At 40.8% G+C, this 56,716-nt stretch overlaps 2 protein-coding genes and 1 long non-coding RNA gene across 3 annotated transcripts; 1 reads left to right on the top strand and 2 right to left on the bottom strand.

Moving 5' to 3' along the window:
• Window positions 1–22,738: 22,738 nt before the first annotated feature.
• Window positions 22,739–23,761, bottom strand: LOC130592753 (uncharacterized). Its single transcript, XR_008970644.1, has 3 exons — window positions 23,613–23,761; window positions 23,050–23,166; window positions 22,739–22,775 (listed from the first exon to the last, which is right to left on the bottom strand). It is a non-coding gene; the product is annotated as an uncharacterized LOC130592753 (long non-coding RNA).
• A 571-nt stretch (window positions 23,762–24,332) lies between these two features.
• On the top strand, window positions 24,333–29,979 carry LOC130592752 (T-cell receptor-associated transmembrane adapter 1). The gene is made up of 6 exons (XM_057397301.1): window positions 24,333–24,474; window positions 24,823–24,927; window positions 26,479–26,515; window positions 27,149–27,210; window positions 28,442–28,500; window positions 29,639–29,979. Exons 2-6 carry the CDS (start codon window positions 24,825–24,827, stop codon window positions 29,900–29,902), a joined length of 525 nt encoding a protein of 174 aa, XP_057253284.1. The 5' UTR covers window positions 24,333–24,474; window positions 24,823–24,824; the 3' UTR covers window positions 29,903–29,979.
• A 4,321-nt stretch (window positions 29,980–34,300) lies between these two features.
• On the bottom strand, window positions 34,301–55,713 carry LOC130592774 (uncharacterized). The gene is made up of 12 exons (XM_057397335.1): window positions 55,650–55,713; window positions 54,207–54,271; window positions 52,994–53,027; window positions 49,569–49,624; window positions 47,968–48,007; window positions 44,471–44,532; window positions 43,203–43,301; window positions 42,281–42,362; window positions 39,776–41,355; window positions 39,166–39,229; window positions 37,900–37,987; window positions 34,301–34,739 (listed from the first exon to the last, which is right to left on the bottom strand). The coding sequence occupies exons 1-12, from the start codon at window positions 55,678–55,680 to the stop codon at window positions 34,628–34,630; spliced, it is 2,313 nt and encodes a 770-aa protein (XP_057253318.1). The 5' UTR covers window positions 55,681–55,713; the 3' UTR covers window positions 34,301–34,627.
• Window positions 55,714–56,716: the final 1,003 nt, after the last annotated feature.

The raw sequence follows: 56,716 nt of genomic DNA on the forward strand, positions 1-56,716 counted from the left end.
TGCACATGTACATATGCAAATGTATATCGGCAATGTTTGGCACGCAACGTAAAACGGATGGTCCTTACCTACAGCATCTAGTTTTTGAAACAGCACTCCTCTGTCTGGCATCCCAGAAAATTTAACATCCTTACCTAAACTTTAGCTGTAATAACTTAGTTCTGAGAAAATCTGCCTCCAAATCCTTTAAGGTATACCTTTACCACTGCAAGAATAAAGTAATGCGTTAAATAACTTAATGCTTCCTTTGTGTTCTTCCCAGCTTCAAAGAAAATCTCCATCTGCTAGATCACGTTCACAGCCGTCAAGGGATTCCTCGGTATATGTGGACATGGATATTAGAAGGCTGAGTACCAACTGTGAAAGATGAATGACCCTGAACAAAATTTAACAACCAAAGTTCTCCTCCTCATCTTCCTGTGTGTTGCTAGGAAAGTTATAAATGCAGATGTAGTGCATTTCATATTGAAAACCCTACTGATTTAGCACTGCATACAAGTAGCACAAAGCCTCACTTGTGGCTTTTTCCTTGCCAGCCTTAGAGTTGGATTTTGTATAGCAACTTGCAAGCCAGGCTCAGAGCCAACAGGGTACCTCAGTTTCCTGGAATTAAGGCAATCCCCGGGTCTTATGGATGTAAAGGGACTAGTTATTTTATTGCAAATGTCAACCTCCTTCGAAGTTTTCTGTAGATTTCAGGGTGGTTTCTGTTCTTTGGCCTCAACAAAAAAAAACCCTGCCTTTCCTTTTACATGCTCTAATGGGAATTATCTTAACAAGTCATCATCAGCTCTTTTCATCAGTCAAAATAATGGAATCCCAAGCTGAACGGGTGCAGGTACTGTCTGCATGCTATACTGATCACCCAGCTGATCCAGTGGGCACTTCTCACAGCAGCGTGTTTCTTTAGACCTACCATTCAGGTCAAGTACTAGCTGGATGTTTGATTTCAGTATGCCTCCATCCATGAACACTTGTGATTAGACGCTATGGTTCTTTCCCATTTGATTCAAACAATAGGTAGTACCTCTGGAAGGTGTTGCTGCTCTTAAAGAGAGCTAAGAGCCCAAAATTATGGACTAACCTCATAGCTCCTTGCAGGACAATCCATCATTATGCAAGAGTCATTGAACACTGCAAATCACTGTTTTATTCTTTCCCCTCCTGCTAAAATAAGGAGTTGTTATTCACTAGCACCAGAAAGAACTATCAGCTTGTATAATTCCTGTTTGTTCCTATTAGCCAGCTTTTGGTAAAAGGGGGCAGGAATTTGCATACTTACATGGATTTGAGAGAGCCACCCTGCATATTTTATGCTATGGACTGTATTCCATGCTGTTGTCTTCCACACACGTTTACTGTTGGATGTCACAGGGCAATGCCTGTTTCTCAGTGACTTGACTGGGAGCCATGACAGCCTAAACACACGACACAACGCCTAGTATGGAAACAGCTAATAGACCAAGAGACAGGCAATTCTTATGGATCTCTTTCATTTCTACCCCTACAATGAAACAGGATTTATGTCTCCCTTGTAAATATAAGGATTTGAAGTCAACATGTACAACAATATTGGGTTGCTGGCATGAGCAACCTATTAAAAAGATAGCTTCTCATGGAACTGCATTTTACTATACATGGTACAACACTGAAACAGGTTGCCCAGAGATGCCCCATGCCTGGAAACATTCAAGGTGAGGTTGGACAGGGCTCTGAGCAACCTCATCTAGTTAAAGATGCAGGGGTGCTGGACTAGATGACCTTTAAAGGTTCCTTCCAACGCAAACCATTCTATGATTTAGAGGATAAAGAGGAAGAAAAGAAGACACAGGAAGAAAGGAGTTGTCTTCCCTACTTAAATTTTCCTGTTACAACAGAGATATTTCTTGCAAAGCAGAAAGAGTGGATTAGGTAAACCAAACATTTCCTTCAGTCAGACAATTTCCAACCTTTGTCACTGCTTGGGCAACAGATTCTTACAATAGCCAGGATGTACATAGTACTGTCATTCTAACACCGGATTTTGGTATTTGTGTGATCTGTACACACGTCCCTCCACTGCCTTCTTTTCCATGTATGTTTAGGCTTCAGACAAACTCTGGAAGCAAACCCAAGCATTTTCCAAATGCAACTCCCTTTCAAGATTTCAAGTTGATGGGAAAAGCAGGTTTGCGCTTTGTGCTCCCTCTTATGGTAGCACAGTAATGAACTAAGTGCTAGAGCCAAGAACAGCAGAGCTGGAACTGTAGCTGCAAGGATATAGAGTCCTGGGTTGCCAGCACTGACCAAATGATGAGAGCTCGTAAAGGCTGAATGAAATGGAAATTATAATACCGCCATAAGATGTGGCATTTCAAAGGTTCACATCCCACCTTTTCTGGGTTCAGAACAGCTTACTGAAGGGGACATTCATTTGCCCTGCTGTGCTCTGCTCAAGCCATCCAGGTGAAGGGCATCCTGTCACCAGCCCTCTTGGAGCCTGCTCTGTTCACTACAAGCCAGTTTACTTCTTCGCTATAGATCATAGATCCAAATGAAAGTGTGGGTGAAGGAGGAAGCAGGATTCACATACTGTTCTCACAACTCTCGGGAGGAAAGGACTTTTGAATTGGGTCCCTTTTTTAGTCTAGAATTGCCATGGTAACCCTTCTTTGTATGGATGTCTCTGGTATCTATCTCCCCCAGTAGTTTATACACCCACCAAACAACTCTGTAAGTCTTTTGTGTGGCTCCTGGTTAATGAGTTCAAGCTTGCTTTACTTGGAGTTCTTACAGTTGCTTTCTTCCTGATCCTCAAAAGGGAGCCGATTTCTCGCTCTCTTCCCCAACCTGAATTACTCTTAGGACTAAGGTGCAAGATACTGGCTGAAAATGACTAACGTGGGGCTGAAATCAATAGAAATCATGCTGCCAAGACCCCCAAGGAGGCAATTAGTTTTCCAGGACACCATATCTCCAGCCACACACAGCTTTTGCTGTCAGGACTGCTCGGGTACAGCTACGAGGAGTCTGCACAGTGTGGCTAGCTAGCCTTTAATTTCTGCAGGAAGCTTAAATACAGGTTTTAGCCTCACTGATTTCTGACAGAGCCGAAATAGGGGATAGGAGTAGAGGGCAGAATTGAGATTTGAAGAGGGTATGGTGAATTGTATCGGCTTGAATTGCAAAGGTTTAAATGGCCTTATCATCCAGCCAGGCCACTGATATGAAGAAACTAGGATATTCGCTAGGTAGCAGCGCTGATAACAAAGGTTGAGTATTACGAAATGACCTTTTCTTGTACCTTTGGCATTTATCTTCTTCACCATTATCCGAGTCCTCTAAATTGCCTGTGTTCAGCACTTGTGAGGCATAGAATCTGGCCTCACAAATGCCTCTGTGATTTCCAAGACACCGTTCTCACCCACTGACTGCCCCAGAGCTGCTCCCTGGAAGCTGGGCACATCACTTAATGCCCCAATAAAAGCGTTTTCATCCAGCATGCTCTCTGGCTTGTAGGCAAGTATTACCATGCAGAAGCAGGCAGTGTTTTGAACAGTGTGGAGGGAGCAGAGACCAGTTCACTGAAGCCTTCAGCAAGTCACTTAACATCTCAACAGGGGTTAACCAGTTACAGTACCTGCTAGCTGCCTCCTGTAAGTAAGGGATGGAAATGTTCCAGCTCCTGGAGAGCTTGCCTGAACCTGCTCAAAGCACCAACAGAAGATGTCCCTTTTCTTCCTCCACCTGCCTTCTTTTCCTCATGAATTCACCACACTTTTCTTATAACTCTTCACATCTCATTTCAACAGTGATCCAAATCCTTCTTTCCTTTCACTTTTGGGTCCTCTTTTTTATGGACATGTTCCCCTTTGACCCAGGTAACTTCAGTGCTGTTCATTGTTTGAGTATACATCTTTTGTTGCCTTAATAACTGCTCCTTGCCATGTATTTTTCCTCTTCCCTTACATTACATTCTCTAATCATCTGCACTAAACTGAACCCAGCAGATTGTTCTGTTTCTATAAAACAAGGTTTGTAAGAAGAAAACCCTTCTTACTAAATCAACTGATTCATGGAGTGGAAAAACGTACCCCAAGCTGGTAGCACTTTGCTATCCAGAAGATCACTTTGGGGGTTTTGCCCCAACTGGAATAACCAGTCTAAAATTCTCTTTCTCTTGTTTGCATTCAGACTTCATTCAATCTGTCCGTATCCATTAGAAGTCACAGAAACTTAGTGAGATGGAGCTTTAAATATGTAACTGCAGCAGTTGCTAGATCTATAGCTTAGGAATTGACCGGCTGCTGGCTGGCAAAGGGTGGTCCAAGGAATTAATTGTACCCTCTAGATTCCAGTGCATAAGCTGTGTACGTGGCAGATGGACTTCTACAGTAGGAAAAGATGCTGCAAGGTGCATAAAGTTGGGGCAGGGAGGGAAGGGCCATCAAAGATGAAACAAAAAATAGATGCTCCTATAAACTTCCGTGTAACACAAAGCCTCCTGAACTTGGGCTTCATTTACCAATGGAATACCATCGTGTACAGACTTATTTTCCCATTAGTGACCTCTGGAACGTCTCCGCACTAAGTGGTGCTGGTGTACAACAAAAAGGGCAGCCTTCTGCTTCTGTAAAAGATGAAGTAAGGTCATGCTCCTTCTTCCATATATCATCAAGCAGTAACAGAATAGAGATAGGACACCAGATGAGGCCCAGGAATCTGTGAAGGTCTCATTATTCCCATCAGAGGTCACTGAAGGCAAAGCTAAATTAACTAATGTAGGGACTCTACTTTGTGCCCATCCTGGCACTGAACCAGAGGTTCTGATGAAGGAGAACCAGTCAGCGGTGAGGACACAAGATTGAAAAGGCAGGCAGTCCTCCATAGCAGAGGAGTCAGATCAGGCTGACCGAGATGCAGAGAGGCAGTGAGTGAAGGGTACTCTAGAAACACTTTCCTCACTTCAGGATGAAGCCAGATTTCTAAGGTGAAGGCAGTGCAGTGTGCCTGGGAGCTGGCAGCAAAAAGGACCCTCATGACCCACTCCCACACACAGCAAACTGTGTCACTGGGAAGTCCCTGAAGTCTGTAGCGTGTTTCCAGCATGGAGCACATAAAGCTGTCAGATGAGGTTGTCACAAATCAGTCAGCTTTCAGCTGTGAGACTGAAGGGAGCTGGCACACATGGCAAGAGACCACGTCTGTGGAAGCTCAACGTGTTTTTCTAAGATAATACTGAAACTGTCACAACACTAAGGGTTAGGGGGCAGCTAATATATTCAGCAGACGTATCTACGTGTATCGAGGGTACCAGATAGGCCTGGTTTTTTCTGGGATTGCTGATGGATGGGACAGACCATGTAAAGATAAAACATGCCGTCTTCTCTATCAGCACCATTAGCAAGGGGAGTCAATAGTTAACATACCTTGACAACCAAAACCCAGCTAAAGCTTGCATTCAGCCACCAGCATCTTGACTAAGAAGGAAAATGAAGAAAAGGCTTTGTAGACAAAGAGCTCGTTTTCTTCTGCATCAGTAGATGGTGCTGTTTATATTCTAGTGCAGGTTACTTCTGAGAAAGTGCTTCTGTGCCCGGTGGTGAAAGCTCTAAGTGCTTTTCCTACACCCTCCTTTCCATCTCCTTAAATTGACAGACCTTCTTCCCTCTAAAGTGGCTGGACAATAATCATATTAGCACTCAATGGGTTCAACCATGAACTTTAGATGGGTCTGTCACGGTAAATAACCAAAGGAGTCAGAGAACACACAGGATTTCTGTGCCGCTCTGGAAGGCACCACTCAGTAAATGCTAATGTGATCTTCCCTTTCTAAGTGCCCCTGAATGCATCTCGCCACAGTTCTGTCCATAGCAGGACTGTGCTGAGCAGCAGATGACACCCACCTGACAAAGCCCAAACACAGTGCGTGTGAGCGCGCAGTGTTTAGAACCAGCATAAAGATTTGACGCATTGGAGACACATCAAAACCACCCTGAATGCTTTCGTTACACCACTTACTCCCATTAGGCTACCAGAACCTCAAACACCCTAAACTGTCACATTCAGATCAAATTGGCAAGGCCAGAATGAGGGAGGACACATCCTGCAAACCCCACATGAATACCAGCCCCTTTTCTGATTGCCCAGAACAGAGGCAGCCATGATCCAGCCGGTAGTAAAACCAGCTGTCCACAGGCAGGCACAGATGCCCTTGTCCTCTGGAAATGCAGCATCTGGGTGTTTGTTCCAGTCTCCTCCCTGAAACTCAGGGAGGTTGTGGAATATCACACAGTCTGTAAATAGCCTCAGAGGCATGACGAAACAGAATCAATTTCTGGGATAATAGAGGGAAAATAAGCCCAAATATACACATAGATCAAGGAAGTTGGCAGCTTACATAAAAGCACTATAAATGATGCAGAGCTGTGCAGGACTCTGTCCTTTCCCATTTGCCTTGTAAGATTATAGCTTTCTACACTGGCATTCATTTTTCTCATGGCTTCCTATTGAGTCTGGCACTAGAAGTTGCTCTAAAGACAATGTATTGTAAGAAATGACCTGGAATTAACCTATACCACAAGATGCATTCAGCCCATGACAACAATGGTAAGACCACAGATCACGAAGAGTGGCACCGACACCACTGAGGTAGCAATACAGTGCAGTGCTTGTCAATCAGCTTTCCCAACAGGAGGTAAAAAAGCAACCAGCTAAACCAAAACCAACCCAAAATATACCCCCAAAACCCAAGGGGGTATCTGTTCCGTTTGCTGCTGCCTTAATTTCATAGCAAACCTGGTCAGGGTTGTTATTCTTCAGAGGCCTGAGATTGAGTCCATCTCTGGCAGTGAAGGAAACCCACAATGAACCACATGGAGAAAACTAAGTCTTCCTCAAGAATCAGCTCCTCCACAGATGCCCTGTGCCCTTGGCAGGAGGTAGGGTATTTCCTCAGAGCAGCTGAGAAGCAAATAACTGGGATATGAGTCTCTTTCCCAAGTGGCAAGATTCAACACGTCCACAGATTTTTCCACATAAACGGATAAGGTTTATATGTCCAGTACAGGTTTCCAGCCTGCTGCACCTGCCCTGGCACAGTCCTTCCATATGGACTCAGTTTTGCTCTTGCAGTGGGCCTCACAAAGGTTTCAAGGACATGTTAGCACCACCATCCAAGGGTCAATGCCGCCGGCTACTTTAAAGAAGCATGTCCTGCATCATGGGCACCTTTGTTAACTGTCCTTTACTGAAATGATTCCAGTTCTCCTCTGGGTCTTTCTCCCACCTCTGTCTCTTTATTCCTTACCTCTTCCTCGTCTTAAATCTCACCTCTCTTTTCCCCCGCAGTATTACGCAAAGACCCATGCTCCTATTCAATCTTGGATGCAATGGGTTCATCATTAAACTCAAGAATCCATAACCAGAGGAATTGCCTGAGAGCAAAGGAATTGAGCTCAAAGTGCTGCACAGACACTCAGGAACTGCCTGCCCCAGCCTGCATTTTCACGATCTCTTTCTGAGCTAGAACATTCACCTTGGGAAAGCACTGACTATAGCACACAGATAAATATGGTTTGGCACTCAGTGCACTCTGCTTTTTCCTTCGTCATTCTAACGAAGCACCACAAACCACAGTTCTTTACTCCCGACAGAAACCATGCACCCGATAGCCCAGAAAATCCTTTTCTGTACCTGAAGCATCTGTCTCAGAACTGCCATCCTGCTGTGGTATCTTGACCTGACATTTACTGTACATACATATTGGTTTGTTTTCACTCCGTGCTTTCCTCTCTCAATTTAAGCCACCCTTTGAACAGGGATGGGAGGAGGAAATGGAAACAAAGGAGGATAAGACAATAAACTGTCATTGGCAAAAGACTCCAGCTCCTGGTGAGGGACTGGGTCTGGTTCTGTGCTTAAAGGAAGAAAGATGAGAATAGAACAGAGCTGGCCTGAAAGGAAGAAGCTTGAAAAGCTCTCCAAGTTAACACAGTTGTCTGCTGGAAGGGTCTGAAGTTCTGACTGCTCAGCTTATCATAAGAAAGTCTTCACACAGGACAGATGGATGTATTGAGCATTGTAAAATCCTCTAAATAAACCTTAGTTTGGGTTAAGGTAGCAGAAGAAGATGCTCGCCATAAATCACAGACATCTGACATAAAGCAGCAGTTCTTGATCCCACTTTTGGATAACAAACATCTTCATCTCTGAGCTACAGCAAGGCAGCTGCCCATTAACTGCTGACCTCAGTGTGCTGGGGAGGAGAGGGAGGGATGTGGCTGATCCGTACAAAGTAACCCTGCAGTACAGTAATACAGCATCTCTCTGGCCGCTGAAGAAGCTGGTTTGCTTTAATGAAGTGCTGATTGCATGCATACATCCAACTACTTGGCCAGCATTTTCTAAGTTTTGAAGATCTGCATGCCCTCCCCTCTGGCTCCTAATAGGAGACATCAGTGACATGCTACTGAAGGCTTATGCATGCAAACAAGCTTCCTGTTCTCCTGTTAGCGCTGTCAGGTCCCTCATATGGGGTAAGACAAGCTTGCCCAATTGTGGCCCATCCCATGCTTCCTCATCATTAGAGCTTTACCTTGTGAATCAGTGCAGCAGAGGCACTCCAGCCCTGCGCTGCAGCTAGGGAGGCAGGTCAGGAAGGAGTGCTCAAAACGTAGCCTGCCCACAGCAAGCTACTAACTGTGCAGCTCAGGGCAGGAATCCCTCACCCCCTTCAGGACCAGGATGGTCAAAGCAGTAGATGTCACATTGGAAAAGCAGAGATAAAGGATGTACTGTAAGTACTGTAGCCACGCATTAGTGAAACTCCTTGTACTAGTGCCCTGCTTCCGTCCTTTACTTCTCCAGACTTAAAATTTAACCACCTAAATCATCAATACAACATATTTAAAAGCACTGGCTTCAAAGTGAGAAATATGGGTAGTATTTCAAGGTTACTTTGTCAGGCTCTCTACAACCACAGGGAAATATTATTCAGTTGATATGTAAGCCATGTTAAAAGCCTCCTAGGTAGGGTAGAAACTCCCTCACTCCAGGAATTTTAGAAGTACTAGTATAACACCCTTCCTGAAATCCTGGACACATTTAACTTTAAATACATTAAATATCCAGATTTGTATTGCAATAAATGAAATGTGAATTAGTGCTTTCAGCAAGTCATTGCAGGTCTGAACTTGCAAATATAGAACTGTTCAGGAGAAAAGCAGAGCCAAGACTGAATATGCATCCTAGATTTGTCTGCACAAAGAGGAAAAAGTTACTCAAGTGTATGGAGGAAATCACGTTTCTTCTCTACTCAGGAGAAGCCAACCTGCATTCCTCATTCAGTGATATCCTTCCATCATGGCTTTAAACAATCTCACAGAGCTGCTGCTGGGTAAGAGGTGTATTCTGTATCAGAACTGCCTGCAATTTGATGTAGGATAATGCTGTATGTGCATGCACAACATTTATGGATTCCACTTGATAAAGTGTTCTGATATGTTTCAAGGAGAGACAGTCCAGTAAGAAGTCTTTTATATCAAGCTTTAAAAAGCTCTTCAGTACAGATTCATTTCTGTATGCCTTGTCTCTGGATTTTAGCATTGCCTAAGCTGAATGGATGGGCACATTGAAATATGACTGATAGCAGGGAAAATAAATCAGTGTCAAGCCACAGCATTAGTGTAGGAATCACGCATCCAATTTGTATCTGTTTAACCAGTGAAATAGAAACCTTTGTGAGCTACAAATGGCCTCAGCCAGAGCTGGGTTTTTTTGGTTTGTTTTCCTCAATCAAACAAGCTATCAACAGGGTTATTTTAAAGAATGTCCTTAGCCTTTAGCTATGGAGAAAAAAAAAGCGCTGGGTTTTGCATGTCGACAGCGTTATCAGTGCAAACTTTTGATGTATACTAGAAGTCAGTGGTGGTTAATAGAAAAGCAGTCTTATATAGAAAATTCTAACTTCCTTTTTTGCACTCCACAGTTTTGTTACTGCTGCTGAGTTGTAGCACAACTCGAGGAAAACTGGTTCAAGGCACATCAGAACCTGCACATCTGTGCAGCTGAACAGCCCTCTGTGAACACAGTATGAACCCTCTGTCCCGCAATGTAAAGTCACAATGTTTATGCTTCAAACACAGAAAAAAAAGCATTCACAGAATCATAGAACAGTTAGGGTTGGAAAGGACCTTAAGATCATCCAGTTCCAACCCCCCTGCCATGGGCAGGGACACCTCACACTAAACCACCTCACCCAAGGCTCTGTCCAACCTGGCCTTGAACACTGCCAGGGATGGAGCATTCACAACCTCCCTGGGCAACCCATTCCAGTGCCTCACCACCCTTACAGTAAAGAATTTCTTCCTTATATCCAATCTAAACTTCCCCTGTTTAAGTTTTAACCCGTTACCCCTTGTCCTGTCACTACAGTCCCTAATGAAGAGTCCCTCCCCAGCATCCCTATAGCCCCCCTTCAGATACTGGAAGCTGCTATGAGGTCTCCCCGCAGCCTTCTCTTCTCCAGGCTGAACAGCCCCAACTTCCTCAGCCTGTCTTCATACAGGAGGTGCTCCAGTCCCCTGATCATCCTCGTGGCCTCCTCTGGACTTGTTCCAACAGTTCCATGTCCTTTTTATGTTGAGGACACCAGAACTGCACACAGCTGTATTTTACTGTATTCAGTAAAAGCTGCAAACCAGAATGGTCAGCCTTTACAACAATTCGCTCCCCTGCCCAGTAGCTGCAATATCCAGGTTTGGCTAAAACAGGATTGCTTCCAAGAGCTACAGCAAATAATTCACAGTCTCCTCTCCACTTTAGCATGGTGCTATAACTCCTAACATAAAGTTTCACTTCAAGTACAGGTTAGAGCAAGGGATAAGACTGGTGCTTTATGCAGGATGCTTGGCTCACAGCAAAGATGAACAGCTTTAAGCATGTACTGAGAAGAAAATAAAGCTCAGTGCACAAAGATCAAAGAGTAACACTAACTTGTAGTTAGCATAGCAAGTAACTCCCTTGCTTGCCTCATTTAATTTTCAAGCTTCAGGGGTTAATCCACCTCCCTTTACCCCCTTTCTGCATTCCTAATACGACACTGTCTGTTGGGGAGGTGTAGGTAAGGTTGGAAAATGCCTTGCTCTACATATTTCCTCCACTTGAAGGGAATGCTATCAAGTTTCTGAACTCCATTTGGAAAAACCTGTCTTTTCAGCAGCTACAGAAAGTGGCCTAAGTAGTATTCTACAAGCTACTTATTTTTAGCACTCTTTCTCCTAAACCACCAACCAGTTTTAAAGACAGAAATACCATCTATTTCCACAGTGCTCACACAGAGGGGAAGCACTGCTGGATGCTTTGGTGTCATTCAACTCCCATCCAGTCACACTCTTTGACACAGATTTGAGCCTACATACACGTACAGCAGTGGTGATGTGGAAGGATGCTCAGCAGTTAAATCAGCATCTGAACAGAAATACCTAAATAGTAACCAAGCTGCACAATTGCCTTCTGCATTTAAATGTTACGCAGTTGTGCTCTTTAGGTTATAACAGGAGAAAAGCCACTCATGCAAATATTTCTGCATCTCTGGACAGTGCTACAAATAAAGTACTGACTAAGCAACATAGCAAGAATTTACTGGCACCAATAAAAGCACATAGAGTTACTCTTTCCTAAGCATCCACTGTGGAAGTGGGAGCTGCACACACACAAAAAAGATGACAAAACCACTCTTAAGCACCATATTGTCATAGAAAAAAGCCTTTCTGAAGTAGTCAGACTCAAAACAAGAGTTAATAAGCACAGGATGTGAATGGAAGGACCACAGTAGCCTAGATTAGAAACAAAGCAATAACCATGGGATTCTTCTGCTGGTTTATTCATCTGAAGTAGCAAAACCAGCGTGCTTAGGGATGGTCAGTTTTCAGCAATGCCATCCTTCCAAGAGAACATGTGCTTGTTAGCCAGGAAGCCGAGTGAAAGGTGTCATAGCGCTTCTGTTGGGAAAGCTTCCTCCTGCTGAGGATGCAGCATTTGTGCATGAGAATAAAGCCACCCATGGCACCCAACAGGGCCCGTGACTGCATTTTTCAGCTTTTACATGGAGACAAGTTAAGTCCATGCCTTGCCTTTTCCATGCAGAAACACTAATTCAAGATTCTTACACCTAAAGAAAACACCTTAAGCGTATTTAACACTTACTTTGGCCTCTGGGAAGTGCCAGAATGTGCATGTGAGTGTCAAATAATGACTTTATAGCGTTGCAACAAACGTTTTGTGGGACAATACAGCCATTTTCCATGCACCTCTGCTCTCTCTTTCTGCAAATGCTAACAAGTCGCTGACAGCTCATACTACAAGGGAGCTGGGACACACTTTGCTGTGCCCAAATGTGCTGCTGAACAGGAAGTAGTAAAAAAAGTTCTAACAGCCGTGGATGTGGTGAGACAAGCACTGTTATCTGCTTACCAGTTATTTCTTTAAATAGAGATGCAGCCACAACACTATTAAGATGAAAGGTTCAGTAGTTGAGTGGTTCGGTTCAAATTCACTACTCCAATGCATCACTGACCACTTTTCAAGGGTTACCTTCACAGTCATCATTTCGAATCTTAACCTTAACCTACATGTGCACTAACTAGATCTAAGCGGCCCTTTGGCTGCACTGCAAACGTACCTTGGCTTACTGTTAGATATTCCTCATCACTGTTTCTGACTTCACAGACACGTGCATGAATGCAGCCCTTGATTCCCAGTGCTGTGGTTCTCCTGCTGCCCTCTGGCTTCTGTGTCACGTTAGGGGAGCAGGGTCCCTCTGGGTTAAAACGCAGGAAGGATTTTAGAGGAGAAAACCATGTAGTTTAAATGCTTTTACCTTCAGTGTCATGGCAAAAGGAGGTGGGAGCAGACACATAGAAGACATTCTGACTTCTAACCCCCACTAAGACGGTCTAGCCTAGGTCTTCAGCACCTTTCAAAGAGCTCAGAATTCCTGTTGTGTCCACAAGAGGGGCAGACCAAAGTCCAGTTAAGACCCAACATGAATCATGCTGTGGTAACACACACTTCAAGAAGCAGCATAAGAGATTGAGAGTTCAAACCTAGAGACAGCAGCCTGAGTTACAACAATTCATTAACTGTGATGCTAGTTAAACAACACTGGAGCGCAGGTGGTGTTTTGCTCAAAGCAAGGGTTATCTTCATTCAAAATTGTATCTGGGAATACTTCACTTAAAGCAGAGCAAATTGAGGTCACTGCAACAGAGAGGACAAGCTTATGACATTCTCTTAGCCAAACACTTAAGCCAGAAGCAATGGGTGAGAAAGGAGAAAGTCCACTGTGAAGGCTAAGCTGGTTAAAGGGCATACTGCGGAACTGGAATCAGCTTCATCACTTTAGCATGAAGCACAGTTGAAGAAAGAGTCAGCTATTAGCTCAGGTTTCTACTTCAGGAAGGCACTAAGACTGCTAAGGGAGATTCTCTACAAGGCTCCAGGCCACATACATAGAGTTTGGGTTTTCTATGCTAGCTTTAACTGAGCTGCATGGACACTCTCACGGGAGTCCCAGACAGCTTTTAAAAGCATTTACAAGCACAAGCTCAGTAGTTTTGGAGCAATATCTTGCTCACAGTTTCTTCTTGCACTGGGGTCAATGGTGGTAGAGTTGCAAGCTTGTTACAAAGCATGGAGGGCAGCCCATTGGCTTCACTAGGGAGTCTCACACGAGGAATAGTTGCAGGATCAGGTCTTTGACTTCCCAGGGGAAAATATTTGCTCACGCTCTTTGTATAAGTGTGTCAAGGGGGAATTACAATAATCCTGAAACCAGGTAAATGGATTATAGCAACTTCAATAGGACATCCATTCTTCTTGTGGCTACTGAAAGCATTATCACTGGAGATTACATCTCTCTTAGGATATAGCATGTGTCTGAACAGAAAATAAGACCCACTGAAGTCAGGGGAAAGGCCACACTCCTGCCGGTTTTGGATGAGGTGGCATCTGTTCAGTTTTCTCTCTGCTAGTCATGCAGAGACTGCTCAGCTATCTCACAGCACAGAGCACAAAAGCCCCACCTCAAGCTGCACACGTGCAGAGTTAGCTTCCAATGGAAATTTTGACAGTGCAGAGTTACCCAGATAAGAAGGTTTCTCTTTACAGCTCTCAGTAATAAGGTTTTGCAGCATTCAAAAGAAAAACCTGTGGTTTCTCCGCAGGAAACCCATGATACCGTTTGTAATCAGAGCCATAATTTCAGGGGCAGTAAATGTGCTTAACGCTGGTCTGAGAAAATGGTGAAATTCAGGACTTTGTCTACAATGCACAAATGACACCGATTTCTTAAAGACATTAAGTACAAATTTCCCTGTCAGGGTCAGCAGAGCTCTCTGCAGCATCTGAGGCTGGCGGGAAAGGCCTCGCTTTTTCTGGCAGGTATTTTACGCCAGCCTCCCTCTCTTCTGTAGCATCGTTGCTCATTTATGTTCACTACACAAAAAGCACCAGGTCTGCACCTGCAAGCTAAGCAAAGCCCACGCGCTAAGCCGAAAAGAACAGTTCCGCTTCTCCCATGCGTTGTGAGGTTAGAACCAGAGCAGACTCCACTTCAGCATAAGCTCCCCTCCAAACACTTCTGCTGCAGTTACTTGCCCCAGCAAAGCCTTGAAGATCCCTTACTAACAATACCTAAGACAGCACATTCCATACTTCAAACAGTCATTTACATCTTGCAGGAATACCTACGCTTCCCAAGACTTCTACTACAGTCGGTCTCCCTTTCATTCTTTGCAAGGGGGTTTCCACTACCCCACTTAGCATTAAAAAGAACAGTTTCTCCAAGAAAGGTTGTAATTTGAGTAGTGATAGAGAAAGCAGGCACCTGAGGCCTGGTTCTGTGGTCAGCTGTGCAGTTTATTTCACCTTCAGGAAGCCAGGATGAACATGCATGCTGCAGTCTTGGGAAAGTACCGGCAACACACATACAGTGCAAAACCGTGCTGCGCTAAGCGACTTCCTAAGTAAATAAGAGACGCAGATTTATCAAGCCAAATGCACTGGAGCCTTGTGCCAGCTGCCTATACAATTTGCATTGCCTCCAGCCACACTTGAAAAATAGCTAGTTTTAATACTCATTTTCTAAGAAACAGCATAGGCAGTCCCCGACGCTTTCTGTTGGCAGCATAGCAAAGACTTCAGTCTGAAAACAGAGAGGAAGGATTCAAGAGGGCTTTTCAGGGGAAAGCTACAAACTCCGAAAAGACAAGCAGGCAGCGTGCTCTCAGCCCAGAAAGCCAGCTGTATCCTGGGCTGCATCAAAAGGAACATGACCAGCAGGTCGAAGGAGGTGATCCTGCCCCTCTACTCTGCTCTTGTGAGACCTCACTTGGAATACTGTAAACAGTTCTGGTGTCCTCAGCATAAAAAGGACATGGAGCTGTTGGAACAAGTCCAGAGAAGGACCACAAGGATGATCAGGGACTGGAGCACCTCCTGTATGAAGACAGGCTGAGGAAGTTGGGGCTGTTCAGCCTGGAGAAGAGAAGGCTGCGGGGAGACCTCATAGCAGCTTCCAGTATCTGAAGGGGGCCTATAGGGATGCTGGGGAGGGACTCTTCATTAGGGACTGTTGTGGTAGGACAAGGGGTAACGGGTTAAAACTTAAACAGGGAAAGTTTAGATTGGATATAAGGAAGAAGTTCTTTCCTGTGAGGGTGGTGAGGCACTGGAATGGGTTGCCCAGGGAGGTTGTGAATGCTCCATCCCTGGCGGTGTTCAAGACCAGGTTGGACGAGGCCTTGAGTAATATGGTTTAATGTGAGGTGTCCCTGCCTATGGCAGGGGGGTTGGATGATCTTAAGGTCCTTTCCAACCCTAACTATTCTATGATTCTATGACTGTCAGAAGAAATTCTTTTCCCTTGAGACTTCCAGTCGTGTACAGCAAATTCCAGACTTGGAGGAGACTGCTGGGAATGGCAATGGTATTGTTATTCTTTTGAAGAAACCACAGGAAAATGTTCTGTCCTGCCACGGTTCATCTAGAACCAGAAAAGTACTTTAAGTATAAGATTGCATTGTCTTCCTTCTGGAAACTTGCTGACCTCCTGTGTTGGTGTTCCAACAACATTATAATCTTGCCTTGGTCAGCTACTCCTTTAGCTCCATGCTCCCTGGGAAGAGCCTGCTATCTCATCACAGGAATTAGATATAGCTAACATGTTTGGCTGCTGCCATATAACTCCTTCCTCAAAAAACACGTGTAAGCCTTTCAAGCTCATATATACCACTGACGCATAAACATATCAGTTGAAATAACGTCGTGGTAAGTGTGTTACTGTCTCCTAGAGCACGAGTACTTAACAGGCCACTTCCAGGCTTTCTAACTATGCTGTTCTGCACATAGCACCATGCATTTACAAGACACATCCTCCCGTACACATCCATAACATGTTTTTTGTTGGGTTTATTTCTTCAGCTAAGGCCAAAGAAAGAAAATCAAGATCCCTTTCTATGGCTTCCCTTCCCAACACAAAAAAGTTGTCTTTCATGCCTCCTTTAGGATGTTTCTGCTTGCCTTTCTCTAAAACAACAACATACTATTTCATAAGCTTTTCCTACTTTGTCAAGTGGTCTTTCAGTCTGTTTCCCTCGATCATCCAAGTCTTCTGCCCAACAGTACTGTTTGTTTGACTCCATTTAAGCCCAGACCTGCTCCTTCACATACATCTGGGCACATCAATATTTAATAGTACTCCACCTACCTTCCCCCAGAATGTAAAGAGTAAGAGCTATTCTTGGCCAAGTCAGATGTCTACGTGACATAGATTCTTATTTTGGAGACTCTAGCAGCATATCTTTACCAAAGATCACATGAGCTAAGCAGTCAGAGACACTTTCCAAGAATATACACCCAGCAGTTCATAGCTTGGAGGGGACTTCTAAAAGAAGAGGAAATGTCTTTGTACACAGTAGATGTGGGCAGAGCAGCATTACCTTACGTTCTTTCTCAAGTTAAGCACCATTTGTCCTTGTCTTCATTATACTGAATAACACCTCTTTAAGCAGACTACGGGCTCACTAAGTTTTTAATGTAGCACAAGAGAGAAAAGTAAGAAGTCTTATATTCACAATGGATTTCACAGCCTGCAGCGAATAATTTCTTGCTATATCTAACAGAGCTTCTAGTCTGTTGAAGCCTGCCCAAAACTGTACCAAGCTCATATCCAATCCAACAGACCTGGCTTCTCCAAGCCAGTCAAAGCTAATCGTCCTGGGTTCAGCAGTAGCAGTCATGTTTCTCCTCCTTGGTAGCTGGTGCAGTGCAGTGTTTTGACTTTCGGCTCGGGAACAGAGCTGATAGAGATGTTTTGGTTTGGCCAAGGACTTTGTGAGCCTCATGCTCTGCCAGGGAGGAGGGGAAGCCGGGAGGAAGCAGAGACAGGACACCTGACCCAAACTGACCAAAGAGCTATTCCATACCACAGCACGTCATGCCCAGGATGTAACTGGGAGTTAGCCGGAAGGGCTGGGAGACTGCAGGGTTGGAGGAGGTATCGGTCGGAGCTTGGTCGGGCTTGGGGGGCGAGTTATCGGTCAGCTGGTGCTGAGGTGTTGTATTCTCTTCCCTTGTTATTTCCTTTATCATTGTTATCATTGGTGGTAGCAGTAGTGATCTGTGTTATACCTTAGTTACTAAACTGTTCTTATCTCAACCCGTGGGAGTGGCATTCTTTTCGATTCTCCTCTCCGTCCCTCCGAGAGCAGGGGGAGGGCAAGAAAGGGGGGGAAGTGAGCGAACGAATTACCTGACTGGGTTTAAACCACGACACTAATACTGTACAACAATGATTTGCTCTTGGAGAGCAGATTTATTAACACACCACCAGGACTACAAACCCAGAAATCTCTTGCTGCATTCTTAGTGTCCACCTTTCCATCATCCCGCTAATTATCTGCAAAGGAGTTTATTCCTTGTAAGCTTCTTGTTCAGGCTGATAAGTGTTTCATTCTGAATCCTCTGCAGATCTTAGATTTGCCCCTAGTGCTCCTAGCATAGAAACCAAGCAGCTGTCTCCATTTTGACAATGCATACCTCCCACCCTCTCCAGCTTCTCTCTCAGTTCAGAATCCTTCCTTTTCTTAACAAGAGGCCTCCTCTTCAGATGCATACTCTTATCAGATGGCCCTGAGACACTTTGGTTCACTTGATCCTGCAACATGGAACTGCTAAGGCCATTCATTATAACTGGTTAAGGCTTTCTCCTTCCCTAGGCTTGTAACAAACCCTTTACTTTCAAACATATGAATTGCAGTGTCCACAAAACCGGATGTCTTAGCTTCTTAAAGCAAAAGTTAAGACTAAGATCACAGAACACATTACTTACTGGAAGGAGATCTAGTTCTTACAGTGAAGTGTGATGGACCCATGAATTTTGGTTGAACGAGAAATTTTGATTCTACCTGTGTCTATGAATGGGGTGTCTAAATTCAGTTGCTGGCAAAGGCCAAAGCTATGTCCACTTTAAAATAGCATCATTTTTCATGGTGATCATTACAACCTCAGAACCAGTATAAAGTGTAAGAATTCCCACAACTTTCAGTATTTTTACATCAATTTCTCCCCATCAGCTCACTTCATTATAATAAAGCTCCAAGTAGTTAGGAGTCTATAGCCCCTTTTGGACTCAAATGGAAGGGTAAATTATATTAAACAAGACTAACCCGCTCCTTCATGTTCAAATAAGATGCTAATCCTGTAAGTTATTTTTTCAGCACTGATCTAAGGCAGTTAATATAAGAATAACATTCCAAGGTAATAACATCCCAAATAAGCATATGCTGCAAAGGACATTTTCTCACATAAGAGCCTTTCTTGAAGAGTAATGTTTTAAATTGCTCCTTAGAATACACTGAGGGCTATTTCTATGTATGTATTCCAAAAAGACAAACATTGCTATGTGATTCATTTCTTCTCTTGAGAAACCCTTCCCACTTCTGCATTATACATAATTGGAAATAAAACTGTTTGCTCTGCAGGAAATAAAACCCAAGAGATCCTCAGAAGTGAACAGAAAGCTTCTTTGACAGTGCTCAGAGTGCAAGCTTCCTCTGGAAGAAGCTACTCCGATTCAGAGGGCTTCTCTACCCAAACACAGGCATGTTCTCTTAGATTGTAAAGATAAATACACAGTAAGCAGCATGTTGATTTACCCTCTCTTTCCTCAACTGTTCTGGATTGTGGGATGATTCATAGACTTTAAAGAATGGAAGAAACATATTATGACATCCTTACCTGACCTTCCAGAGCTAGCAATGGTATGATTTCAGCATTACCTCTCTAAATCCTGTTTCAGATAAACTGTAGGCTCTCTCAGCAGTGCACTTTCAGACATGGTTCAGAAACCTCAGGGGAGAAAGAGTCAAAGAACACTCATAGGTAAAATATCTCTGTAATTTAGTTTAAGAGGTATCTAAATACTTTTGTGGAATTCAACACAACATCACAAACAGGAAGGCTTAGAGTATGGGTCTCATAGGAATGCTACAAAAGTAGGTTTGTATCAGGAAAAACTGAACTAACCGTCCTATATGTGCTCTTCTGTGGCAGGGCAAGTGGATAATAAATGCAAGTACACACATAAATAGTTTATCCCTGCCTTGGAGGCAAGCACTGAAGGAGCCTGCCTGTTTGCTAGCGAGGTTGTAAAAGCCTAAGCCACATTTCCTGTTTGTAAGACAGCGAGTGAAAGAAAGACGACCAGAGACATTTAAAATTGACAGCAACTCTAGAGATAGATTCACGCTGCCAGGTCCAAAACAAAAGAGCATCCAAGATCTGCCAACATAACTTGATTTCCTGTTGGATGAAGGGCCGGGGAGTAGTCCTAGAAACAACACCTCCAGGTAAGCCTTATCTTTTCTGTATTATAAACTTGTGAACAAAGGAGCAGTAACAACACGCTATGGCAGACTACCAGTCTTCAAGAAGGTTGTTCTCAAGTCTAATTAGTAGTAATAATCAGGATGCTGATGAGTCGTCATCAACAGCTTAAAGCTGCATCAGTCAAGGTTTGTTAAGCAAGACTAAGCATTGGTGTTAGTTTTGCCCTTAAAATATTTACTGTGCTGAGGGCTTTACTTTACATTGCGCCGCCTCCCTTCTGAAGTTGAATCTGGCAAAGCAATTAGTTGTGTGCTATTTAATTCCAGTTTAAGGATCCCTTTCCAGAGAATTAACCCTGTCTTAAAAACTCACGCAGGTGGAAGCATCTTTAATGCTAATTTAACAATCATCAGTCTCTTAATGGCTTGCTTTTTCTAAGGGTCATTAACACTTAACAGAACATTATTTATCTCGCCATTTAACTGGAGAGAGTTCAAAAAGAAGAGCTAGTTTTATCTCCTCTTAGACAAATTTGAAGACAGAAACAACAGGAAACAAACCATTACTTTCCTGTCACCCTTTGGGATGGATTCTCTAAACAAAATATCTTAGGACAAGAAGGAATGAAACTTAGCACTTCTGCTACCTATTCTTTGCTGTTAGGAGGATCAACAACTGTTTCTAGCCCCAAATTGTTAAATCTGGCCCCTTTTCCCAAAGGCAAGTACATGATTATGTCTGCTCCTTTGCTCATTTTGTTTTATTTTGTTTGCTTCTTCACTCCCCCCTGCCTCCAATTACAATATAATGAAGCCTGCAAAGAGAAAGCCTAAGAACAAACGCCCAAAACTCTGTTGATTTCCATGTCTTGTCTCTGTTGGTGGAGAAAGTTGTCATAGGTTTAAACAGGAGAAAGAGCAGAATGAACATCTTTAGAAAGTCTTTTGTTTGTCCGTATTCTGTTGTGTGAACAAAGTCCCTTTAGCTTACAGCAGTGTAAAATATTCTAAGAGGAGGTGAGTAACCTCATCCCTCAAGTCAGAAAAGTAAGAAACCTCTGCCAGATGGAGTAAATTACCTAACGTAGATGTTCTACTTGGACACAGCTCCAAGATTGACCCTGTTTCCAAACAGAAATGAAAGCACAGCAGAATAGGAACGTATCATTAATACTAGAAATCTTCTGGCACTAAGTATTCAAAATACTGTCATCTTTATATTAATTAAATATAGTGCTCTCCCCACTCACACATCCCAACTATTTCTAACAATAAAATGAGAATTGCCATAGATTCATTAAATGGTTTGGAAGGGACCCTAAATATCATCTAGTTCCACCCCCGCGTGGCGGGTAGGGCCATCCTTCCACTTGACCATTCCAAGGCCCTCGCCATGGAACCTTTGGATAGACAATGAACTCTTTTCTTCCACAGAGGAGCGCTTTACTTTAAGAACAGCTTCAATATGATTTCTTATGGACAAACTACTATCACTCTTAAGTATTCCCATCACAGACGGACTATCACAGAAAAGCCTGATGGATGTGAGCATAACCTGTTGGAATCATAGAGTACTATTCCCAGGGGCCTAATTTTTCCATAGGACTTTTCTTCAAAAATATAACAAAAGGTTAAAAAAAATACTCAATTTGACAACAGTTACGTGAAGAACCCCCCTCAAAATAGTGTTATGGGCTCTTTGGAATAAAGATGTAGTATGTAAATAATAAGACTCTGTTTTTCCTACATTTGACAATAGGCGACTTGAATGAGAATTAAAATTAGAGAACAGAATAAAAGACACTATTTCAGAAGAGACTATAATTACTGATAAACTTCTTTTTTGGTTTATTTCTCACTCTCCATCCACATTCACCTTACCTTTCTTTTGTCTTTAGCACCACCAGGCTACTGTTGCAGTTTGCATCTGCTGTTATACATACAGGGACATCAGTGTAGTTATCTGAGGAAAGAAATTATTCTTCATACAGGTATTCATATTTACTGCTACTGCTCCTGTTGTCAAAGTGGTAAATATATAAATAAGGCAATTATAAATGTAAATAGCTAGCACATTGGCAACAACTATAAGGGTAGTACAGGAGCACCTGGAGAGAGCTGGGAGTTGTATAGCTGTAAAGCTAAGATATAAAATCAAAATCTCTCACAATTTGTCCTTGGAAATTAAGATTAACTTGAAACCAACATTAGTCAAGCACAGAGCACTCAGAGCAGCACCCGTGTGTCTCCGATCAAGGTCTTTACTATGGTTTCATGGGCTAAATAAAAACAGCTGCTGTTTCTGAAATAGAAGTAGTGTTTTCTGACAAACAAATCGCTCACATTGCAAAGACAAAAAGCCTAAGAGATACTGAAGTCACACTTAGGTTTGAATACATGCTACTGAAATACACAAGGAGAGGTTTAAGTCAGAGCTGTGGAAGATAAACTAAGCGGTGTTCAGCTAGGAATACACTTAAATGTTGTTTTCTTAATCTCCCCCCAGACATGCAGTTTTCTAAATAACATTTAAGAACTATTTATTGTGACATGTACAACATTGGTATGTTTTCTTCGAAATCCAAGTTTCACATCTTCTGTTTTGATTGAATGCTTTTAAAGTCCTAGCGAAGTGGGACTTGGCTTCCTCCAGTTCAGTTTAGGGGCTGAAAACAGACTGAAACTAAGAGATCTCCTCCCATCCTGGAAATATCAGGGAAAAATAGGATTCCTCAATCACTAAGATAAATCACAGCATTCAATATGAAGAAAAAGGTACATACTTACGCCAGAGCTGTACTGTAGGTATTCACTCATTGTTTTTATTCTAATGAATCACAGGGCTGTCGTTTCTATCACAGTTAGATGTGCTTCCCTTCTCGTAGGCCACAATACTACATCTGATTCCTGGAAAAGGAAAAAGGGTTTGTAGGAAAAGAAACACAAAAATAAGAAAAATGGAAAACAATCACTTCAGAAAACATATAAGGAGAAGAGAAGGAAAGATGACTTATATAGGCAGTACGTTGAGACTGATACAGCATTTACATAGGATGCAAATATTGAACAACTAACCAGGTTCCAAACACTAATGGTTCTTCACATGGCCTAATAACAGCTTCTCAAGGTCATATCTCCCTTTGTTTTAATCCCTTCTCTGAAAAGTGGGAATAATACATACCTGCTTCACGGCAGTGTTGTCTCTCCTCATGAACGTCTGTACCTCATTGAAAAAGTGCCTCTCAACATGAAAAGTAGCATTGCAGTGATGGAGAAACCCAAAACACCTTTGGCAGGGCTTAAGTAGGAGAACAGAAAGGAATGGAAACAGGATGTTTAGGTTAAAAGGAAGGCTCAACGGCCACTGGAAGTACCCTGTGTGAAAATCGGTTACAAGTCAAAGTTACAGCCTACGTGCTCCGTTTTGTTCCTTTTAAGAGAGTTCTGATCAGGAAGGAAACCTGCATTGTAGGAGGCCTTATGATTTGTGATTATTTTCACTACCAAGTGTCATCTGGTTTCATTGTCATAAAACATCTGTGGCTTGGAATAAAAACAAAACTAAACCAGCTTTTTCAACACCAGCAGAATTAGGGAATGGAACTTGTAAGGAGCAGTTCCTAAAGTGAGCTAGAGCCAGTCAGCCAAGGAACAAAGTTCTGTTTTCTCAGCAGGAGCAAAATGCATCGCCTCCTCCCACCCCTGACCGGCAACATGGGAAGGAGTAGTCCTGTACTTCCTTACCTCAGCTTCCATTAAGAAGCAAACAAATGTCAGCCTCCTGAAGGAATTCAGCTATATCAATACCAAATCAGTGTATTAAGGACCTGCTTGAATCTCTCTCTGACAGCATCATCCAGTCTTTCTCATGTTGACTGCTCTGCTCCAGGTAGAATTTTCGTGTGATGCTAATGGAATTCCTAAGTTTTTGGGACAAGTCTTTACTTCAAACACTCCAAACCCGAAACATAACCATGGTGGAAAAATCCAGCTTCAAGCTCCTTTCACTCCTGTATTTGGGCTCAGCATTTCCTCTGTCAGGGAATGGTTCTGCAGGCAATTTGCAGCCACACTGGTCATTCTGGCCATTAAACTGCCATAAACAGGCCAGCTATCTTCTTCAGCATTGTCTGGGATGGAAAACTTGTACCAGATAGGTTAACTGAAGAATTAATTAAATGACCAAATACATTCAGTGCAGGGAGATTCCTTCCTGGGTTTCTAATAGGGCTCAAAGGAGAGGCAAGTGCAGTGCAAAAGGAGGCTTTGTTCAGTTAAGTTGACCTGTGTTTCATCAAGTGATTCTTCAGGAGCTGTTTGGGTTTCTCTCTGCAGTCATTCGGGGGGGTTCACTGGTTCTCAGCTACCGCTCATCCTATGCCACTACATCCTCTGCTTTCTCAGGAAGGACAGCGAGGGTATGAGTACAAGTGGTTTTAACAGGAGGTGCAAGAAAGCACATATCAACCTGTGAAATTTCTTGCAGGTATTGTTAAACCATGATTCAGAGACATTTCAAGTGAAGGAAGTTGTTTGGACTGACTTCATCTTCAGAACTACATCCATGAACTCCAAAATTTAGCCGGAAACTCGCTGCAAATAGTAAGTAAAAGGCAATTAGAAAAATCATTTAAAAGCTATTCACTAAAATGAGTTTTTTCTTTAGCAAGTTCTGATTTTTACCGCTTCGTACAGGCAAACCGATGGCCCAGCCTTTGGCTGAATTCCTATGAAGCAGTAGTTCTGCTAACACTTTATTGATGTTGCTTTCTTATCTAGCATCTGGTTTTGCTATGAATTATGTAGCTTGTATAGCAATGGCTGTCACAGAGTAAACAACAAAACAGCAGCTTCAGTTACAGAAAGCAAAAATCAACCAACTTAAACCACACAAAAGAATAGAGCAAAACTGGTAGACACCATGAAATACAGTACTATTTTCTTTCAGTTGCAGACATGGACTGCCATTTTTCTGTCTGGGGAGTTCTGGCCTTTTTGAGTTTGGCCCTGGTTGTTTCCTTGGTACTGAACGTTTCACACTATATGACAAAGAAGCAAGGTAAGTAATGTTGTCTCTCAGTAAGGAATGGAGTGATTAGAGCGTCTGTAGGGAAAGCCATCACTGCTGGGAGATTTCAAGCCAACAAACTGACTCATATGAATCATCTTTTGGCAAGAAAGATGCTAGTAGAGAGGATATAACTTAAAACCTTATAGGAGTTTTAAGTCAGGTATGATTCCAGAATGCTCGCTAGCTGCCTAACCCACTGCTAAATACAGCTACCCAAATCCAGACTCTGAAGACAAACCAACAACGTGAAGAACCTAGTTCTGGCTATATTTTTAAATCTATTTTTAACACCTGTGAGTTCCTTTTTTCAAATGTACTGACTCAAAATACATTTGAGGGAATTTTCTCCTCCCCAAGTTCCCGGATGCTTCTTTGAATTTCAGATTCATCCGCATTTTGTATGTAATCAGGTGACTTGGGAAAAAATACAAATGAAATAAAGATCCAATTGCTTTTCATCACGGGATGCTAACCTAGCTCTTAAATCAATGTGTCACAATAAGGAACTGATTTCATTTGTGCTAGAGGGTGACTACAGTCATACTCTGGTTTTGGTGAAAATTAGCTATGACTTTATGCCAGTGCAACCTCTCGTATGCATGCGGTTCTATAGGTGTTTAGTTATACAATCCCCACCACTCCCACTCAGGGCAAGCTGCCTTTACACAGGGTAAACCTTATCTGTGCAACACACATAAGGGTGGGCAGACAGACAGTGGTGGATTCAATCACATTAAACACACACACGTACATGATCTACGTGAGCAGAAGGTCTGTAGTTATAAACTGCACTCATAAAGTGTTGAGGAATTAGATTATTACAGGATATTAAAAGAGCTAATGGAGTGTTGTGGGATGGGGGAGCTTTTTGGGTTATTTTGTCTTTTAGTGCTACTAGGCAGATATTTCTATAACGAACTATCACACTCATTTCCAAAACTAACCTTGAGCAAGGCTTCAGTCAGACTGGCTGCTGCTGCACTGTCATGGGATTGGAGATAACCGTGGTAAATTCTGGAGTGCTGGAGCAGAGGTCAGAAAGTCTGGTGTTCCTGAGTTATTCATCAAGCTCGAGCAACAAATCTCTTTGTAGCCATTGCCTTTCTGTTTCAGAATCTTCACCTCTGTGGATCACAGGATATCTCTCAGAGATAAAAGAAACAGAACTAGTAAAATAAATAAACCCTTCATCATGTAATGTGAACACGATGCACCCCCCATGGTAGAGAAAAAGATGAGGCAGAAGGAGGAGGAAATGAAGAATTAATCACATTGCAGTGCCTTTTTGGGGGGCTGCAAGCTAATGTAGGCTTTACAGCCACAGCACAGGGTTATAACACAAACATTTCTTGTATTAGTCAAAAGTATTTGAGAAGAGCAGGGGGACACCCAAAGGTCCTGAGAGGCAAGAGCTTTCAGTTTTATTTCTGACAGTGAAATCCGAAGTATGAAAGGTGACACAATTGCGCTGACGTGCTCTAAAAAGAGCACCTTTCATTTTCTTTTAACTTTATTTTTCCTCTTTAACAAATTTTCCAGCTAAATTATATAACGACTACGAAGGGACCAGCCCAAGGTAAGCTGGACAAAACCATCTCTTTCTGACAAGGATGAAAGAAGCAATACATAATGGCAGATGGCTTTGGAGGGGTGGCATGGGGGGAAATCCAGTATCTCATGCAGCCTGTCTGGAAATGTTAGGTTGTGGGAAGGGTGGTTGTAGGGAAAAAAAAAGAAGTTTTCCAAAGAAAACAGGGGGAAAAAGAAATAAAATCATGCAGGAGAGATATACTGCAGTCGTTTTTTTCAACAACAAAATAATTGCATCCTTATATGATAACTTTATCTATGAAAGAAATCAAGATAGAGCAAAATCACTATTTACTATCACTCAAACTCAATAAAACTATAATAATTTAAGAGAACTCTCAGAAAACAACAATAAATTACAGGCTGACACTTGTGGAGCAATAATTTATCTGTATTTACATTTCATACTCTTCTTTTATGTGTGATGCTCAAAAGCGGTAAAACAGAGACATTGCCAGTCCTGGCTCCCCCCATACCCCTCGGTATGTTTGGTCTTGTCTTCTAGATCACATGCAATTTGCCATTGTTACATGTGTGTAAAATGTTTTAGAGTAAACCAGTGGAATCCTAAATAAAGTATACTCTATGAATTAGAAGTATTTTTCCATTCCCCTTGTAGCTACAATAACCATCACGCAGAAGATGACCCAGTTTATGGCAACCTTAATCAAGATATTTTAGGTAAGCTTCACTTTCAGAGCAGGTGTGATTAAAAGATGACTGACCAGTATTGTCTGTGTTTCTCAAACCTGAGAATCCACTGCTTTTTAATTGCTGTATTAATACCTACTTGGGATAGAACTGCAAACCATCATACTGCACTACTGCTGAGGCCAGATCTCATACTGAATTTGAGGTTTTACAGTCCAAATGGTTCTGTTCAGCCAAATATCTCAAAACCAAGAGCGTTTGTGCATATAAAGCTGCATGAGGTGAAATAACATTGAAGCATGTTAAAGCAATCCAAGACATAAACTACTCATTACCCAAAGTCAATGCTCCCACGGAAGCCGACAGAAACAGACACGTACCAGTTCTCTGCTATGGCTATCCACAGCTCATCAGCAACATTAACAAACATGCTGAAACAAGCCCAGCAGCTGAATGGTGAGCACACATAGCTTTTCTCTGCTCTAGTGGGCTGTAGTTAATAACCCTTTGCAGAGAAATACAACATTAAAGGCGATAACATCATAGAATTGCAGCTAGAGCTCGATATGATGAAGGTACTCCCAAAACCCTTACAGTGTTAAAGCAGTATTTAGGTGACATGAACACAACTTTTTGTTAGCCTTATGTGGGGTTAAGCAAAACCAAAGTGTTTGAGCAGTAAAAATAAACTACAAACCCCAAACTCTTCATATGGGGATTGCACAAATTTAACCAAGCCAACACTCAACTGCACGGGCTACAACAGTCTGAAAACTGCAAGGAATTAATCTGTTTTACTGATGACAAAAATCAAGACAGAACACGGGCATATAACTTGAAACCAGCTTACAGAAAACAGAGGCAGGAATAGAAATTAATCATTAGCTGCCGCAACTCACACTTTCTCAACTGAAGAAAAGACTGCCTGTGCTGAAAAATACACCACTATGTGGTTATCCAACAGCAAGACATCCTCCTAGCAGGCCAAACTGGTGCCCACTTAGTGAATAATGAGAAGCTTTTTCTCCATATGAACACAAAATGCTTTTCATTTTCATTGTATGGCTGCATTTCTTAGCTCTTTGCCCCTCTGTAAGTAGAGGGAGAGCTCTGTGTGTGATTTTCATACAAAACAAGCTTCCACGAGAGTGCACTGGGGGGAGTTAGTTCTGTAACAAGGGAGGATTTGTTGTTCTGAACATTTAAGACTCAGTAGTGTGTCTTAATAACTAAAAGATTTTCCTGCTTTGATACATTACAGAGGAATGTTGTTATGAACAGATGACGTCCCAGCCTCAAAGACCAGTTAATCAGCTACAGGTACCTTTAATTTGGGGTTTCTGAATTAGGGTAATGTGCTCTGCCTCCGCTCTTGTGTTTATCCCATGACAATATATAACAAAAAACCTTTACGCTGCTCATCATGAAAATTACCATGCCTTAGTGTCTCCGTTCATCAGGGAATATAAGCACAGGCTTGACCCTTTGCTCAATCTGGGTCATTACTGAGAGAGCAGAATTATAGGCCGCTCATTTCCATCCATACAGCATGATGAAGCTCAGTTGCAGGCATACAGATCAGGCTGAATTAAGCCTGCATCTAGTGCAATGGCTTACGTAAAGAATTCTATTTAGCTTGGAAATTGAGCAGGTGAAAACACAATCTGCATCACACAATCATCATGACTTTGACTGCTCTGCCCTGCCCAGCACAAAATATGTATGTCTTAACAAATGAAAGAAGACTGCTTTGCTATTGATTTCTATTTCATTGAGCTACTTGGATGCCTAAAAGCATGCAAGCTTCAATAAGATCTGTCTCTAATTGAAGTGCTCCTAGCATCAATTTCCTGAGTTGATTTGCAGGTATTTCAGAAGGACCAATTTCCAGCCTTATCTCTCAGGATACTTCCAGGGGGCAGAAATACTCTTTTCTTATCTAGACATTTGTTTTCATTAACTTCACAGAAACAGAATAAACTATGAAAGTCTAATGTCAAAAGTGCTCGGCAATCTGGCTTGAAAAGCACAGAGCATCAGAGGAAAGACACACACAGCATACATTTTGCACAGCAAATTGCAACATATATACAGACAAGAATTGCCCATATTTGATTTTCTTTTGTTTCTGGGAAGAAAACCAGATCAAATAATGTCTTGCATCCCAAGGAACTCGGACTGGTTATGTAAGCGACCCTCATTCCCACAGTCTTTCCAACAATACCTTCATTTTTTCCTTGCTGCCACTTTCCTGAGAATATGAGTTATTTGCCATTAGGTTACATTGGTCTGTTTTCTGTACTCCGACAGCTTAATGCTGTGCATCATGAATTCATTTGCAGCTAGTTGGGGTACACTTCAGCCGCTACGGATGATTAGAATACAAACATACTCAAAGTCTTAAGCACGGTTTTAAAGCAAGCATAACTACTGAATGCTAAAGTGAATGTCCTTCTAGGTGGAGGCTGCCAATCAGATGTGTTATGCCTCGCTTGATCACAGTGTGAAGGGAAAACGCAGAAAACCGAGGAGAAAGACAGACCCTTCCTTAGAAGAGGGTGAAGAAAGATCGTCTAACCACACCACGATGGCTTCCAAAGTCAGCATTTACCTCAATAGTGAGCAGCTGGCTGCTGAAGACCCAGCAAAAGCAGAAGCCATTCATGATGACCCCATTCGATTAATGAGTTTAATTCATACTGCAAAAGGAGAAAACGTTTGAATTGCCGTCACGAACCAAATACGCAATCAGAAATTGAGATCTGCTTGTTCATTCTGAGGGGACAGTGAATCACTGGAGATAATATTCTGGCAAACAGACATACCAAAAATGGTATAAAACGGGTAAGTTAAGTGTTCCCAAAGCGTCTTCCGAGCGTATTTACAGCCTAAACAAGAAATAAATGTAGATCCAGTCTGTGAATTTGAAGGATCTGAAGACATTTTAAAAGGCAGTTTGTTGTAGAAGTTGGTATCTCAGCATTCACATGGGACTGATTCCAGTGAAAATTAATCACCGAATATTTGGGGTTGCAAAGGACTCTCGGAGATCATCTTGTCCAACCCCTCTTCCAAGGCAAGGCCACCTAGAATCCTTAGTTTAAAACAACTATCAAGTTTCAGACAGTCCCCAAAGACCCCCTCTATTTTCTGTAGCGCTTCGACAGAGTCTAACGTCTCTTCCAGCACGGTTTCAGCAATACTTTTGGCAGGAAACCATGTTTCATACTTGCACACCTCATGGTTTAGTTGTTTTTCCCAATTAAAAACTGATCTGCTGTTCAACACTCTCTACTTTCCCACTGTGACTGGTCTGTGGTAACAACACAGTATATCTAAAGAGAATTGCAGAGCCATTTAACAGCTTGTTTTAAAGTCACAGCTGCCCATCTTGCAAGATTTAACAATATCCCTATCTTTCCTTCTGTGAGCAATACCAGGATACATCTCAACTCACAACTCCTCCACTAACGTAACGTTGTATCCAGCTGCATTCAAGAGTCCACAAAGACGTTAGTAAATGATCTGTAACAATAAATCTCTTAGATCGGATTTTTTTTCCTTCTGATATCCTATGTGATGTCTACATTCCTGTTGGGTTTTACATTGCCGTTGCTCCCAACTATTTTGCTAAAGTCGAAAGCACCTTTTATTTCCCCAAATAATTCACATACTGTGTGAACATTCATCTTAAGACTCATCAGATGATAAGCTTTGATGGAGTGGGGGTTTGCTTCTATATTCTGGGAGCCATTAATTAGGAATAGCAGCAGGAAACAGCAAGGCACCCTGATGCAGCGTGCCTACCTCTAGGTGTCACAGTTAGTCCTTCTCAACAAAAGGACTAGTGCCTTTAAAACCTAGGCAGGGCACAGTGTCAAGGAGCTTCAAACTCTCGAGCACAGAGAGAATCATAGAATAGTTAGGGTTGGAAAGGACCTTAAGATCATCCAGTTCCAACCCCCCTGCCATGGGCAGGCACACCTCACACTAAACCATGGCACCCAAGGCCTTGTCCAACCTGGTCTTGAACACTGCCAGGGAGAAGCCTGCAAGTGTCTCAGGCCTTGAAGGAGATAGCCCTGAAAGCAGTTACGTGAAACAAACCAAAAAGCCCATAGTACAAAGAGCCAACAGCTCTTCTAAGAGCAGAAGAGAACAGATTCATCCAGAACTGGGACAAATTTATGAAGGAAAAAAAAAAAGATCAACATAAAAGAAACAGGCACGTCTATGCTTGACCAAAAGGAAGGGCCAACCCCTGCAGCCCAAGCTGCCCAGCAGCACCGCCCATCTTGTGCAAGCTCTTGCTTTTGTGTGCAAAAATCAAGTCAATACACGTTTGGGCTGTCACACCCCAGAAACAAGGTAGACTAGGAACTGAAGTGATTCTTTATCAACCAAGCACCCCTGGATAAGCAAAAATAATGCCAAAGAATCAATTAAACCCATTTTAATGGAGAACCATATAAAACGACAATCCTGACTAAGATCCTGAGGGGGGAAAGGAGGAAGGCAAAGCCAAAGTTCCAAAGATCCAAAGCTAAACACTAAGATACCAGTATATGAAGGACCAACTTAGTTTTACTAGACTGGAAGGAATTATACTTCATGTTACAGTAGGAACAAAATATTAATATACATCACCATGAACTTGCTTAGACTCACATATCAAAATTATTTGAAGAGTATTAAAATGTATTTCATATAAAACAGTGCAATTTAGCTGGCACCAAGCAGATGCAATACTCAGCCCTCCGAGACAATTGAGAGCTTTCTTAATCTCTCAAGCAAATAGCCCAGGCCCGAGTCCTTTGTCACTGTTTTCCAACATACAAAACAAGGAATGCTGCATCTGCAATATAAATTGTGCATGTTTTGTACAAAAGTTGCTATTTCCCAGCTCTCTCACAGGATTTGCACTCTTGATTATGCCTTTCCTTTAAGGGTTCCAAAGTCAAAGAACTGAGTTACCCAAATTCAACCTGCCATGTCAGCCTTATCATTAATTTAAGGGAAATGGAGTACACCCTTCTCTCATTGAATGTACATGGAACAATAAGGCCACTTCATGAGATTCAGGTACATCTAGTTTCCTTTATTCTTGGCCTTCATTATTTAGTCCAGCTATTTATTTAGGCCAGTTTTCAGCCAGTGCTTTCCCTTGCAACATAGGCTGCTAAAAGAGCAGGGCACTTCTGTAAATATTCTCCTTCATCATATACTTCCTTTCAATATTTAATCACTGCCTCCATTCAGTTCTTCACTGCTGCCCTCACAGACCCCACTTCAGGATCATCTTTAATGGCCTACCAGCTGTTTCCAAGGCATTTCTAATGCTGCTGCAGGCCAGATTTACCTTTATTCCTCCAGCTCTTTACCCTCTGTCTACCTGAATAAGCAACCAAAAGACCTATTTTTATTTTCTAATGACTTTTGGAATGGGTCTCAAATGACTACTGAAATCGTACATGGAACATTGCTCCACCTTCAAGCCAGGAGAGAAAGATCTACCTAAATGATCATATATTAATTAAATTATTTACATACAAAGTACAACTAATTACAACAAAATAAGTAAAGGAGATGCTAGGCCTTTGTTTATGCTACCTCAGTAACTTAACCCATTTTTCCAGTATTCGTCACAATTTTGAAGCAGAGGGAAGCAGCACGAGGCTGGTTTTATTAACAGTAAGCTTAGCATTCAGGTATCAGTTCAACAAAACAGCGAAGGAAGAGTAACAAAGGAAATAGGGTGGAAGGAGCAAATATGATTGGAAGGGAAGAAGAATGGAGCTAAAAATAGGAGAGACACCAAGTAGTACCATGAAATATCTGTAAGTCTAGGAAGGTATAATCCAGGAATCATACATCTGCAGTGATGCTCAGATGCTATCTGTTTAAAGAGCATTGTTAGGAAAAGCAACACAGGCTTCTGTTTGCATCATACTTTTAAGAGTCTGCTGACTCAAATGGATGTTGGAGAATCAAATTCTAAAAGTAATTGTGTAACTTAATCCCAATTTTTGCTACTGCTGGCACCAAAAAGGTGGCATTGGGATGAGCTTATGTTCCAACGACTTAAGAGAAATACTTCTTAAAACTCTTTCAAAGTAATTGTCAGGGAGACAATTGCTGTGTTGTCTGAATAAACTTACCTTCCTAGGTGGGTTAGCCTGCATTCAGGCTGCTGTGTAGAAGTCATACCCAGAATCGGAACATGTCCAAAACCCAAGTCCGGTTTACCTTTAAGTTACTTGAGGACAGAAAACATGAATGGAGTTATGTAATCTCTCAGTACTGAAATAAAGAGAAATAGTGTGAAATAATTACATCAGCAAATCCAAGGGGAAGGTAGTTCATAAAGCATGTTCCCTACAGTTCATCCATGTCTGAAACAGGAAGAAAAATGAGCCACAAACGCATTTCTATAAGACAATCTTTTGTTGCTGTTGATGGACATATGCAAATGACAAGGGATAGAATGTGTGTCACTCTGTGTGTGTATTGCAGAAGGCCTTGTCTTACCACACAGTAAACCTCACTGAAGCTGGCTTCTTGTTCCATTCAAGAATAACCCTTAAGAGAACAAGATCTTGGTTTTAAGAGCTAAAATAGAGCACTCCTCTGTGCCCAGAAAGTAAAACCAAAGGAGAATGCTTTTTATCTTCCCTGGAGCTCAGAAAGCTGACAAGGGGCCATGCTGATCATGCAGAATGTACTTGACTTGACGCCACTAAACAATCTCCTTGCTAAGAAGGAACACAGCGATGACAACCTGTGGGACCCTGCCGCATCATTTTCATGTATATGCTGTAGGTATACAAACTCCTCCTGAGAATTCACATACCTGAAATAAAGCACTGAAAGCAGGTATTGGTTCAGAATAGGTTTTTATTTTGAAAATGTCATTTGTATCACATACAGTTCTGTCACACCACCAAATAACTATCAAATCCACTAGAAAAGATAAAATTATATTTACCAATCAAATCAGGTGAGTTACTTAGAAAACGTAACACTAAAAATACATAGCAGGCATACTATAAATCACAGAGTACAATACTGCATTTGGATCATCCAAGCCCAGTTTAGAAGTTATTTAGTATCCCACAAAGCACAAATAGGCAGAAATTTGGCAGAAAGAGCTAGTTACCAGTATGTTAAGAATCAAAGCTTATTAGCAGATAAAAGCTAATACTGATTATAGTCTATTATTATAAACATCAGTAAATACATAATTTAAACTTAGCTATGGAAAGGAACCCTGATTCTCTGGCAATTCCTGAGGAAGCCAAAGGAGTAAGCAGCACCCCATCAGAACGGACAATCCAGTTTCTGAAGATTTTAGTACAGGGAAATAGATTGGGATTAAACATATATAACACAGCCTTTATTCTTGGAAGAAGAAAGAGAACCAAAACAAATGCAAGCTTTATAACAGGTTTTATCTGTAGCAGTCCATGAATGCTCCTTGGTGAGTTTTGACCATGAAGTCGCCCAAGGGACTGCTAGGATTTTGGTCTTTCCCATCAGTGTAGCTTAGTTTTCTGTACACCCTATGGAAAAGATTCATTTAGATAATATAAATAACACAAAAACACTATGCCTCCTGAAACTCCACTGAGCAGAGTGAAACTGAAACAAGTCACTGCAGCAAGAGGTCAGAAAATCTTGTCTGCATTCCTATGTGCTTTCAGCTGGACAGGAAAATTGTCATCCTATGTCATTTTGATGTCTTCGTAATGCTACTACATTAACCTAAGTGAAACAAATAGCTACTGAACTTTGAGATGTAATCTTTGAATGTAATCACAAATAGCCAAAAGTGAAAGACAAGTCAGAATAATATTGTTTTCTTGCATAGAATTTAATAAATGTAAATTTTCTTTAACATCTATTTTAAACTATTTCGGTTTACATCTGGCAATTAAGTATAGCAGCATGGCTGCAGGACAGCATTCACACAGAGCTGAAGGAAACTTCATTACTTATTTCCTTTTCTGAAATCTCTTTCATAATCATCTAGATAAAGGCAATCAAGTTCCAGACAGGAAGATGATACTCCATTTCTTTCCACAGCCACTCATTACAACATAGAGCATTTTGCCACATGGCTTAGGCATAAAACTTTGAGGGCTCTGAAGCCGCTAAAGAAAAGCTTCACTCCTGGGAATCATTGAAGGCTAAGAATATCACACTATAGATCTAAGGAAGCTTGCCAGCTGAAGTCCATTTTGGCTACAAATCAGCAAACATGCATTTGTGTAAGTAAGGAACAAAGAAATAGATTTTATTCCAGATGGCTTGACAAGAAAGCATTCTGAAATCCTGATTTTCTACTCTTTCTTAAACTTCTCTACTTATGTGCATTAAGGAAAGGAAAATCTTTTCCTTCAGAGCAATTACTAATCTCGTGGAGATTGCTATTTTCTATGGAGTCAGGAAAAAGAAGAAGAAAAAAAGTAGTAATCCAAGAACTAAGCAGAAATTTACTCATCTAAGTGGGCATACTCAACATCACAGAAACAGCCATGTATCAACAGCTTGACTTCAACCTTCTGTGATATCACAAATAACTGAATACAATATTTATCAATACTGTTACGTATTTATATAGAAGATTAAGTTTGAATTCCAGCTTTGCTTAAATTGAAACTTTTTTCTTTAAATCATGCAACTTCTTTTCCAGTTCGCTTCTCCACAGAAGGAGTTTAAAAATGCATTCAGGCTGCCTTTGAAGTTTTAATTCCAGCATCTCAAGCATAACATAGAATCATAGAATAGTTAGGGCTGGAAAGGACCTTAAGGTCATCCATTTCCATCCCCCCTGCCATAGGCAGGGACACCTCACACTAAACCATGGCACCCAAGGCTCTGTCCAACCTGGCCTTGAACACCACCAGGGATGGAGCATTCACAATCTCCCTGGGCAACCCGTTCTAGTGCCTCACCACCCTTACAGGAAAGAACTTTTCCCTTATATCCAATCTAAACTTCCCCTGTTTAAGTTTGAACCCGTTACCTCTTGTCCTGTCACTACAGTCCCTAATGAAGAGTCCCTTCTCAGAGTCTTTATAGGCCCCCTTCAGATACTGGAAGGCTGCTATGAGGTCTCCATGCAGCCTTCTCTTCTCCAGGCTGAACAGCCCCAACTTCCTCAGCCTGTCTCCATACAGGAGGTGCTCCAGACCCCTGATCATCCTCGTGGCCCTGCTCTGGATGTGCTCCAACAGTTCCATGTCCTTTTTACGTTGAGGACACCAGAACTGCACACAATACTCCAGGCGATGTCTGGCGAGAGCAGAGTAGAGGGGCAGGGTCACCTCCTTCGCCCTGCTGGTCACGCTCCTTTTGATGCAGCCCAGGATACAGTTGGTTTCTGGGCTGCAAGCTCCCACTGAAGCTGGCTCATGTTCAGTTTCTCATCGACCAACACCCCCAAGGCCTTCTCCTTGGGCTGCTCTGAATCTCTTCTCTGCCCAACCTGTAGCTGTGCCCGGGATTGCTCTGACCCAGGTGTAGGACCTTACACTTGGCATGGTTAAACCTCATGAGGTTGGCATCAGCCCACCTCACAAGTGTGTCAAGGTCCCTCTGGATGGCATTCCTTCCCTCCAGGGTATCAACCGAACCACACAGCTTGGTGTCATCGGCAAACTTGCTGAGGGCTCACTCAATCCCACTGTCCATGTCAGTGACGAAGATGTTGAACAAGACCGGTTCCAACACTGATCCCTGAGGGACACCACTCGTTACTGGTCTCCAGCCAGACACTGAGCCTTGACCACAACTCTTTGTGTGCAGCCATCCAGCCAGTTCTTTATCCACCGAGTGGTCCATCTATCAAAGTGATGTCTCTCCAATTTAGAGACAAGGATGTCATGTGGGAAACATGACTGAGTTTGGGAAGGCAGCGTATCTTGTGGTGCCAGATTAAACATTTTGGCAGAGAGCATGCAAAGTGTTTTGGAAAATAAAATGAGAACATGTTTAGAAAACTTTCACTGATTTTTTTTTAATCCTGGTGTGTATTAAATTGGCTTGTAATTAAAAATAAAAGAGATCTGGAACTTGAGAATGCTTTAAAAGTCACTTATTTTCTAAGAAAAAGCAGATGTAGTAGGCCAGTGTCCAGGAAGCTGGAAGGAGTGTTATCCTTGCAGGGATCTAAATACACTGCCAGAAATGGTAACAGCAGGAGGAGAGGATCTCGATTATCTTCCAAACAGAGCCACTGTTTGTCTACACAGAACCATAATGCAGGTAACTATGCTCAATGCACAGAAGCTAACTTTTGAAAGCTGGGTGCTTTTTTTTGCTATATACTGTACTTCCCGCATCCCAAGCATCTGAGAAGACTTGTTAGCTCAAACACAGAGCTACAATCAAAACAATTCTATAGTTATAGCTAAAATGATAAATACCTTTCTAGTGAACACAAAATAAGGACTAGAGTAGGCATTCAGTTAGGCCATCTTACTACATGTGTTCGCTGGCCATCCATGCTGAAGGCTGGCTAGGTTTTGCCCACGGACCATTACCTTTCAGGGTTCAAATTCAATCCAGGTTTGATTAGCTTGGGCTCTCCCAAGCATCCAGGCTGATTTTCATTCTAGAAGTATGCGTGTAAGCTACAACCTCTATACCTTTAGCACAGACACAGAGCAGCAAGAATAGCTTCTGAATTCCACCCCCCCCCCCCCAAAAGGGGCTTACCTTTCATGATGCTTTGATGCATTTCTGGGAGAGCTGCAATTCTTCATTGCTCCAGGCCAGCCAGAGCAGACATCTGCAATCCCAGATTCTGGTGATGAAAAGCAGTAGCATGAAGAGGGCAAGAACAACACTGACTAACACAGGCACTACACTATGTTGTTAAAAGATTAGCCTCCTAAGGCATGGTAATACTTCACTAGCATACTTCAATGATCAACTTTTCTCATGAAAATATTCTAATGTAAAAATTAATTTCAAATACATTTTATACATTGACTACATTGAAGTGTAAAATAGGTTTCTAAATACTTATAATTTATCACCATTAGAAAAAGGTAGAAAGAGAAGAAACAATGTTGAGTCCAGAAAAAGATGTAATACATAAAGTACGAGTTCAAAGTTGAGGAAGGCAAATTAAGACAGTCCACCTCAATCAAGTTCTTTACAGTTAATCAGTAATGAAAATGTACAATGCAAGAACCATGCAAACAAGTGCATTCCTTCTGCCATTTTCTTCTTGTATACCAGCTGACAATATTTCAAGTCACCTTCCTCAGTATTTTCAATTCCATATTAGTTGTTTTCTTGATGATAAGGTTCATAAAATACGGAAACATTAGTGATTTTACTTAGAAGAAAAAAAAGTTCAGGTTGTGTTATAGACATGCTTTAACCAAAATCAGATTTTTCAAAGGAAATTAAAAGAGTGAGATCTAAAATTTCAAATTAATGTAGGATGGGTTTTTTTAAAATTTCTTTTAATAATACAATGCTACTATCCTGAATTGGCAAAAGTCTATTTATCCAGATTAATTCACCTAAGCAAGTGACAGACGTCATGCAACAACGCAACAGCAAGTTGCTGTAAAGCTGAAGAACCCAAACAAAAGCCTTTGGTTATTAAAGTGTAGTACTAGCAAGCTATGAATTTGTGCCAACCATTTACATGCAGAAAGTAAAAGCAATAGCAAACTTGAATTTAAAAAAGGAAGAGAAAACCAGCTGATAATAGCAACACCTATTTCTTTAGTAGAAAAAGTCCTGGCTAACTCAGAGAAAAGCTTTTTAAACAGCTGTTACCATGCTATGCAGGAAATCCTTTTCGGTATAGATTCTATACTTTTTGCAACACTTAAACATACTCAACTATTAGTAAGGAAAAAAAGGTGTCACTTAAACAGTGGTCTATTCAGATCTGTAGATTTAGCCTTTGAAGAAGTGCTCATGATTGCTAAAGTAGCAATTCATAAAGTTTCTGAAACGAACCTTGCAGGGAAGTTCCAGGAATGCTGAGAGAGATTTTATCTGAAGAGTCATGAAAACCAGAGTCCTGAAAATAAAGCATCAACAGATTACATTGATGGAAAAACTCATGTGTTATTTCACAGCTTGCCCCCAAGAAAATAACTGGGAACCTGGTAAGAAGGGCCTGATTTAATATTTAAATCAACAAGTCTCATGATCCCAATGGAACCCAGTAAAGCTTTGTTTGCCTCATCTTGTCCATCTATAAAATGAACAAAACATCATCATTTCAGAAGGACACCACCTGAATTATAAAGGTCACCGATTGAGATTATTTTAACCAGTGACACAGTCTATTAAAATGCAACAAAATCTCTTAGCCAGCATTTTATGACCATTTTAAAGGTTATTAAATATAGTGAGCTTCCTTACACGATTCAGAACTGATTAAGTTGCCCCCCCCAAAACACTAAACCTGCAAAAGAACTCTACTGACCGAACAGCACCAGACACGTAGTCACTAAGTTTAAACAGATTCCAGACCTAATCTGTTCTTTTAATAGCTTCTCCAAATATCAGCCAAGAGCGCACAATCATTTATTTATTCAAGTTTTAAAAGGTCCTGAAGTACCTGACTCTGATAGCTGTGACTGTCAAAAAAGCTGGGGCTACCACCATTGTACGTGCTCAAAAAATCCATGCCAACCGTGGGAAGACCGACGTTTTTTCTGTGAGAAACTTGATCTTTTGGGGAAGGAGAATAACGCTCTGGTATATTTTTCAGTCGCTTTCCTGGTGAACAAATAAGATCATTTTGAAAGCTTCCTAGCCTTTTAACTCTGGGAATTGCAAGTAAAGTTCGGACGGGTGAGTTCACAAGAGCATTTACAGTTTCAGACATCTGTATTCCTTCGTATTTCCTTAAATTTGAAGCTCTCTGAAACCCAGGGAGTTTTGGAACAGCCTCCTTACACGACTGCTCATAGATCTCGTCGAATTCTCTGTCATAGCGCGTATCAAAGCTCACAGAATTCCTTAAATGACTCTTCACTAATCTGCCTTTCTCTTCAAGGTTTTGTGAATTTGAGCGAAGCCTTGTCGACGTCAAAGGCTTTTGGATTGCTGGGGAACACAGTTTGCAGTACAGTTTCTCAAACGCATCTTCGTATTTCTGAGGCATGTTTGAAGTGCTCTGCACCGCAGAGAGGGGGGAAAACGAGTGCTTGCGTTGGAAAGAAGTTAGTCTGTCAGAAGTTAGGTTTTCAGGATTTATTAGCAAAGTATTTGATGCTCTTGCGAGAGAACAGTTTGTGACTGGTGTTAAAGTGTTACTGTTGCTATAGGAACTGCAAGTAGACCAACGCAGCCCTAACGTATTACCATCAGGGAAGTCGGGTTTTTGAGTTTTACTTGCTTTTACCAGCTGAAGTGCCGTTGACCCTGAACTGGCTGTAGATGTTACAAAATGATGTTCCAAGGAACATTTGCATGCTGATTTTTCACCTTCTTTGCATTTTGAATTCTTCAGTATGACAGTAGTCTCTTCAACTAGAAAGGTCTCTCCCATTCTAGCCATAACATTAGGCAAATGGGTCTGTTCAGAAACTTTCTGCCCTTTTACAGGTACCAAATGGTGTTCTAAACATGTTTCAGAGTTGTCTGCTTTGACTGCATTTGTATCAATGTGAGAATAAGGTACCAGACCTGAGAAATTCTTATTGGAACACTCGTCATCAGAGAGTTCTCCATTCTCATTTTCGTAAGTTCGATTCTGGATGTCTTCAATGCTATCGCTGCATATGTTGGGTTGTGCTTGCTTCAGATTAAGAGGCTTGAACCCTCTTATTTTGCCTACAGTGGCAGTGAGCTTTGGTCTTCTAGAATGCCATCTTTTGTGCCTGAAGCATCTAAACACATATTTTAACTCTTTTCTCCGAGACTCCTTTGTCATAAGCCTTGTAAGTATCTTTACCATTGCTGGATACAAGTCAGCGAGAGTTACATTGCTCCAGGAGCATGTCTCATCTGCAGACTGATACTCCTCTAAGGCACTATCCCAGCAACTTCTATTCAGCTCTGGAGAAGGTGGATCCCTGGGTATGGTTACTGTATTTGTTGAAATGGGAACACTAGAAAAGTGTAACCGTAGAGATCTGGAAGAACATTCATTCCAAAACTCTCCTTTATTTCTGTGAACAGCAGCTTGGTTGCCTACTCAAAAAACAAAACAAAAAGACAAATGAATCACAAAAGAAAGCAGAAGAAGGAAAAAACCCACAAACCCATTAGGGCACTTCCAGTAACGCATTACACGATTTAGGAATGACTGCATATGGTATGGGTAGTCTTACTGTAATAGCATATTTCATTGAGCATTTTTGCCAGGCTAAGTGAATGATTAACATACAGTCTATTCTCAAAAAATTAAAAGGTTTTCTCTAGCTATATTGAATTAACAGATTACACAAGGCAGAAGTGAAATGTGTTGGAAAACACTATTAAATAAATTAGCCTAATATATAGATATAAAACATTTTCATTATAGAGGCAGACTGCTTTGCTCTTTGTGGATCTCTGAGCAGGAGGAATGGCCTTATCCTGCAGGTTTTGTTGCTCTATTCCCATATTACTTCAAATCTATGTACTTGGCTAGTACCAGTGCAGCTTTACATGCCACAAAGCATGATGAAGTCAACTCTTTTTGTAGTTGTTGGGCTTAAAAACATCTACACCAAAATTCTATCATAGGATTGCATCATGTCTGGAGAACCTCTGACGAAAGTTTACTAGCAAAGTACCACTTTGAGGACCAGTTACCAGCAGACCCAAAGCTATTCAATTTATGTTCCTTGCATTTAAAATGAGCAGAAGCAAAAAGTTAATTTTATCTCATTGAGCTCAATGCTGCTGAATTTTGTAGCTATGCATTTTTTTTCCTAAGTTCTTTTTATGTATAAAAGCTATTTAGTTGCTAATTTTCAAATAGATTTTGCATAAGCAAAATCATGTCTAACTTCTCTTCAAGAATTCAGCCTGTTGAACTTTTCTGTTGGATAAGCAGCGCCTCTGGGTTTCCATATTTATTTCTAACAAATTTTAAGGAAAACACATTTCATAACTAACATATTTGACTAACATCCAAAAGATTTGGTTGTACCGATCAGTTCTCGCACTGGTGAAGCTGAAGGAAGCCCTTTCAATGAGCCTTCAGGTGCTACCTGAAAACCAAAGAAACAAGAGACACATAATCTAACATCCTGATTTTTTGCATATTAAAAGTAACATCAAAGTGTTATTTTTGACTCCTCCTACTCTCTCCTTACTATATTAGATCATGTACAGTTATGGTTCTAAGGGATTTCGTTAATTTTAGACAAGGGGGAAAAAGTCTAGTCTAAGATTTCAGTAAGAATTGTTGTCACTTGTTTAATCTTAGAAAGCTAGTTATCACCTTGGTAACTTCCATGTTATGTATTATACTTTAATCATAGAGCGGTTAGGGCTGGAAAGGACCTTAAGATCATCCAGTTCCAACACCCCTGCCATGAGCAGGGGCACCTCCCACTAGACCATATCACTCAAGGCCCTGTCCAACCTGGCCTTGAACACTGCCAATCCCTTTCCCAAATAACATAAGTTACACATGGATATATACACCTGGATAATCTATACGTCTCTGGCAACTCCAGTAGGAAACAGAAGCCATTCCATGTAACACAACCCTTTGCCTCCAATTCCCTCGACCCCTCAAAACCAAAATAAAGCTAAACCACCAATTTTCTCTTCAAACCTCAAATTTAGACTTTTCAGAAAACTTACTGAAGGTCAACTCAAACATCAGGGTTCAAAGAACAAAGTATAAATTAAAGAAAAAACCTTGGTATAATCTGTCTTACAAACCATTGCAGTCAGAGACCTGAGATACTGCGATATTTATGTAGACAGCAAGCAGGAGAGGAACAATGAAACACCAGAGAGTTTGTATTAGAATTCATTATGCTGCAGTTAGAGAGTTCTTATTTTATTCTAGTTAGCTAATAACAGGAGAAATATGTTACCGCAATCCATTTGGGAATATTTCTAGCATTATCTTGTACTATCACATCCACTTGAACTTTTACTTTCTCTTGCTTTTTCCCATCATCTACATGTGGATTCTGAAAGGGAAAAAAAAAAAAAAGAAAAAGGGAATTAATTAAAACACATAAAAGTTACTAACACTGACAAAAATATTACTTAGGTCTGTTTCAAGCCAGTGTTATTAAGATGAGGATATCCAACCAGCATAAACTTGTTTTCAATATACACGTTTTATGTGTACATTAGGTGGGGAAAAATGTGTACATTATATGTACATTTTATGGGGGGGAAAAATCCTCCAAACAACTGTGAAGGAACTGTATGTGAAGACATATAAAAGAGATAACTAACTAGTTTACTGGTGCAGGCAAAAGCGGACAGTGCCTCAGAAGACGTGATAAAAACAAAACCAAGAAAAGGAAAAGAACTCTAGTGTTAGGTTAAAAAGCACTGGTGATAATCTTTACACGTATTATTGACACCCATGACTTCATGTACAAATCAAAATCTACTCTGTAACGCACCTTTATGTAAAATCTAAAAGCATTGGGTGATAAACGGCAAACGTTTCTCATTAGCAAAACTCCCACTCTCTGAAGAGGTCTGTATTAGCTGTTGTCAAAGATAGCACAATACCTAGTACTATGCTAAGCAAATAAGGAAAGTAAATTACCTTTTTGGTGGTCTGTGTTTGAGAAAGAACAACACAGTTTTGGAATGGCTGTGCACACAAAGCATGCGTTGGATTTTTCTTCATCAATGTAACTATTTCGGGTAGCCCTGCTACCCACTGACTAGTAAGGGAAACTGCAGCAGAAGATGCCAGTCTGCTTTTGTTATGGCAGCCATTATTTCAGATTTACGGGTTTTTTAAATCATGTTACCTCTTTAAACTGGACTCTCAGGTGAATGATCATATTTTCTGTAAGTGTTTTCACATGGTGGTTCATCTGATTATTCCTTTTCTATACCTGTAATAGCCTTCCTCAGGATTGCCTGTTCTATGAAATATGTTGCACTGCTTTCTCCGATATACTGATAATACCAAGACATAATATTACTTCATATTGGCCTTCGTGATGTTATTTATTGACTCTCTCATTTGCTATACTTACTAAAAACATGCATTAAGACGCAGACTACACAGAGCATTCTGCTGACTGGCACATGTAAGGTACTCAAATAGCTCAATCATTTCTATTGAACATAAAATTACTGTGTCCCATTACACACCAGATATTTTTACCTGGAAGCGAATGTCTTCAAATTTTCTTCTTACTGAAACTATCTCAGCATCACTTTCTTCACCTATAATTTGAAGATAAATAATAAATCAAATCCAGTTGAACTCAAAATCAGAACAGAAACGTTTTTAAACACACCCTGTATAACTTACTGACTAAATTGGTTTAATGTTAGAAAACTTTTTATCTGGACTACATTTCAAGTCCAATTGAAAACCACAGTTAATTAAGGGTTCAAGAAGAGGGAAGATAACTTGTTTGTAACCAGCTCTTCAAGATTCATGCTAACCATTTTGGAGAGTAAAATATTTACAAAGCATTCCTCTGCAGGATTCATTAATGCATGCATTTCCTCTCATTTCCCACTACTGCTTTAGAACTGCCAAGGTGAGAAATAAGACGGGGTTGAAAAAGGTTAGAAAGCAAATTCAAATCTTCCAACTCAATTTTTAGGTGTTCTATGGGTACTTTCATGAATGAAATGCAGCAAACCATCCAACTCATCACTAGCTAAAGCCTTAGCCTTTCAGGGTCATAAAACACATGACTGCATTGTAAGACTGCAATTCTGAATTCTCCTGGCTGTTTTATCTTTATTCCACAACTGTGTTCACTGCAGGGAAGGAAAGAGCAACGCTGAAAAGGAAACAGTGAGTAAAAATAATCTTGGTTATGATATCTACCACATCACTGCCTCTTCAACACTATCCTTAAATTACTAAAATCAGAATAAAAATTTTTCCAGCTAATCCCATCTTCCTTTTTCTTTTCCTATCAGTGTGATCATCATCTAGAGCTCTGCAGACAGCTGCTGCCATAGCACTAGGACAAAGATACATACGAAAGCAATGCTATTATCTCTTTGTGGGAGACAAGTTCACATCTTCCAGTGAAAATGTTGAGCACCCAGAGGGTTGCCTTTGACAGTCTACATGACCCCAGTAGAATTATTATAACTGAATCCAACACTTGTCAGATTACCACAGTTTCTTCCCACAAGACCAATGGAAATCATGGTCACTTTACCCACAGGAAATCAGCTACTAAGCATCAATAGTTGATGAAGCAGTAAGGTTAATCATAGAATCAGCCATGCCTTTAAGATCATCAGGTCCAACCCTTACCCCAGGACTGCCAAGTCCATCACTAAGCCATGTCATTAACGGCCTCAATTACATGTTTTTTGAACACTTCCAGGGATGGTGATTCCACCACGTCCATGGGCAGCCTGTTCCAATGCCTGAGCATCCTTTCAGAGAAGGAATTTTTCCTAATATACAGTCTAAACCTCCCCTGATGCAGCCTGAGGTTGTTACCTCTTGTCCTATCGCTTGTTACTTGGTAAAAGAGAGCAGCCACCTCCTCTCCCCCTCCTCCTTTCAGGTAGTTGTAGAGTGATATGGTTCCCCTGAGACTTCTCTTCTTCAGAACTCCATTTTCCTCAGCCATTCCTCATCGGACTCATTGCCCTTCTCTGAACCTGCTCCAGCAACTCAATCTCTCTCTTACAGTGAAGGGCCCAGAAATGAACACAGCATTTGAGGTGTGGCCTCACCAGTGCCAAGTATAGGGGGATGATCACTGTCCTAGCCCTGCTGGCCACACTATTTCTGATACAGGCCAGGATGTCACTGGCCTTCTCGGCTGCCTGGGCACAAGCTGGCTCATGTTCAGTGGCTGCCAGTCAGCACCCCCAGGGCAGACCAATACTTTATTTGTACCTGCTGTTAACAGGCTTTGCATACTTTTGGAACAAAAATGATGTATAATAGCTGGAAGAAACACTGCCTTCACCAAGACGTGCAAAGTACTCTACATGAATACTAAAGATGGAAAATCTGCCAGAGCTAAAGTTTCAGCACTCACTGAGGCTGCTATAAATCCTCTCCAGTCTCTTCCTAGAACATTCAGAAGAGAAGGAGGAATGGATAATCATATTCTTGTATTCTGCTATGCAGCCACCACAGCCTGAACTGCATCACTCATTTATCCCACGAGTGCAGAAGACACAAAGGGCACTTTGAGAAGACGAGCTACAGATGCCGCTGAAATTTGTTTCCCATCCTCTCAAAGGAAAGGAGGATAAGTTTCAGATTGCTGTTTTCCCCTCAACAGAGGGGAAATCATCTGCCTTAGAGACAGCTATGCAAACGAAGCACCTAACATATACCAAAGTATTTAAACACCAGTTAACCATATTTTGCTGTAACTGCCCTTTAAATCATTAAATGCTGGTTACCACCTAGCCATAGTTCAATTGATGCAAAACAGTAAGTTTTTATATGCACAAGAATAAAAAGGTTTTGAGTAATACAGGTTTTAAATATTTAAACAACAGTCCTTCGAAGATTGTTACTACTGATTAATACAATCAAATAATTATTTTGGAGTACAAGGACAAAACCACCCAAAACTTTGCAGACAGGGCACAAAACTGAGGTTGAAACTGTTACAAACACTACTGAAGACTTACTGTTACAGGACAAGATGAATGCAATGTTTGTGTCTACCAAACCACTAGAAATTATCGTGTATATGTAATTGTAAATTACATTGTAACATTACAACATTGTATTGTATATATTGTAATCATTAATAAAATTTCTATGGCAACTTACACCAAAGTTTTACTGTTCCTTTCTTTATTAAGAAAATGCAATTGAACATATTCCATGCTGACTTCCCAGCATAACAGGGATTCAGGACTGAGGTTTTGAAGAGTAACAGGGATATTGATTTCATACTACAGTATTACCAGTAACTGAGTCTCTGGCTGTTCCTATTCTCTACTTTCTGAAAGGGTACAGATCACTTAAAATTATTTTTACTGTATTAGAGAATTATGGAAAAGTTATCAAAAGGAACATGACCAGCAGGGCGAAGGAGGTGATCCTGCCCCTCTGCTCTTGTGAGACCTCACTTGGAGCATTGTGTGCAGTTCTGGTGTCCTCAACATAAAAAGGACATGGAGCTGTTGGAACAAGTCCAGAGAAGGACCACAAGGATGATCAGGGGACTGGAGCACCTCCTGTATGAAGACAGGCTGAGGAAGTTGGGGCTGTTCAGCCTGGAGAAGAGAAGGCTGCGTGGAGACCTCATAGCAGCCTTCCAGTGTCTGAAGGGGGCCTATAGGGATGCTGGGGAGGAACTCTTCGTTAGGGACTGTAGTGACAGGACAAGGGGTAACGGGTTAAAGCTTAAACAGGGGAAGTTTAGATTGGATATAAGGAGGAAGTTCTTTACTGTGAGGGTGCTGAGGCACTGGAACGGGTTGCCCAGGGAAGTAGTGAATGCTCCATCCCTGGTGGTGTTCAAGGCCAGGTTGGAAAGAGCCTTGGGTGACATGGTTGAGTGGGAGGTGTCCCTGCCTATGGCAGGGGGTTGGAACTGGATGATCTTAAGGTCCTTTCCAACCGTAACTATTCTGTGATTCTATGATTTGCAATCTTTTTCAAAAACTTAAAAAAAAAAAGGTAGAGAAAGTAAATTAAAAACCCACCTATGTCAGATGCATCCACATGGGAGTTCTCAGGAAATTCCTTAAAAGCACATGAAAGTAATTTTAAGACCTGGTAGCATGAACTGTTTCAACTAGTCTGTCTAATTTTCTGCTCTCACTACTTGTTCAACTTTTTGGGGATGGAGGTGGTAATGAAACAAACCAAGCCATATTCCACAAATTATGTCCAAATGACACCATCTTTATTAAGAAATCTGTACACAAATCTGTCTTGATTCATATCTCATTATTCAGTGGGGAAAACTGTTTTCTTCCCCGTCCTTCTATATTCATACAATGCAAGGAGAAGTTACACAAGAGCAAAACTTCATCTGACAGATGAATTCTAATCACCAAATCCTGTACCTACAGATTTTCTCTTATTCATGTTTCCTGAACTGCCCACTTTAACCAATTCTTAATTGCTTACTTCAACCAATCTTAATATAGTATTTCAAATTGGGGTTTTTTGCTCTATTTTGTAGAAGTTGCATAAAGAAGCTCATTTATATGGATAAGGATATATCTAAATGTTTTCATTCTTTTCTAAATGTTTACAATCTACATCTGACACCATATTCTTCAGAATTCCTTTAAAAGTCTAAATCCCTTCTGGCCCTCACCAATATGAAGTTAGCATATTGTGGGTTAAGATGTCATCAATGAAATGAGACAATCCTAACTACCATCCATGTAGAACAAAAAATTAGGAGGGGCCAATGAGAAGGCCTGTAACACTCCTCAAAAGTGATTATTTTCTCCTTGAAAAGATAGGGAGTCAAAACTTGCTCTAGATGATGACAGATTTTTAAAATGAGTAATTTAAGAAGTTAGACACACATGCTGCCTGAGGGAAAGGACACTTGACCGTTTAAAGCCTATGCCCAACTCCTTTTGGATAGCTCTCCCTTTATACAGACTTAAAAGATGCCAAAATCCATGGCTGATATGGCTGCTATTCATAATCTAAATAGTACAATGGGGGGGGGGAGGATATGTAACGATATGAAACATATGCAAACACTAACACATAAACAACATAGAGACATCGTAAAAAAAAGGAAATAAAAATAATTAAAAAATCCATTAATTCACTGTCACAAAATGTATCAGACCACCACATATACAAGGCAAAACTTGAGTTTATCACCATCCCAAAGCACAGAATGTATCAGGGGAGGAAACAATCGGGGGAAGTATAGCAGATGATCAACATTAACCAGAACCTGAAGGTTTTCATTTTAAATGGACACACACTGGGTAAGTAAAGACACACCTTTCCTAAAAGAATGCAACTACCCTTGGGGAACTACATGAGGGGAAACATAAAGCAGTTGTGAGATATCTAATGTTTGAAGAACTACAGTGAAAGAACTGCATTAAAATACCTTAAGCCCTCTTCTCTTTCTTTTTTCCCCGAGAAGTACTTACTTAAGGAGAATAAACTGATTCAATTCAGCAATTAGTAGGTCTTTAAAATCTAATTTTATAGCTGTGGTAGAGGAACACCTGCTCATGCTCTCTTTTTCTTAGCTTTTGACTACAGAAACACATTTTCCCAAAGAGGCTTTATAAAAGTGGATGCAATGTGGTGCCCATACCTGACATACCGTTGGATGTTCATCTTCAAAATCACCGGTCTGTTGCTTTGGCATTTCTTAGCACACATGGGAGGAAAAAGATAAGTCTATTTCAATCTGATAGGTCACAGATCAATGCTGTACCTGAACTCATTACTTCATCATTTGTATATACCCTTACCTTGAAAAATATTTAACGAGCATTTAACAAATGTAGTACATAGGACTGAAACAAAGAATAGACAAGCGACAGAACAACATCCTAGTCAAATACATCATACTAATTCTGACCAGAGGTGTACATCTACCGTATTACATGTTTGCTTCTTGACCCAGAAAGCACCCCAGAAAATAAAATCTGTCCCTTTATCAAGTGGTATCAATTATAGGAAAAGACTACTGCAAACATTTGGTGTATTTTTCTTGGCATAGGTTGAAACGGACAAGAAAAAGACCAACTACTCCTGAAACCTGAGGGTAGAGCCTAATACCTCTCTTTTGCATCTTTCTAATGAACTTTGGCATTTGGGGCCTTTCCAAAAGTGCTACGCCTGTCTTCCAGCACAGCTAGACCCACCTACAATCTTTGTGGGCTGTTTCCCCATTCCCCACCCCTCCTTTATTTCATAAGAAGCAATATAAAGAGAACAAGAGCTGTTAATTTAGCAGACATCTCCCATTTTTACATTGCAATCTATATTTTGTTCATCAGCTGTCACAACTCAAATGGATTTAAATAAAACTCAAAAGCTATTAGACTCACAAAGTAGCTATCTTCAAATAAATGAGACTTCCACAAAGGCTTAATTCACAGTTAGCCTCTAAGCCAGATATTTTTGCTATTAAATTTACTCAGACCAAAAACTGCTTCCATATTGCTGAAAAAAGTTAACTTTGACAAGGCAACAGTTAGAAATGTATCTGTAACAAGCTACAACCTTTCAAGTTTGGATGAAACCTTGGTTGGATGAAGCCTTGGGTGGCATGGTTTAGTGTGAGGTGTCCCTGCCCATGGCAGGCGGGTTGGAACTGGATGATCTTAAGGTCCTTTTCAACCCTAGCTATTCTATGATTCTAAGTTGGTATACAGTGCATACGATTATGATGTGCACATAAAAATTATTTCACAAACCTACTGTTAATACTGCCTAAATTGCAAATATTCAATCTTTCCCAGAAGATCTTTATTTCAAAACACATGACTCTGCTGGTACTAAAGCTGTAGTGGGACTTCTCAAGATCAAATGCACATGATAAACTGCAACTTCAAAAATAAATGTAATATCTGTGCTTTAGCAAATATGTTTACCCTAAATTAAGTGAGTTTGTTTAATGACATATTTGTTGTCCTTGGTTTCTTTCCTGTATTTCTGTTTCCAGATAAGCTGATGCCAAATGTCACAAATTATTTTGCCTTTTTTTTTGTTGTTAAATTGTGAGAAAACTTCTCTCTTACCTAACTCTATCACATAGGCGCTATTTACCTCTATAAACACTTCATATTACTTAATAGCGCCAATCACACATCTAAACATATCCATTTTTCTAAAGGCTTAAAGTATAAAGAAATCTAAATATCTCATCTACTGCTTCTTCCATTTTAAAGCCGCACCTAACTTACTTCTAGACATCTAACCTATTCTTCAGAGCAACTCCATATTCTCCAAGAAACATATTTCAGGGCTTCCTTACTGTTTACATTTGGAAGGCTTTTCCAATACTTAACTTAGAAGCTTACTTTTGTTTTTCTCTCCCTCCCCCCTTAAATCCTCTCTCCAGTGGCTCTAGTAATTTTTAATCCACCCTTCTGTGACTCACTCCAGCCAGTCAAGCTGCTATCAAATACAAACCAAAGTACTTCACTTAATTTAACAGTTTTATCACTGTTAAACCTTTTTGGTGCTATGCATACTAAGCACCTGTGCATATCTTTTAGGACAGTGAGCACTATTCTTGGTTGGCTCAACCAACCTTCTAAATTGCCTTTTCCTGCATTTAATTATTCCTACTTGTCCATTACATTGTGTAATTCCATGCAGAGAAGTTCAAAGTTTACTTCAAGTTTTAGACCCAATTTAGAAAGGTAACCAGATTATCTTTCACAGTGGTCATCCCTACTTGGTATCATCTGCAAGTTAATTAAGAGCATCCCTTACTCTATTTACTTAAGTGAAGTATAAGCTAGTAATTTGCTTGGGAGAAGTCCTGGAAAAAAGTCTGTCATGTTTTCCCCTCAACTTGGACACAGACCATTGATAACTATACTGAGCACAGACTTCCAACCAGTAGGAAATTGGGCTATAAAACCACTCTCTCATACAAAGTTAATGAAGGGTATTATACCACTGCAAGGCTCTGGCTTCAGGTTGTAACCTCAGGAAATTTATGTCCAGTGTTTTGCAGAAAACTACAGTAATGCTTCCTTTAGAATATATTAGACCCATCAGCATATATTTTCTAGAAATTAGAGGCAAAGGTATAGATCATATGAATCTTCTTGTATCAGACCCTTATTTCTTGTCTTAACATTTTAATCTAATAGGCTGATACAAAACATATACTTGAACCCTGTATGGAGAAGTTTTTTGGTACTACTCTAAAGGGAGAGAGACAGCATAGGCTGTGTTTTGTCCTCAGATGTTCGGCATGAAAGTTTCTCAGACCAATGTCATAAAATAAGCAACAGCAAGAAAACCCCCATGTCAAAACCTTAAGAGAAGAGGGCCCAAAATATCTTTGCTGTGCTACAAATCCTAATTTCCCCCCGTTATTTATCTCAATAAAAACACGTTTTCTATTGAAATATACAGCTCCTTCCAAAAACAAGGAGAAAAGATTTAGATGTCACATCTCTCTAAGTAGGATCAGAATTTCATTTTGTGGTGCAGTCTTGGTTTGACTTCCATCACGATACTTGGTCTTTAATGAAATAACCATACACAACTTCTTCCTCCAGGCAGCCCGATTTATTCAGGATACAGAATAATCTACTAAATTTTTGATAGCTCATCATGTGACTTCATGAGATTCCTTTAACACTTATCTTTTAATATGCCTCCTTATCTAGTTATTTTCAAAAAGATAGCAACTTCCACTATCTCCACTAGTACACCCATGTAAGTCAGGGTTGGAATTCTTAGATTTGACAAACATGGGACAGAACTGACAAATACAACAAAAGCTGTCTGATATAAGGAGATTATTTTAACCATTTTGTGATGATAGCAATATCAATTATAATGTATTTATTTATCTTAAATATTTGAAACTGCTTTTCAAAATCCTTACAAATGTAAGAATTGCTGGGGTTTTGTTGGTTCCCCCACAAAAAAAAGACAACAAAACAGCAAGTACCCTAAAGTTTGGTATAAAATCAGGACTGCTTTTATTAAGTGAAGACTGGATATGGTAATTTACAACACTTCTATTCATTAAAAACACTTTACCTGCATTCCTTTGACTTCTTCTATTCCACTGCAATTAGAAATAAGGAGAAAAAAAAAGTTAAAAGAATCTTAGACTAGTAAAGTTATTTTAACTGATACCTTTATTTAGTTTAGTACATCTTACAACTGAGCACTTCAAAAATAACCATTCAATTTACTTCAGGTTTCACAATGCCTGGCCAGAAAAGCCACAAATACATGGTAAAACTTACCCTGTCATTCACTTCTTCTCATACCATTGCTGTTAAAATCACTTCAAGAACATAAGCTATAGCTACCTTATCCCACATAAGAGGCTAAGACAGAGAACTCCTCTTACAGTCCTTAAAGATGTAGTCTGTAAAGTTATGCAGCAGTGCCTGGTAGATGACACACAAAGTATGAACAGAAGTGGAAAGGGAAACAGACTCCTTTCCGACTCCATTAAAACCACTCTTGCTCCCAAAGACTGACTTTCACTCCTCCTCACTCTGTGGGGTTCAGAACAGCTTCTGTGTTAAGTGCCAAGACACACTACATGACTTGGCTTTTTACACAGATACTAGGAACGTAGCAGCAAGGAGAATTTTGATAGTTACGTGAGAAACACAGATTTTGACGCAGTTCACTGCCGAGTGTTTATGGTGAATTTTAGGAAATAGAAAAAGAAAATACTGCTTGTTTAATATAAATACTCAGAAGAAAAAAATACAGCTAATATGCTGTCCTGGGTTCAGCAGTAGCAGTCATGCAGCAGCAATGGCTTTAGACTGGCACAAACAGCGAGTACTTTGGCTGCAAAGATACTTTAATTACTCTAGCATTATTTTATGGAAAAGAAGTCTAAAGATTAAACTAGTAAGCCCTTCAGAATTGAAAAGCTGATTACCTGAACCTACACAAATGGATTCAGTGCAAGTTAACTTCAATGCCAATACTGTGAGGAAATCCAGAACCATGTGCCCCCAACAGAGATCACTTTAAAGTATTTTTCCAGGTTTACCAGTGGTGCTAACCGCTAGTAAAATAGTCATCTGTTTAAGTCTACCTCATCTGACAGACTTAACCAGTCCATCCTGAAACCTTATTTTAAAGCAGATGTTGACTTCATTAATACCTCTTGCAAATATTATATGGCAGAGCAAGATTTAAACGTGTTCCTATATATATTATATATATAAAAGAACACAATTGCTACATTTTGACTGCATAGGAGGACTAAATTATTAGATACCTTAAATAATTCCTGCTTCCAGGTTTTTATCTTCTTGGTTGATACTTGCTCCCAGTGTTTTTGTCCTAGAAATAACAAGCAATATCAATATAAATATAGCTTTTCACAACACTGCCAATACTGAGTATCATTCTAACAAACAAAACACTTAAGAAGAACACATTACATAGTAACAAAATATTATCAAATCTTGAATTCCCTCTAGTACAATTGCTGAAATAAAAACTTAGAGATAATTCTCTTACAAATAAGAGACTATTGTAATTTCAAGTTTATTGAGAAGTCAGACCAAAAAAAAAATAAAGAACAATTACATGTTGAGTCTAACACCATTGAACTAAAAAACCCAATGAGCATTACAGATCCAGATGCTACAAAGAGAGGTAAAAAAAAAAGTAGAGATTATTTTATTTCTTTGATTTTATTTAATCTATGTACACTACATGGTAACTGGGGTTATTTAAAGCCATAATTTACGCTCTACAGGACTGAGATCCATACTCATCCCAAACCAAACAGAGGTTACGAAACACAACCTTTCACAAATCCAAGACTGTGTATTACAGTGCTGCCTGCATGTTTCTTCCCTCTCCAGATGAACAATGTATATAAAATGCAAGCTTCCCAGTCTGCAAAATCCTTGTGAAAGTAAATCGTGTTCCGTACAACAATTATATTGGGCTTGACACTGTGGTAGCACTTCAAGTGTATGTTCAGTAAGTTCTACTTCACAAGAATTGATATGGCAATCTGAGTATCCTAATCCTTACTTCATTCATAATAATAAATGGCAGAACATTTCATTTCCCATTAAAGCCAGCAAGACACTAAGTCACAAGTCCCACAAAACCCCTGAGAATGCAGTTTAGAACAGCAGGGCTTTGGTTGGGATTGCTGGGGTTTTTTTTACAGTAAACTTTCCATGAGCATTATCACCTCCATAACAGATTGACAGTTATAATGAAACACTGGAAAAATATGCTATGGCACAATTTGGTATAGATTTACACTAACCACATGGGAACATTCAATGAAAAGTTAAAGAGACCACCTGCCCAGTCCACCCTGACATTTAACAGAACTGAAGCTTATCAGAGCAACCTTCAGAATTGTGAGCAGAAACTACACAATCCATTCATGCCTACCAACTTCCTTTGATTCTTCCCCTTACTTGTCATCCAAATATTAACCACTGTTATCCTGATCTCTGCTAATAACTCTTTTCTGTTGTCTAAAACAGCATGCAGGACTAACGTGAGGCATATAAACAAATTCCCCAGGTATTACATGCACTTGTAAAAGTTCACATATGATATGCCACACCTAAGTAGACAAAAAACACTATCTGTTGTAATTATATATTATATGACTGCCAACAATTGCATGCTTTAGTAAGTCTAAATACACAAGCATGTAAATATCAGAGCTTTGAGAAGTTCTTACCATCAGGCGTATCGTAAGTGAGAGTTTCCATGGAAATAAGTAAATCATCTTCAAAAGGATGATTATACTAAACAAAAAAGGACCATTAAAGATTACAATAAACGATAAAAATAATGCTTTAAACATGCATGTTAAGGATCATTTTTAGACAGTGTTGTTTTGACCAAACTGTTTCATTATAAGCGTGCTGTTTTATTGGCTGAAATAGAAGTCAGCAATCTGGAAATATTAATTCTTGAGGAAACACACGTATTTTAAGCATAGATGTAAATCATTCAATCTCAATAAATCAGCCACAGACAAAAGCTTTCAGAGAGTTTTCTAAACCGGTTAAGTTACTCTATTGCAGTTTCTTCTAAACTTCCTCTGTAGGGTCCGGTAGTAGTCACTTAGCCTAGCCCTACAGCTCATGATGCGCAAAAACTCCAGACCCGGCCTTATACCAGCACCAAGACATTAACACAAAACATTTCCCTTCAATGGTAATGTTGACAACCCTGAACAAATACATGCATCTCTGGACAGAGATTTATGGTTCCCACATCTTTTAACACAAACCGGCTCTAAAGTAAGGATTCCTGGAGGGAGCCACCCACTTGTTTCTGTAGTTTCATTGCACGTACTGGCTAATTTGGGTTAAGGGCACCATAAAGACAACTTGGACTTAAAACTGAGTCACTAGTTCAATATTGGCAGTCCCAGATCTAGGTCTTACGGACGTATGTGAGGAGCTAGCTCTTTTCTAGCCGAGTCACAGGGGTGCACGGCTCAGCACAAACCGCAAAGCTGCAAAACCCCGGGGGACGGCTGCTTTTGGCAGCCAGAAGAAAGAGGTTGTGACACCACAAGCAGTTAACTGTCAAGAGAATTCAGTTCCTGTACCTTAGCGCACAGGCAGAGAATTGAACTTTATCACTCATGACAGCCGGGGACTAGGAGGGGGGCAGGCAGAAGGGGAGCGGAGAGCGCCGCCCCTGCCCGATGCGAGCCGCTCAGAGCGCCTTCCAGAGGGACGCAGACAGGCAGCCAGGCCCGGCCGCACCACAAGCCGTTCGCGACAAGGAGGC

Source organism: Pezoporus wallicus, unplaced genomic scaffold (genome assembly GCF_028554395.1).
Source record: "Pezoporus wallicus isolate ANWC-B61680 ecotype Strahan unplaced genomic scaffold, APGP_CSIRO_Pwel_v1 contig_8721, whole genome shotgun sequence".
Classification (NCBI taxonomy): Eukaryota; Metazoa; Chordata; class Aves; order Psittaciformes; family Psittacidae; genus Pezoporus; species Pezoporus wallicus.

Coding starts and splice junctions, on each gene's coding strand:
- LOC130592752 (XM_057397301.1), top strand. CDS start 24,825: ATGGACTGCCATTTTTCTGTCTGGGGAGTTCTGGCCTTTTTGAGTTTG. Junction 27,211..28,441: donor CCTTAATCAAGATATTTTAG/GTAAGCTTCACT, acceptor GATACATTACAG/AGGAATGTTGTTATGAACAG. Junction 28,501..29,638: donor GACCAGTTAATCAGCTACAG/GTACCTTTAATT, acceptor ATGTCCTTCTAG/GTGGAGGCTGCCAATCAGAT.
- LOC130592774 (XM_057397335.1), bottom strand. CDS start 55,680: ATGGAAACTCTCACTTACGATACGCCTGATG. Junction 44,533..47,967: donor TGTGGATGCATCTGACATAG/GTGGGTTTTTAA, acceptor TTCAAATTATAG/GTGAAGAAAGTGATGCTGAG. Junction 41,356..42,280: donor TACAACCAAATCTTTTGGAT/GTTAGTCAAATA, acceptor TTTTTTGAGTAG/GCAACCAAGCTGCTGTTCAC.